The following is a 60,948-nucleotide window of genomic DNA, read 5'->3' as shown; positions in this document are numbered from 1 at the left end:
TTGTGGCACATTTTCAGACTTTAATAGCACGCGCCATTTACAAAAGTCTGACTTGTGCAGAGTAGCAAATGGTTTCATGCCAGATCCCTTATCATCCCTGACTTCTCCTGCCCAAGTCTTGTCAACAGTAAATGTTTCCTGCTTCCCAAGTAACTGCCACGTTAATGGCCGTTACAAGAATGTCAAAAGCAATGTTTTCGGCAAGCCTTGATACAGTTCAATGAAATGTTCATTCATGTCCCCAACTGTCAGTCAGGCTCTCTCTCTCTCTCTCTCTCTCTCTCTCTCTCTCTCTCTCTCTCCCCCTTAAGTATGTTTTAGGAGTATTTTTCCACTTTTTAGCGCTTGATTTTACTTTATCACTTGAGTATAAATGTTTCTGTAATGTTAATATCAACTTTCATTTTTACTTCACTACGTTTTCAAAAGTAAATGGCAACTTAACCCAACAGATTTACGCAGACACGTTCATTACTCACTGCAACATTAAATGAGCACTAAACAACAAACATGCAAATACAGACAGTGCTTCACTCAGTGATTCATTCAGCTAAATCCCCCCATACACTAGACTAGATTAGCGTCATCATGTTTACCATGGTTTAGGGGCATCAACCATGCCCCTTGCTTAATCAACCTGAATCAACAGTCGAATAGCTTTAACTATCAGTGAAAAGTTCATGCAATTATTATTTTATATTTATTTTTCACACAACAAGTAGATTCAGGAATTGTTGGAGGACATGACCTTAATGCAACCATGATTCCATCCAAGACACATCACATACTTCCAGTTTCTAAAGAATCTGGCATTCTGCCAGCTGATTTAAACGAGATATGCTGGTATTTGACAGATAGATAACAAAGATAAGCTTTATGTTTGAGAAATCACATGATGCCAAGTTTCTTGGCTGCAATTCAACGGGTGACTTTATTACAATCCAAAACCTTAAAAACACAAAAACAGACATAGTAAATGACCCCCCATGACCTATCTTTTGTTAATTTAGATGATTGGAGTTTGAACATCCTTCGTGAGTGTTTTAATTTCTTAATTATTATATATTCGCAGTGCATTCTTTTCTTTTCTGGATTAGATGTGATGTATTTCACATTTTTATATTATTTATTTATTTATTTATTTATTTATTTTTCATTTATTACATGGCAGGCAACACATCATCTCTGACATTTATTTTCTTTCAGTAGCATTTATGATCACAAGGGGCCAGTACTAAAGAGTCACATGGCCAACCTGGACTACACCACCCCAGTTGGGTAATGGGTAAGGGATCCCATGGGGATAAACCTATCCCTTATTGACCTGTCTCAATGTCCAAGCAAGTATTTGGGTCTTTGTAAATGTGACCTTTTATGTTAGATAATGCAAAGGATCTAAAGGGACATGTTTTTGAGTCGTGCACTGTACTCTGATACGGTCCAATGAAGTGCTCATTCATGTCCCCAGCTGTCAGTCAGGCCATCTCTCTCTTTCTCTCTCTCTCTCTCTCTCTCTCTCTCTCTCTCTCTCTCTCTCTCTCACTCTGTCTCTCTCAAGTATGTTCTGGGAATATTTCTATTTTACTTACTCAAGATATATGTTGACATTAGCAGAATAAATAGGAAATTAATCATTTCCTAACTCAAAACTAAATTGGTGTAGTATGAGAGGCAGAATTGCTCATTTCTTCACCAGACTTGACTGTGCAAAAGAATTGGGACAAATTTTAACAATGCAATGCCTACCAAGAGTTAAATCTTCATGTAGTGAAAGAGGTGTATATGTTATATAATCTGGAAGAAGCTTCCTCAGCTTTAAAGAGAACCAAATGTTTTTTCGTTCTTGATCGGAAATCTAGATATTACCAGGTTGAGATGAAGAAAAGCATCAAAGCCAAGAATACTTTTATGTGTCCCTGTAACGACCTCGCCTCCCCCCTTGTCTGCTTCATCCACTCAGTGTTCAGCGTCGCCGGTCTACTGATCACCGGTCTGATCACCACTCACCACCTTCACCTGTTTGCTCTATAATTTCATTAAGTTTCCTCCTTATTTAAACCCCTTAGTTGTGCACATTCTTTGCGAAGTCTACTCTTGGTTGAGCACCACAGACCTTTGCCTGTTACCACTGTGAGACAAACCCAGTTTGAACCAACTTGTGAGACGAGTCCAGTTTGAACTAACTTGAGACAAACCCCGTTTGTATGAACTTTGAGACAGAGACCTTGTCGTACTTTCCAGTTCCTTGTTTTCCTCCGCCTTTTGTGTTAATAAAATCCTGTGTTGTGCACTTGTGTCCTTCTGTAGTTTTGGTTTTCTGACAGTCCCTTGGGATTCTGAAATATCACTAGAATATATTGAAAAATAAATAAATATAAAATATTTAAAACATTTAAAAAAACAACAGAGGAAATTTATAGGTTGTACACTATCTCGGAAAAAAAAGTCAGTTAAAACTGTCCCCAGAGAAGTACAATTTTTTTTCCAGAAAACCAATAGTTTCAAGACATCATATCTCAGAAGAGTTGAAAATTGAACTGGAAACGATACACTCGTTTAAAGAACTGACCAAATCCTGGAACACTTCAAGAGCTGAGATTCTTCCTAGGATTTCCTAGTTATTATTGTAAATTTGTGAATGACTAATCCCACATCATAAAACCTTTGAATGACTTGACCCATAGATACCCTCCTCAGGGAGAAGGATCTAGGAAGATGGAGATAAACCATTTGACACCATTATCGTCAAGGTTTCCACAGCCCTGTATGTGATGAGATATGTTGAAATACTAGTTAACACAGCACTTCAATAAGACTTAATCAAATAATGCAGCCCAGATATCAGGACAACTGGTAGAGTTCCAGTAGAACATGTTGATAGAGTGAAAACCAGAGGAGTCAGGTATCTATGAATCAGGTTTGATTTTGAAGTTCTCTATTAAACTGTTATGTCATACCTGCCTGCTCCAATCATCCGTTTAACATTACAAGCCCCTGTTCTGGAATTTGCTGACCTGCAACCTCATTACATACGTCACACAGACAATACTACTGGCTTTAACACAGCATCATACCAAGGTCACACAGACAAATGTGCATTATAACATTGGTAAGAAGAGGTCTGTGTTTCTGTCAGGCTAATTCTCCTGCAGATAAACTGAAATTCTTAGTCCTTAAATGGACTGAAACTGAAAAAAAAATCCATGACCTTTATGATAACTCCTTCATTGCTCTGGCTGCCTGTAGCCCTCTTCACTACATATTAACATCTGCAAAACTTGACGCCATTAGTGACAGATGGCTTGTTCCTCTGTCAAGCTTCTCCTTCAACTTGCATTACAGAACAAGGAAGCAAAATCTGGATTCTGATTAGAAATGGATGAAAAGAGTTGGAAAGGGCTGACCCCAGCATCAGGGAAGTAATCCATCAGCTTGAGTCAGGTGATGGCCCTTCTCCAACAGTAAAGCATGAAATTCCTGAAACAAACTTCCCTTTAAGAGAATGGCATTACAGAATGTTCTCAACAAAAAGTGATAGAAAGATCAACAGACTGATAAGCAGCTGGTGGTACCAGAATGTTTGCATAGTGTTATTTTCCAAAGTCCATACAACAACATGGGGCATAACGGCATGGAACGCATCCTTAACCACATCAAGCTCTAGATTTTACTGGCTCTATATAGCCGTTGAGGTAAAGAATAGACCTGAAGGCCAGCAATGAGTGTATATGGAGATAAGTCTTTCCAGGAAAGAAAGAAACCCTTGTAGACCACTCTAGCCGGTTTGAATGAGTTTTCTCTCTCTTGAACTTGACAGAAGTAACACCAAGGTCATCATGATCATCACTGACAGTTTCACTCCTAGGTATGGATGTCTCGAATGCTTACAAAGTCCGTGAATCAAAAAGAGCAGAACAAAGCCATGTCGTTCATTCATTCATTCATTTTCCAAGCCGCTTATCCTAATTACTGTGAGTTGTTAAAGCCTCTCAAAGCTCATTGGAGCAACACCCTGGACAGGTCAGCAGTCCATCACAGGGCAGACACACAGACAAACACATTCGCAGTATCACCAATTCGCCTGACCTACATGTATTGGGAGGAAACCGGAGCTCTATAGAATCAATGGAAAACACATCGCTGATTGGTTTGGTAGACAAATATATTTGGTGGGTCATTTATTGAATCCTCAGGGTAATAATATAGCTCGTTTAATTTTGCTGTCACAACTAAAGAATTCTCTCTTGTAATAGCGTTGCTTCCTTAATGGTTGCTTGACTTTACATAAAGATGTTCCCATCTTCCCCTACTTTTTTAATGAATATGTGTTGTTTGGATTCCTAAATTATTATAGAATCCTTGAGAAACAAGTATGCATGATCAATTTAATAATTATTTTGACGAAACTTTATATACAGACGAATAAATTTGCTAAACTCTCTTTTTTTCTGTTTTCTTCAATGAAACATAACAGTACATGTAAAAAAAAATGTAACAAGAAAGCCATAAAAACTGAAAGTGGATGAATCACACTCAGGGTCTTTATATAACGATTGTTCCTGTTTGTAATGTACATTTATCTTACTCATTTATATCATATTTTTGTATTTATTTGTTTATCTTTAAAACCCTCTAGCAAACTGGTCCATATCTGTTACAATTCAAATCTCAAAAAATAAATTAAAAAAAGATGTAATTTGAGTTTAACATATGTTTTAAATAAAGTCATTCATGTCTATAATTCATTAAATATGTTTTGTAACAAGTTCATCTGTATGTAGTGGAGTATGTGAGTATGTGATTGCTGAGAGGGCAGATACTCAATGACTCCTCTTGCCACCGTGTATATTTTCCACAGCTCTGATGTATGCGGTACATTCCTATGCATTTACCTCACACACCCTTTACAGAAAAGCCTATTACGTTAAGAGCCGTTACAGAAATCTTCCAAGCATATTTGTCTGAGGGAAGGGTTTTTGTTGTGTAGCTGCTGATTCAGATATCTTTCCTAATCTGCAAATAAACATATTAGTACATGTAGTTTGGCCTTTTTTCCAGCAGAGAGAAGAAAGAGAGAGAAAGAGAGAGAAACAAAATATGTGCTGTATGATCTATAAATCCTACTATCTTGCCAAATATTCTAGTTTGTAATGAACTGAGAAAAAAATACACAACATCAAAATACCTTTTAAATACCTCTATCAAGGACTTATCAGAGGAAGTTGCATTCACATAAATAATTCATTAAAACCTAAAATATTTGGCGGGTCAGTAGATATTAGAACATATGATATAAACAGTGAATATATTGTATCTCTCTCATGCTGTGAAAAGGCCAAACTAAATGCACCTGTTTCCTTGTTTGTGACAGTATACGGGCTGAGCTTTTCCCAGATGGGGGTTAAAAACCTTGATTGTATTTGAAGATTATGGAACAGATTCAAATCGGCAGCTGCACAACAACAGAAGAAATGTCTTCAGACATAGATGCTCTGAAGATTTCTGTAACGGCTTTACTGTAAAGGGCGTGAGATATAAGTAGGTTGGAATGTCCCCCATATATCAGAGCTGTGGGAAAACCGAGACAGAAAAGAGAAATATGACCCTGATTGAATTCAAACGTGTGTGTGCATGTGCATGTGTGTGTGTGTGTGTGTGCACGTGTTTGTGTTTCAACTCATTACCCCCATGATACCTTATGGGACTTCATTGATATCACAAACTAAGAGATGCAAGGGAAGTTCACCCCAAAGGAAAGTTCATTGATATTGTAGTTTGTGTTGCATCAGAGGAATTGCATAGGCCATAGTTTTCCAGTCTGACTCTGTGTTCTTTCCCCACAGCTCTTTAGAAAAGAAAACTCTAGATTACAAATTGTAAGACTGTTCAGCAATGTTCATGGTACATACAGCAATGTAAAAATATAACAACATCACGTACAACAATACACAGTAACAACAACAACAACAACAATAAAAATAATAATAGTTTTTCATTGGAAACAAGAGACATCTTGGCCAGTACAGTCAGAGAAGCAGTGGCTCTCACCCCTCTGCCATCAACGTCTGCGCGTCCCTGTTCACCACTGTTGAATTTTTGCAGGGAGAGTTAAATCATGTCATACAAAAAAATCTTGGTGCGTTATTAAGATACAGTGAAATGAAAACAGTGATCATGTTCATGGATATTGTCATCAGGGATTGTGATTAACGATGGAAGTATAAAATACATTGTTCTAGTCTCTTGGAATCTTAAAGAACTGAAGAAATAATATGCATCAAAATACAGTGGCAAGAAAAAGTATGTGAACCCACTGGAATTACATAGGTTTCTACAATAATTGTGATCTGATCTACACCTAAGTTACAAAAACAGACAAACACAATGTGCTTAACCTAATACCACATAAACAGTTATAATATTTAGTATTTTTACGCATCCATTAAACATTCACAGTGGTGGTGGAAAAAGTAAGTGAACCCTTGGATTTAATAACTGGTCGAACCTCCTTTGGCAGCAATGACCTCAAACAAGCACTTCCAGTAGCTGCTGATCAGACCCGCACAACATTAAGGAGGAATGTTGGACCATTCTTCCTTCAGCTCAGCCATATTCTTAGGATGTGTGGTGTGAACTGCTCTCTTGAGTTCATTCAACAGCATCTCTATTGGATTGGATCTCTGTTTGTCTAACTGTAGACTGGTGAATGCTTAAAGTCTTTGAGATTACTTCGTAACCCCTTCCAGTTTTATGCAAATCAACAATTCTTGATCATAGTTCTGTGGAGATCTCTTTTTTTGCGAGGCATGGTTCACATCAGCAGATGCTTCTTCTGAATAGCAAACTCAATTTTACAATTACAATTTTGTTATTTGGCAGACGCTTTTTACCAAAGCGACTTACAATCAGTGCATCAGTCGGATTTCTAATACCTTGTGAGCAGAGATCACAATAAGACTGAGCGTCAAATTGCCCCTTCGCATTGCGCCCCTGGAATACTTTGACAAACACAGATACAAGACAAAGTTTTTTTGTTTTTTTTTTAGGAAAGAGAGGTTAGGCATTGGGGGACAGGTGGGTTCTAAAGAGGTGGGTTTTCAGTTTCCTGTGGAAGATGGTAAGAGATTCCGCAGTCTTGACTGCATGGGGGAGGTCTTTCCACCATTTCAGGGCGATGGCGGAGAAGAGGCGTGGTCGGGAGGAGCGGCTGCCGGGTTCCCGGAGTGAGGGGACCGTCAGTTGTCCAGAGGTCGTAGAGCGGAGGGTCCTAATTGGGGTGTACGGAGTTATAAGAGACTGAAGGTATGATGGGGCGGAGTCTCTTGTGGCCTGGTAGGCCAGCACCAGTGTCTTGAACTGGATGCGGGCTGCTACTGGAAGCCAGTGAAGCGCAGTAAGCAGTGGAGTGACATGAGAGTGCTTAGGGAGGTTGAATACCAGGCGTGCAGCGGCGTTCTGCACAAGCTGGAGCGGCCTGATGGCGTAGGCCGGCAAGCCAGCCAGTAGCACGTTGCAGTAGTCCAGGCGGGAGATGACAAGCGCTTGGACCAGGAGCTGGGGCGCCTGTTGTGTGAGGAATGGGCGGATTCTCCTGATGTTGTATAGGGAGAATCTGCAGGATCGAGTGACTGCCGCGATGTGACCGGAGTAGGTCAGCTGGTTGTCGAGGGTTACGCCAAGGTTTTTGGCTGCTGTGGTGGGGAACACCACAGATCCCTCGATGCTGATTGCAGTGTCGATCGCTGGGGAGTTCTTAGCAGGAAAAAACAAACTCAAAAAGTTTGAGCATTAATTTATAAGTCAAAGTGGCTCTACACCTCACTCCAATCTTGTTTTACTGATTGGACTCCAGGTTTGCTAACTCCTGACTCCAAGTAGCTTTTGTTGGAGTCATTGGCCTAAGGGTTCACTTGCTTTTTCCACCACCACTGTGAATGTTTAATGGGTGTATTTTATAATGACATGAAATATTATGATTGTGTTGTATTAGGTTAAGCACATTGTGTTTGTCTATTCTTGTGACTTAGATGTAGATCAGATCAGATTTCGTGACCAATTAATGTAGAAAACTACGTAATTCCTAAGCGTTCACATACTTTTTCTGACCATTGTACTTTTTAAATACCTCTGTAAAAGACATGTCAGAGAAAGTTGCATTCACATAAATAAAGCATTAAAAGCTAGAATATTTGGCAAGATAGTAGGATTTATAGATCATACAGCACATATTTTGTTTCTCTCTCTTTCTCTCTCTTTCTTCTCTCTGCTGGAAAAAAGGCCAAACTACATGTACTAATATGTTTATTTGCAGATTAGGAAAGATATCTGAATCAGCAGCTACACAACAAAAACCCTTCCCTCAGACAAATATGCTTGGAAGATTTCTGTAACGGCTCTTAACGTAATAGGCTTTTCTGTAAAGGGTGTGTGAGGTAAATGCATAGGAATGTACCGCATACATCAGAGCTGTGGAAAATATACACGGTGGCAAGAGGAGTCATTGAGTATCTGCCCTCTCAGCAATCACATACTCACATACTCCACTACATACAGATGAACTTGTTACAAAACATATTTAATGAATTATAGACATGAATGACTTTATTTAAAACATATGTTAAACTCAAATTACATCTTTTTTTAATTTATTTTTTGAGATTTGAATTGTAACAGATATGGACCAGTTTGCTAGAGGGTTTTAAAGATAAACAAATAAATACAAAAATATGATATAAATGAGTAAGATAAATGTACATTACAAACAGGAACAATCGTTATATAAAGACCCTGAGTGTGATTCATCCACTTTCAGTTTTTATGGCTTTCTTGTTACATTTTTTTTTACATGTACTGTTATGTTTCATTGAAGAAAACAGAAAAAAAGAGAGTTTAGCAAATTTATTCGTCTGTATATAAAGTTTCGTCAAAATAATTATTAAATTGATCATGCATACTTGTTTCTCAAGGATTCTATAATAATTTAGGAATCCAAACAACACATATTCATTAAAAAAGTAGGGGAAGATGGGAACATCTTTATGTAAAGTCAAGCAACCATTAAGGAAGCAACGCTATTACAAGAGAGAATTCTTTAGTTGTGACAGCAAAATTAAACGAGCTATATTATTACCCTGAGGATTCAATAAATGACCCACCAAATATATTTGTCTACCAAACCAATCAGCGATGTGTTTTCCATTGATTCTATAGAGCTCCGGTTTCCTCCCAATACATGTAGGTCAGGCGAATTGGTGATACTGCGAATGTGTTTGTCTGTGTGTCTGCCCTGTGATGGACTGCTGACCTGTCCAGGGTGTTGCTCCAATGAGCTTTGAGAGGCTTTAACAACTCACAGTAATTAGGATAAGCGGCTTGGAAAATGAATGAATGAATGAACGACATGGCTTTGTTCTGCTCTTTTTGATTCACGGACTTTGTAAGCATTCGAGACATCCATACCTAGGAGTGAAACTGTCAGTGATGATCATGATGACCTTGGTGTTACTTCTGTCAAGTTCAAGAGAGAGAAAACTCATTCAAACCGGCTAGAGTGGTCTACAAGGGTTTCTTTCTTTCCTGGAAAGACTTATCTCCATATACACTCATTGCTGGCCTTCAGGTCTATTCTTTACCTCAACGGCTATATAGAGCCAGTAAAATCTAGAGCTTGATGTGGTTAAGGATGCGTTCCATGCCGTTATGCCCCATGTTGTTGTATGGACTTTGGAAAATAACACTATGCAAACATTCTGGTACCACCAGCTGCTTATCAGTCTGTTGATCTTTCTATCACTTTTTGTTGAGAACATTCTGTAATGCCATTCTCTTAAAGGGAAGTTTGTTTCAGGAATTTCATGCTTTACTGTTGGAGAAGGGCCATCACCTGACTCAAGCTGATGGATTACTTCCCTGATGCTGGGGTCAGCCCTTTCCAACTCTTTTCATCCATTTCTAATCAGAATCCAGATTTTGCTTCCTTGTTCTGTAATGCAAGTTTAAGTTTAATTTTAAGTTTATTTAGAGCCCAATATCACTGTTTACAGTCTCAAAGGGCTTTACATGCCCAGAGGATTACAACAAACAGAGCAGGGTGACACCCCCTGACTTGATCCTCATAGCAGGCAAGAAAAAACTCCTCAAAAAACCCAGACGCTAGGGAAAAATAGGAGAAATCTTGAGAAGGACCACAGAGAGAGGAGACCCCTTCTAGGCCAGCCAGGCGTGCAGTAGGTGCCAGCCCAGTGAGCAAATTACAAAACAACACAGTGATAATAAAAGTTGAAGGAGAAGCTTTACAGAGGAACAAGCCATCTGTCGCTAATGGCATCAAGTTTTGCAGATGTTAATATGTAGTGAAGAGGGCTACTGGCAGTCAGAACAATGAGGGAGTTGTGAATTTTCTTTTCAGTTACAGTCCATTTAAGGACTAAGAATTCCAATTTATCTGCAGGAGAATTAGCCTGACAGAAACACAGACCTCTTCTTACCAATGTTATAATGCACATTTGTCTGTGTGACCTTGGTATGATGCTGTGTTAAAGCCAGTAGTATTGTCTGTGTGACGTATGTAATGAGGTTGCAGGTCAGCAAATTCCAGAACAGGGGCTTGTAATGTTAAACGGATGATTGGAGCAGGCAGTTATGACTTAACAGGGCACCACTTTACAATAAGACTACCCTTATAAAAGATTCATAAATGGCTTACAATTAGGTTATTAATTAAGTTGTAAAGACTTTATGAACCATTAATAAGAAATTATAAACAAGTTTTCACACATCGATGTGGGCTCACTATTTGGCAGAATAAAGTTATTGCTGTACTTTTCATCTGTCTGTTCTGTTGAATCTCAGATTTTATTGTAAAGTGTAAAACACATCAGCGTTTACTAATGAGTTACTAACATTCATAACTGGAAAAAGGGAGTCATACTGATTTAAAATTATAATGATTTAATAATCTGGAGTTCATATTAATTAATACAAAAGTGATTTGAAATTAATCAAACGCTTTTAGTTTACATAACTCCAAATTAGATTACATGTTGTATTTCAAAACCTTTAAGTCTGGAGAATTTATGAAGACAGTTTTAGTCTACACAGCTTAATAGATTTAAGTCATTTGAACCTGTCTGTCACATCCACAGAACAAGTGATGGATAATATTATTTTTAAAACTTGCTTCAGACAACCTGGCCAAGAGAGCCCAGCTGCGCCTGCACTTTCTCTGATAGCTGAAGGTGCATCTCCCCACACCCATCCTCACAACCTTCTACAGGGGCACCATTGAGAGCGCCCTGACCAACTGCATCTCTATCTTGTATTGGAACTGTCACACCTCTGACTGCAGAGCTCTCCAGAGAGTTGTGCGAGCCGCAGAACAGATCACCGGCACCTCTCTCCCCTGCCTACAGGACATGTTCACCTCCCGAGCCATCCGCAAGGCCACCAGCATTGTAGCTGACTCTTGTCACCCCTCCCATGGACTGCTCACCCCCCTCCCATCTGGGAGAAGGCTCTGCAGCATCAGAAGCAGGTCTGTCAGACTGTGCAATAGTTTCTTCCCCCAAGCAGTCCGGCTCCTGAACACCATGCTGCCCCCATCCTCTCTGAACTCTATTCTTCACACCCTGCTTCGACACCCCCCCTCAGACCCACAGTTCCCTCCACTTGCACAGCCTCTTATTGGACAATTAAAGACAATGCACAGCCACTTTGTAAAAGGTACAAGGAGATCTTTCCATAGCTGCCAGTGTTTCAACACGTGCACACTATGGCTAGTTGATCCAAGTACATAACATGTTGCACTCTGGGTAAATGTTTACATGCTGGATACAGTTCTACAAAGCGCACGTTATTATATTGGACTCCCTACCTTTTGCACAGTACCTGGTTACACACTGTCTACTGTTCATACACTGTTTTTTGGGGGGGGGGGTTTGCTGTTTTTCCCAGTTGAAAGTCGATAGATTCACTACACATTATTTAAAAGTGGTTGCTAGATTATACAGTTGCCCCCACCAAGTCAGCACAAATTACTTTTGTAGAGCAGTAATTTATGCTTCCCTGCAGGTGGTACTGTATTTGGGTAGTAGATTGGAAGTGGGTCTACTATCTGTACCACATAGTGCCACACTGTACCACATTATACTACACTTCACCACACTAAACCACACTGTACCACATAATATCACACTACAATAACAGCATGTTCACAACAACAACAAAAAAATCATCATCACCATAACATTAATTCCTGGGGGTCAAATGACACTTTGGCCAACAAAGTCAAAGTGGCAGTGGCTCTCACCCCTCTGCCAACAACATGTAATAAGATTCTTTTTGACCAACTGATTATAAGGCATCAAAGAAGAGTCAGAGGGAGAGTGTCAGTCATTTACAATTTTATTGTAACCAACATCAAATAGGGAAGCAGGAAGATCAGGGGTTTTAAACCGCTATTTATGTCAGGGAACAAACGATTTACATGAGGCCCATGGGCATATAGAGGCATAGATATGCTAAGCGATATAAATGGAGGAGATTCTTTATTAAGCTTCCAAGATCGAGTCTCTCATTACGGTGTCCCTAATCATTCTGTCTTTCATTATTTCAGGTTACGATCAGCCCTTGGGAAACTATTTGGGACAACATTGCATGTTCATCAAGAAATCTTAATCACCATTTTATTCATTTTAACATATGCCACCAAACTTATTTACTCACTCACTCACTCATTATCTAAGCCGCTTATCCTAAGTAGGGTCACGGGGAGCCTATGCTGGAGCCTATCCCAGCGCTCATAGGGTGAAAGGCGGGGAAACACCTTGGACAGGTCGGCAGTCCGTCACAGGGCAGACACACAGACAAACACACTCACACACACACATTCATATCTAGGGGCAATTTAGTGTCTCCAATTTGCCTAAACTGCATGTCTTTGGACTGTAGGAGGAAAACAGAGCTCCCAGAGGAAACCCAAGCAGACATGGGGAGAACATGTGAACTCCACACAGAAGGTACCCTGGCCACCTGGCCGGGGGGATGTCTGTTGGAACCCAGAACGTTCTTGCTGTGAGGCGACAGCGCTACCCACCACACCACCGTGCTGCCCCGCATTTATTTAATCCCCCAAAAAAGATATTTGATGGGACTAGCTCCTCATCCCTATTGTACATCTTGCTCATGTGGTAAGGTAGGCACATTCATGCACACTTTATGGGGTTCTCCTGAGACATTCACTTTCTGGAACCATGTAGTTAATACAATATCTAAATTAACAAGCACTAAATTCCTTATTGATCCTGCTGTACACCTCTCACTTGATGACTCAAAGATTTCCATTATAGAGAGAACATGAAAATTGTGGTTGGCAGGCATGACAGCGGCCAAAAAGTTAGAGGTTATGAGATGGCTTCCACCTCATGATCTCTCGATGAAATACTGGTTATACACCCTATTAGACATCCTGTATTCAGAGTTATCAACAGCACGAATTAGCCATGCTAAGCCGTCCACAGTTAAGACGGTTTAGTGGACCTGATGAGGCAAAAGAGCTGCTCTCCTGTTCAGTTTTGTCTTATTATTGCAAGTGTATTTCACAAATTTCTTCTTTTGGGTCTTTTTGTTTGTGCTTAAATGTCCACAACTGGTATGTTTTCTTGTTAGGAGCCACCTCTGGGATTGGCACAGACCTCAGAATAACTGGAGCCTTTTTTTGTCAAGACTGATGACCTTATCGTGAATAAGATGAAGATTTGAATGCCCTTTGGAGACAAAGATATACTTTAAGTATATAAATATAAGGGACATCTTGTGCTTAAAGTTACTTTCAGCACTTATTAGCCATGCTAAGTCGTCCACTGTTAAGAACTGCTTAAATGGAATTGATGAGATAAAAGAGTTTATTACTGTTGTTACTTTATTTTGCACTGACTGATGCAGAGGAGTGGTTTAAATAGTGAAAGGCATCAGGGAAATCTAAAGTGAAGGCAAGTGTGCAGAATTAGGGTTATCAGACTGGTGATTAGTAAACCTGCGATGCTGAGTGATGATTGTTTGGTAGAATTATTGTACAGCTGAATTTAGGTAGAGTACTCCTCAGATTTGCATGTTTACATCGCATTCAACAATAAAGCATATCTGAGTCTGAGCATGTCTGTTTCAGTTTCACAGTGAATGAGCATTTCCATTTTACTGTCAACAGTGAATCCTCTCCTGACGCAAACGGTTCCATTTCTGTTATAATTCACACCCCCCCCTTTATATTGTAACAGTGATCATTTGTTTTGCAGGTGACCACACCTTCTGCAATTTTCTATTTTACTGAAATCCAAAAAAAGAGTTTGAGAATCCGTCTTTAAACTACTGTGGGGTAAATTTTCTATGCTGTGCATGTTTCTTTTAGTTAACCCTTTCACCAACCTTGTTTACATGAAAACCATCAACAGCCAACCTAACAACATATAGAGCAAACATTGTTTTCGAATAACGAGGTAACATTTGTTCAGTTAAATTCAGGACTTCACAAACGAAACAAAGAAAGAGCAGTGATATTTATACTAAACAGAAACTGGACTTGATTAACAAAAACAGGTGAATGCAGTGATTGAATAATCACCTGATAAAGCCAAGGAATACAAGGCATCGATGAAACAATGGAAAGACAGTACCAAATGGACACGAGGGGTGGGCATGGTTATAAGCAGACATGATTACTGTAAACAGAAAACAACAAATTCAGTTTTTCAGTATTTGGCGCATTTTAAATGATTCTTGAAAAAATGCAGGGCCAATTTCCTTATGCCATCGCTTTTCTTCTGTGTCCTGTATTGACTGTATTTGCCATAGGTAACTTTACGTTGGTGACCCACTTTGATACTGCCACATGAGGCAATCAACAGATCTCCGAGGCCATCCATGAAGAATTCTTAATGAAGAAGAAAGTGAAAGAAAAGGCATAACATAAAAAGGAGGTTAGATGTGGATGAGAACCATGTATAATTATCAAGTACATTATGGATCTTACTACAGGTACATATTTTAGTGACATACTATTAATTCTCTTTTAAAATGTCTCTAAGCTATGTTAACAGTTTCAATTACATTAAAGGAAAAACCTCCCAATGGCATCAAAGAAATTATAACAAACTTTTTTTTTCAACTGCAAAGGACATAGTATCATTCAGACTGCTCAGAGAAAGTGTCACTCAGTTAAAACTCGCAACAACTGTAATCATCAGTGATTAATTATTAATATGCCCATACTAGGGACTAAATGATGCTGTCTTTATATGTGTCTTTAAAACTTACCACTATGAGCCACTCTTTTCAGGAGAGGGTCAAATCCCACCCTTCGCACTGAATCTGTGCGGGCCAAGAAGAAGTTGACAACGCCATCAACAAGGGAGCAGTCTGGGTATCCAGGAAGAGGCTGGTGTCTTTTGCCAAAAAACCTGGAGAGACAGCCTCCTTCATTGATGTCGCCCTCTTCATACACTAGTGTGAAGTAGAATGCATTTGAACCCACAGCTCCACCCACCTGATCATATGTGAGAAGAGAGATGAGAGGAGTGCTGTTATCAGTGGAGATGGACTGAGATCAGTATGGTGAGGTCAGGATTGAATATTTAGAGAAATAAACTGAGGATTCATAATGATTTATTGTGTAATTGAACTAAAACCATAACAAATGAGACATGTAGCCTACTGTTGGATCTGGCTTGTTCAGCATCTTTTGGGAATGAGAATTTAGTAGAAGTCTGTCGGAAGCAGACATTTTGGCAGAAACCAAGAGTTTCATGGAAGAGCCTTATTTTTATAAATAAAATAATGTTCATTCAAATTTTCATCAGTGCACTATCCAGTTGTTGTTGTTTTTTTTAGCCATGTATCCTTTCTTCTCCCAATTTAGTCATAACCAGTTCTCTCGTATTTCTTTTCTCCACTGCTTGCACAACTCCCACACAGGTAAGGGAGGGTGTTGTCTGCATGTGGAGTTGCCAACCACTTTTCACCAGACTGCAGAGGAGGTTCAGCAGCACATGGAGGTTCATGCTACACCCCCACAGAATTGGTCACCACTAATCTGGCACCTTTGGCCAACCAGTGGGAGTTGCTATTGTGGTGATGGGGTGACAATCCTTTGCCAGCCTCTTCCATCCCTGAACTTTGACAGTTTCCATGAGGACCCTATGCCAGAATCACTGCTAGCAGGCTTTTGTCCTAAATGTTTTAAAATATCTGGACAATGCTTGCCCTCATACCTCGAGAGTGCTGTACCCAGAATTCAAATTTGGAGTCACATGCAGTGATTGCCTGAATCACTCACAATGTCCAGCTCTGGCACAGCCTCCATGATCTCCACAAAACTCTCAATTCTGGTCTCACTGGTAAACTGGAAGTCATCGTCTACCCACAGGAAATATTTGGTGGTTACCTGAGAGATAGCAAGATTCCTACCAGCAAACCAGCCCTGAAGTATCAAACAGAAGGGTTTACCATTAATTTGAGGGTAAATTTAGTGTTCAAAGAAGCAATTTCCCTTGAAATAGATTTACTGGTTAGGGTTGTGTTTGACATAGTTACACAATTTTAGGATCTTGCTTATTATTTCATCACATTAGTTTGTACAAATTTATGGGCACACAAGTTTTTTCTGTCTTCACAAACATATAAATCGAAGATATCAAACTTAAATTTACCTGAGCTGGAGGCATAACGTAATGTTCAATGTTAGAGCCATTCACACTTTCTGGGTTTAAACTGTCATCTGCAACAATTATTTTGATGTCCTTGTAATACTTCCGAATACTGTCAATTAGAACATTCAGTTCCTTATACCTCAAGAATGTCTTGGTTGTAACTGTCACTTGGGAGCTGACATCTACAGAGAGGAAAATGGAAAGATTTCTGTAAACTGGATTCAAATATTGCTTTATGGAATTGCTTAACAAAAATAAGACCACTTATGATTCACTGAGAACACTGAGAAAAAAAATCACCAAACATGTTAAGTCTTAGTCGTATCATTAGGCTTTCCAGCTAAAGAAACAGTTATTTGAAAGAGAAAACAAAGAGATACTCTGGCATGACCCTAAAATCAGTGTTTGCGCTAATATAGGAAAAGACATCATGAGGTCAGACCTGTTCCAGGATCATACAGAACGGGTCCTGAAGTCCTCTTAATGATAATGGGGAAGATGACATCATTGTCTTCAAATATGAAATGCGCTGAAACAGACAAGATTAAAACTGGAGTGTCAGTACTCATTTAAGACTGTGCAGGCCAGCACTTCTCATCTATTGTGAAGTCGAAGTGACATAGGAAAAATTTGTTGTCCCTCCTCTTCTGCGTTATTTTCACTATGGCCACATTTAATTCATTTGGCTGATGCAAACAGATTTAACTCGAAGAGTGTTTGCAGTGTTTACAATGCTGCTAGAAAGGTTCTTTGTCCTCTTGCATCAAAATTACACCACAAATGAGGGTTTTACTTAGCTTTGATACCATTCCAACATGCCAAGTGCATCAGTGCAAAAGTTTGTTGTAACTGTAATATTGTGGGAGAACATCATTTGAAATCTTTCAATATTTGAAACTTCTGATTTTTTTTATTTTCATCTAGCAAATTCACCACTATATTTCAGTCTAGTCACTAAGATTTCACTTGTAAACACGTGTCTATCACTGTGCTTAAGATACGCTTATGAAAATGTCATGTTTACTAGGGACAAATATTTGCCATTTTGCGTTGGTTTCAGAAGCTGAGTTGTTGCATTGTGCATTCGCACTCAGGAGATCAGCTGTGACAAGAGGCTGACACACCGCTTATTAGAACAAGACTAGCAAGTCACTTATTCTACACAGTTTAAAACTCATTAAAAAAAAATAAAAATACTTGAACTGAGTTTAGATTAACACTTCCCCGAACTTCAAGGGGCATCCACACCTCTTGCATACATACTGTAGTGAATGAAGTCAAATGAAATTGGCAATGGAGGACAGAAGCATATGCTCTATGATTAATATAAAGAGCTAGTGGAAAAAGATATGTGAATGTGCATGTATAAAAAACATAGTAACTTCCTGGCAGAGGAAGATTTATTAAAAACTGACATGGCTCAGGATTTCCAGTCTTAGTCAATGATATGTATCTGGAAGAACACAAAGATGAGGCCCAATAAATCATGGGGATAAGTTGTGGTTAAGTGATATGGACCTCCCAAACTCTTTATTGTTCTAGTTAAATGAAGCCAATATTTGGTGAGTATATCACCCCTGAGTGAACAGTTAGTGAAACAAAGTAGGCTTGGTGTTTACAAAGCCTGTGTCTTACCAAAGTCCTTGGTCTTGATGTGGTAGATGGTGCTGGTGTAAGACACTTGACTCAGCAGAAGATTCAGACGGTTCAGATTTTGAGTCGAGATGCTCAGTTTATTTTGACCCTGGCCCTCCACCAGGTCCATGTCTGTTGTGCCCTCCACAGACAGAATACCTCTGGACACACTCAATGTGACCTGAGAGCACAGCATTACCTCAGCAATGATGTACCTTAACAGTCATGTGATCAAACCGCCTCACAATATCCTGGTTGATTCATGTGGTAATATTTCAACTGATTATATGTTAAGGGCTGGATTGTGTGTGTGTGTGTGTGTGTGTGTGTGTGTGTGTGTGTGTGTATTTATCTTGGCTGCAATTTTAGAGATAAGAAATAAAAGGGACAAGTGTGAATTCATAAATGAATAAATAATAAATAATATGAGGATGATATGTATGAGTGTAAGATAAATTTCTGAAGATATATGTGCTTTCCTGCTACTGTGCATTCCAAAGCTCTAGGCTTAAGCCTCTGTCTAGAATTAATACATCAATCCATGTGCAGAGTGATAGAAATGATGATGTATCTCATTAAAACGCCCTCTCCTTGGGTCCTGTCTTGAGTTATTTTTCAATCTATCAAATTTGTTCATTTTTCCTAAAAGGTAACAACCCCTTAACCTTCAGTGAAAAATCCCTCCTTTTCCCAATCAAATCAAAGACAACTGAGCATATTTTCTCATACACGCACCTTGTAAAGTGTCCTGATTTGTGCATGCACAGCTAAGCCTGTAACAATAGTAATCAGATACATTTAAAGTACAGCAGGAAGATTCACAATGTATTTTTAAGAGTTTCTAAAAAAGTTATATTTTAAACTGGACTTGTCATTACAGATGTAACATTTCACCCTCCTGACAGTTTGGTTTGTACCTCAGTTTTTGGGCCAAGGTTCAGTTTGTATCACAGTTTGGGTAGAGGAAAAAAATCAAGCTTAAAGTTTCACCTTTTTACTCATACAGATTCACCACGACACGAACAAATTTGATACAAGCAATTGTATTAAATTTGCTAATGCAATACATTTTCTGATCAATGCACAGCAACCTGAATATAAGAAAAAACAAGCTTCCCTTTCAAAAAGCCTAGAGGTTAGATATCCTAATCATTTATGTTTGTTCATCTCTTTAGATACTTATACTATTTTTGATCTGAGTACTCATTATATGTGTTTTGTTCTTGCTTAAAATAGTTACTGGGTCAACACTGTCATTAAAGATGTTATGCTTAGAGAAAGCATAAGCATAGAATACATACTCTGAATCGAACCAAGGAATCAAGTTTTTTGGTGTAGGTACAAAACCTTTACACCCCGACATATCACTGTGATAAAAACTGTCTAGTTATACCAGTCATTTTATTTGAGCTACATTACCAATTGTCTGGATTTTTCTTTGCCAACAAACCTTAATAGCAAAGTAATGCAGTGGTAAAATATTAATTGTTTAAAATCTTCCAGACATTTTTAATTAGTGTAAAGAACTTTATGGATGACTTGTGACAGGAAAGAATACCTGGAATCAGGCTCTTTGTCAAAGGTTCAACTGTGAAGCCGTGAATAGGATACTGAAGAACGGAGTGAGAGGGAGCTATGAGTAGGACATCCAGGTTTGCATTCATCCTAGACAAATTTGTGGATTAAAAAAATACAAAGTTAAATTAACACTTTATTTCACTCAACACAGCATAGCCTGCTTTTAAATCAATTTTGTCATCATCTTGTTATCATCTGAGCATCAAGTCTCTCCTTTGACTTTTTAATTCATCAAAGTCTTGGATTTTGTGTCTCCTTTTTTCCCAATCTGGGATATGCAAGTACCCTCATAGGTCCCCCCAGTGCATGGCATTCACTTCAGCCAAGGTAAGTAAAGTAACTGTGTGCTTCTGCAATCACATGTCAAGTACTGGGCTCACACTTGGAGTTGTACAGTATTGTGTGTGAAATAATGCACAGCACAATTTACATCAGACCACCAATGACTAACATTATGTAGCAAGAGTGAGAATGGTCCTGTCCCACATACCCTCCCAAAAGAGCATAGCCAACTGCATTTCTTTATGCTCTGCTACCACTGGCTAAGATAGTAGAGCTGAGATTAGACCATAGATTTTGTAGGAATCGTTTTATGGGAAACAAGTGTTTAAGACCAACTTCCAAAGAACATGTGATATGAATTTGATAATTTGCTAAGTCGCACCTCTTTGTAGCCAACCCTTATTTTGCCTTCTTTTATTAAATTGCATGATAAAACCAGGTTGACATGCAAAATGACATTAATGTGGGTGTTTCAAAATACATTTATGGCTAATTGTGGGAGTCAGTAGAGTGGGACATGAAGCTCAGGTTACTAAACTTAAATCTTGTAATTGCATTACTACAATGTTGAGAAATTGTATATGATCTGATGGGTGTACAAAAAGTCTATGCATGGGACAATTTTTGTGGGAAAGAAAGTTTTCTCACTTGTGTGTATGCAACCATTTAGTGTCCAATCTCTAAAAACTGTCTAGTGTTTAAATAACATTATATGAGATTTGAGTTTTTCACACCTGATCTGGTGTTTTCTGTACTCCTCCGCTCTGCGTTTCAAGGTTTGTTCAATTTGGTCCTTTGGCACACTGTTCATTAAGGAAGTAGTTTGCCCTGCGCAAGAGCATGCGGTGCGTCGGAAACTGTTCATCTTCTTACTTCTAAGGGATAGATGTCAAATACAACATAGATGAGTCTCAGAGCAATAAACAGAGCTTCAGGTTCATTTTTCCGAGACAAACTTCCAAACAAAGATCGTAGGGTGACTTGTGTCACAACCTCTGAAACCCATAGAATCTCCGACCTTTGATAATTACTGATTAATTAAATATATACAATAGACATGGCCTTTGCACCCGTGTGGCTCAAGACACCCAAACCAAAGTTTAAATTATAACAAGCCTCACCAGAGGCTTAAAGAATACAAAAGCAAGAAGTTCCCCAAATACTCCCTGCTGATTTGAGAAATGATTTTTCCCCTGAGAGGCATTTCATGAACACTTTGAATAGATCTGAAATAACTTCATAGAAGTTCATAGAACATAATGAACAGTTAAAAGTCTAATAATGGAACTGAATTGACTTCACAGAGCTACATAGAGCATAATGAACCACTTAAAGTCTAAAAACAGAACTGAAATAGCTTCAGATATAATGTACATTATGAGTAAGTATATACCTTTTCTTTATTTTTAATTTTAGATAAATATTTGGATATGTTAAAAGCACAGTCCTTTTCTTTTCACATGTCAAATGTAATTTATGCATACTTGAAAGTTTATGATGGATTTTGAGGTCAAAATTTGTGGAACTTTAAATACATTTTGATATGCACTTAACATTATTATATAACTTACGTGACCTAAATTGACATGATGTGTTCTGCAGTGGGTGTTTAATTGTTTTTAATTACTGTCATCATAATCTTATTAGCTTCATAATATCATTTATTAAATCATCTATCACATTACATACATTGCTTGGGGAAAAGCAATATCTTGAGAATTACGTCCAACATTTCTTGCTTCACTTCGTCCACTGGAATAACTTTAAGATAAGAAAATAATCAATCAGTATCATGGCAATGTTGTTAATCATGTAGCAATTACTAATTCAATATGTCAAAAACCTTTACATGAGTTCCCTTAGGGTCGCAATTATCTTTGTCATTTCTATCTGAAATTGGAATCTATAATTTTCCAGTTTTGAGAAACTGATGGAAATAGCTGGACAAAGATTGATTTGGCATGCTTAGTTCTTGCTTAATAAGATGATCCATGCTTAGTATCTGTTCTTATAATGTATTTATAAATAACATTACACAGTCATTACCTGAGAAAACAAGGAACTGCCTCTGTAATAAAAAACCCTCAACAAACTGATCATTTTTCTGACTACCAGAAAGTTTGGAAAAATCACAAACACATAACACTGTTTTTCACTCAGTGAATCAAGAGCTTGATAATCCATTCTGAGATGAACTAGGTGTAGCAGAGCATAACATGGTCATGGCATGGGTTGTTCAAAGAATAGGCTGAAAAACATAAATCCATTAAACCATGGCACACTGATTATTAGAAAAAAAAAATGTTCAAGCAAAATTTGCCTACCTTGAAGTTGGTGATCCACTGACAGAAAAAGGCACCCCCATTAGGGTGAAAATTAAAACAGCTGTGAGACAGAGCACCACTACAAAAGCACTCAGAACCCTAGAGTACCGGGTCTTCATTCTGAAAATCTTCACAGATGACGCAAATTTGAAAGAAAAAATAATACAGAGACAAGGCAGACATTCTGTTAAGTACCAAGATCTAGAGAGAAAACTGAACACAGGATGGCTGAAAAAAGCCAAGCATAAAAGAGCTGTAATTGTTTTCTATACCTTCACAAATACACCATTAATAGTTTTAAAGAGAATAATGTGTATCTTCACCAAATAGAGTTCTGCTGGAGACATCCCATGCCTCCTAGCATGTCTATGAATCCTATAAAAATATGAACCCCTAGACAGCCATAGAGGACTTAACACCTATTGTATTTGCATATCTCTATCGCTTTTCATTTAACTTGCTTTTAAATATTCCATATTTTCATCAGTTCCCTGTTTGGAGGTCGGGTATGTGAAAAACTAATTATGTAAGCTTGTGGATGGTATCCTAAAGAAGTCACCTCAAGTTGGAGGTCACCACCGGGGAAATTGTGATGTGTGTGGTACCAGCTATAGAGTGTTGAGTCACCATCATAAACCTGAGAAAGGACACGTCATCTACAAAGCTACCTGACCATACTCTACAACACTCTACAATACTGGCTGGATCATGAACAAGCACCGTATCATGGGCAGGAGGCACCACTCTTGCATAGTGTAGTGAGTGTGACAAAGTGAAAGTGATCGCTGATGTGAGGTTGTGGACATGGGCTCATGGGTTGTGGGTGTGCACTGCAAATACAAGCACTCAGTTTCTTGAAACGTATACAGGTGTTCCATAAAAATTAACAGATGTGCGCCGCTTAGAGTTTGTTTGATACCTCCGCACTTGTTTTGAGACATTCTTAAAACGCCTATTCTGAAAAAAAGCTTTACGTAACCTAATGTACGATGACAACCGTTCATTTGTCATTAACACTACCGACTGCCGAAAGAGATCAAACATTTATTTTCATGTTAAGCGTTTTCCTCTCCACGAAAGCCATGATAAAGAATCAGCTTGACGTGGCTTAATTCATATATATGTGAGACCGTTTAGGTCGGTAAGATACTAGAGAAATCCGGTGTTCCTAGGTCATAAAGTTTATTTGTCATGTATTGTGCGTGTGGTTGCAAGGGTGAAATGAATTTCAACATACTACTTTTCCCCCCCAAGTTTGCTGTAAAATCAAGGAATGCATATCCACTGTTAGTTCAAGGTTAGGTACACGTTTATTGTCATTGACATATTGACAAATGAGTAGCGCTGTTAAGCGGGCGTTATAGAAGCCGCTGAGTTCACGCACACTGCCACATGGGTTTTCTATAGAGATATAGTACATATGACACTGTGGACGATAAACATACTTTCATTGAGAGTCAGGACTTGCACGGTATGTAAAATATAAGAACAATCTATGATGTTAATTTTAGTTGTCTATAAAAACCATTGGCGGCTGATGAGCTGGAAACAGAGGAAGCACAAACCACCTCCAGAAATCAATCCTTAATTTCCACCTGTTCATGTTAATCCGCCTTGATTAACAATAAAACGAACAATTCGCGTAAACAGAGTAAATAATTATCAGTGTCATTTGGTGATAGAATTGCTGTTTTTTGCAAACTAGTTGAGGCCTGTGTGCTTAACTTTATTGAACATTGCACTCAGCACTGACGCATTATACAGATAAAAGATTCTGTTTTTTGCTTTGTTGTTGTTGTTGTTGTTGCTTTGTTTTTTTGTTTTTTGTTTTTGTTTCTGTTTTTTTTAATAACCTTAAAGTTTATTCTCATAAATTAAGACCGATTTCAGTATCTTGACTTCCGTTTTTTAAATCTGAATTTCGTAACACAAGGAAGCGACAAAGTAAAACACACTGAAGGTTTAGTTTTCCAATACGCATTCAGATCATTGTCATTCTTGTTGAACAATTTCAGGCTGTAGCTTCTGCTATAGGGCACAAGCTTCAGACAATCCGTGGCGTTTCGCGAACATTTAAACGGCAGAATCTTGCAAATCAGACGACCGCATTTAACAATATTCCCTGGCGTCGGGCAGAGAACGAAAAACACAATCAACCACAAATTACAAGAATGTGTGAGTAGTCTATAACAAATGCTACACAGTTAAGTACAGAGAAGTAATACTACCACGTAATGACACTGGTAATCATTTGCTCTATTTACGCGACTGGAGTTAATTACCCTGCGAATTGTTACTTTATCGTTAATCAAGGCGAATTAACGGGAACAGGTGGAAATTAATGACAGATAAAATGGGAGGCTTGTGTCATTAATTGTCTCAAACTGCAGCATTAATGGAAACATTTAGTTTAATATCAAACAGAATGCTTAGCCTATTAATTTGCAGCAAGTTGGTGAGTCTGAGGGTAGCCTAATGCGTTGCTACGCAACACCTGCATCTTTAAAGTTCTATTTGCTCGAAGGACTATTTTTCTCAGCGAAGCCACGGAAAGGCAATGAAATCACTGAAATAAAATATTGTATGAGTTTTCTTATATAATTTTGGCAAGTAGCCGTATAATAAGTGACATAATGTATAGTCCGCCGGTCATTAACAATAAATTCCTTCAGGACAAAACAAGACCACTCCGCTGCGCGTCGAGGTCCTGCTCGTCCTGTCGATTTTTTTTTCCATAATGACCGGCGGACTATACATTATCCCTTACTTCATTAATCATTATGAAAGAGTGTCGGTTAAAACGACTATGTTTTATGTTTTCTGTTCATTATTAACGAATATAATGTCGCCATCTAGACTCTTGTTTTCAGATAGGCTAAATGGAGTCATTTAAACTTATAAGTGCCAAAGGATATAGCTATACATAAGTGGGGCGACCTTTCTGTGTGGAGTTTGCATCTTCTTTCTGTGTTTGCGTGGGTTTCTTCCGGGAGCTCTGGTTTCCTCCCGCAGTCCAAAGGCAAGGTAAGGCGAATTGGAAATGCTAAATTGCCCCTTGATGTGAGCGTGTGCGTGAATGTGTTTGTCTGTGTGTCTGACCTGTGATGGACTGGCGATCTGTCCAGGGTGTTTCCACACCTGTCGCCCAAAGAGCCCATTGGCTTCAGCAACCCTCGCGACTCTAATTAGGATAAGCGGTTTAGAGAATGAATGAATGAATGAATGAATGAATGAATGAATGAATTCGTGAGCTTGGAATGGGGCTGTTTTCCACTCCAACTCCATGCGGCCCCTCAGCAAAACTATAAATACCGCTTCCTCCCGATAAGGGTGAAATATCAAGACTTCATAAAAATATATTCATGTTCCAAAGGTCAGAGCAATTGCAGAAGAGCCCGTCACCCTGCTGGAAAGAGAACAAATTGACTGTGAATTTCTGAATAGAACAATGAGAACATCAGAGAAACTCATGAAAGCGTTTTATAGATTTTCAGAATAAAGCAATTTTGTCCATACAACAAAATGTAAAAGGATTGGCTCAACTTTATCTATTATGGCAGTTTTAACTCAACTTAATAGGGTTCAAATTCACCCACTGAAGTTACTGATGGTGGACCAACTTATGTAAGAAGGACAGATTTAACCTAAAATAATACACTTAGTCTAAGTCAGCATAAGATTCCACTCTTTCAACATTACAGCAAGCAGTCAAGTCAATCAAATTGTCTTCAACGTTGACCAAGCTGTTTTAGCGGCTTAATTATAACTTTACCTTTATACATTAACTTCAGTTTTCACATGACAAACTTAATTTCAGCAATTTAAGGCATTGATATCGATGCAATTGAAACCCACCAGCAAATACATTTCTGTAGCAAAATTACTACAAAATCATAGAATTATACTGGTGTTAAATACTATAGGGTACAACCCAGATGTTATAGTTTAGCAAATGATACTATAAGAAAATACAACAGGAAGATTATATAAAGACATAAATGTTATATGAAAGTATGAAAGATACAGTATGCTATTACAAAAGCATTACACAATACAGTAGAATTCTCAGTTAGGGTTAAGGCTAGGGTTAGGGACTGGTAGGGTTAGGATGACAGGTAGTACTTCAGATATTAGAAGACACCTGCATATATGTGATACTACATAAAAAATATGGTCAACCTCCCTAAATCTACAGTGTATGTCCAAATAGAGATCATATATTTCAGAGTTTGGCCAAGCTGGTCTGCCAGTCATGCCAGCTGGATCATCCTGGCCTCACTGCAACTACCTTGGCTGGTCTACCAACTTGACCTCATCCACACAAGCTTGACCAGGATGGTCTGACAGTTCTGATCAGCTGGATCAAGCCATTCTACCAACTTGACCTCATCCATACCAGCTTCATTAGGATGGTCTGACAACTCTGACCAGCTCGACCAAGCTGGTGTTCCAGTTTGACCTCATCTAAAACAGCTTGGCCAAGACTTTGGCCAGCACTAACCAGCTGAATCAAGCTGGTCTACTAGCTCTGACCACTGAAATCAGCATGGTTGATTTTTTTTAAAATTGCTGTTATTCAAACTTCATTAACTTATTCAGATATTAATTAGTCATGTCCACATTATGTATATTCATACTGTACTTATGACATGAGAACACTCCAGGAATCAGTTATTTGTGGAAGAGGCTTCTCACTCTACAAATGGTTTAGCACTCAGTCCAAGAAAAAGAATAAATAATAAGTGACTTTTTGGATATTACTCCTATTGTGAATCTTTAGGAAAAAAAAGGAAGTCAGGCAAATTGTCCTCAAGGTTGATCAAGCTGTTTTATCAGCTTAATTATATCCTTGCCTGTATACACTAACTTCAGTTTTCAAATGAGAAACTTAATTTCAGCTGTTTGAGGCATCAATAATCAATGCAATTGAAACCCAGCAGCAAATACATTTTCTGTAGCAAAATTAATGCAAAATCATAGAAGTATTACAGAAATCACATTATACTGGTGTTAAACACTGTAGGGTACAACCCAAACGTTATAGTTTAGCAAATGATACTATAAGAAAATACAACAGGAAGATTACATAAAGGCATGAATGTTATATGAAGGTATGAAAGATACACTAAGTTATTACAGAAGCGTTGTTCAATACAATAGAATTCTCAGTTATTATTGTTCTTCTATTCAACAGGAAGAAGTCTAATAAAATCATGAAAACACAAAGAGAATGGTGACTGGGAGCACTTCAGATATTAGGAGACACCTGCATGTATGTGCTACTACATTGCAAATATGGTCAGCCCCCTGAATCTACAGCGTATGTTCAAATAGAGATTATACATTTCAGAGTTTGGCCAAGCTGGTCTGCCAGTCATGCCAGCTGGATCATCCTGGCCTCACTGCCACCACCTTGGTGAAGCTGGTCTACCAACTTGATTTCATCCACAGAGGCTTAACCAGGATGGTCTGACAGTTCTGATCAGCTGGATCAAGCCATTCTACCAGTATAACCTCATCCCAAACAGCTTGGCCAAGATGTTGGCCAGTGATGACCATCTAAATCAAGCTGGTCTACTAGGTCTGACCAGTTAAAGCAAAATAGTTTACCACCCAACTAAGCTCTTGACCAGCTGAACCAGCTGAGAATTCAAGCTGGTTTGAGCTGTTCTTCTTTTCTCAGTCGGACTAATGTAAAAAAAAAAAGATCAAATTGGTAAGAAAAAAAAAACATCAACAACAAAAATATGGCTCTTTCACACTCTTTTGGTCATGAATACTATTTGTTGCCAAAATAATAATTCAAAAACAAAACTGTTATGAACTGAGAGGGAGGATGGATGCAAGTACAGACAGCATTTATTATCAAGCTGGCCTCACTGCCACCAAGGTGCTTCTACCAACTTGACCTCATCCATACCAGCTTCATTAGGATGGTCTGACAACTCTAACCAGCTGGATCAAGCTGGTTCCAGTTTGACCCCATCCCAAACAGCTTGGCCAAAATGTCAGCCAGCGCTAACCAGCTGAATCAAGCTGGTGTACCAGCTCTGACCAACGAAACCAGCATGGTTGTTTTATTAAAAATTGCTGTTATTCAAACTTCATTCACGTATTCACTTCTTCAGACATTAATTATTTATGTCCACATTATGTATATTCAAACTGTGCTTACGACATGAGGAAACCTCAGGAATCAGCTATTTGTGGAAGTAGCAAATGGCTTAGCACTTGGTGTAAAAAAAAATGAATAAATGATAAACTTCATTTAGTTATTCAGACATTGATTATTTATGTACACATTATGTACTGTATATTCATATTGTACTTATGACATGAGAAAACTTCAGGAATCAGCTATTTGTGGAAGTAGCTTCTGACTCTACAGATGGTTTAGCACTTGGTCCAAGAAAAAGAGTAAATGGCAAGTGACTTGCTGGATATTACTCCTGCTGTGAATCTTTAGAGAAAAAAAGGAAAGGTAAGATTTCATTGGAAAGTTCTATATTTCATGGTGGCATTTTATTAGCTATTTTCTGTTCTGCATTTCTTCTCCATTTGATTGCAGATATTGTGGCTTCTAAATAGAGAGTCAGCTCAATGGTGAAAACTACAAATTATGAAAAGTTATTGCATAATATTGGAGGGATATCCCACTGGAGTGAGATAAAGTAGGCAAAGGACTTTGGTAGTTTCACAGCATATTTTAAGGATATTTTAAGATTGCAACTTTACAACTTTAAGTCATGTCATATGTACGATGCAATTTTCCACTTCAGTCGAGTATGTTCATGAAGATAATAATATTGGCAAAAACTTTAACCATGACAAATATCAGGCTGGAAACAAGGCAGTTTCAGACACGTTGTTGGTACCTGAACCTTTGACCTCATTCACTCTGGGATTTGAAATTTCCAGTCCTGTGTATTGCTATTCTCGACCTAAGAAAAACAGTAAATAACACTTAGAGTGGAGAGGAGGTTTGTTAATCTGCTGTTTTTATAAAGAACTCCAAAAGACCTTGCATGGAGAGTCTCTTCCACTTATTCAACATACTGCAAAGGATTAAAAGTCATTTTGCAGGTGCAGCATATCTGATAACGCCTTTAGATTTGACACCAAGATAACAAGTGTTTAGTTTGACATGAAGATGAATTTTGCTGTACAACATGTGTAACAGGTTTTTCTTCTTTGCATTTACTGAGTAAGAATGTATGTAACTTCAAAGTTTTGATTATGGGGGTGATAATGATGGACGAAATACATCAGTAACCTCATGCACACATCACACATCACACATCACGCACAGCACAAAGCAGTTACAAAAACATTTTATTTAATTTGAATGATTCACTTACTCACACACACAGACACACTCGCACACACACACACACACACACACACACACACACACACACACACACACACACACACACAGACACACACAAACACACACACACACACACACACACACACACACACACACACACACACACACACACAGGTAACCAGATATCTGTTGACATTAGCAGAATAAAAGGGAAATCAATCACATCCTTATTCTAAATTAACTAGTGTAGTATGAGAGGCAGAATTGCCCATTTCTTCACCAGAATGGACAATGCAAAAGAATCGAAAGTTTGACTCTGCATTGCCTGGCAAGAGTTAAATCTTCATACAGTGAAAGAACTGTATATGTTATCCAATCTGAAAGAAGCTTTTTAAACTATCCCTAGAGAAGCACAATCTTTTTCCAGAAAACTGATAGTTTCAAGGGATCTCAGAAGAGCTGAAGAGTTCAGCATTGAACTTGAGAATATACACTCATTTAAAGACCTGGCCAAATCCTACAAGAATGAACAATTCAAGAGCTGAGATTGATCATGTAATTTCCTGGTTATTATTGTAAATTTGTGAAGGACCACTTCCAGATCATCAAGCCATTGTATGAGTTGACCACCGGGTAATCTCCTCTGAGAAAAGGATCTGAGAAGATGGAGGTAAACCATTTGACACCATTACTGTCAAGCTTGCTACAGCCCTGTATGTGATGAGATATGTTGAAATGTTTTATAATGCAGCACAGCAATATGACTTAATTAAATAATGTGGCCCAGTTGCCAGGACGACTGATAGAGTTCCAATAGAACATATAGATACAGTGAGAACTAGAGGGGTCAGCTATTTAAACCTCGAATCATGTTTGATTTTGAAGTTCTCTATTAAACTGTTCAATCATACCTGCCTGCTCTGGTCACTCATTTAGTATTACAAGCCCCTGTCTGGATTTTGCTGACCAGAGACCTTGTTATATACTTTGGGTACAGTATTATAACAAGTGCAGAAAGGACAAATGTACATCATAACTTTGATCGGAAGTGGCCTGTGTTTCTGTCATTCTGCTCACAAATTCAAATTTCTAGCCCTAAAAATGGGGTGTAACTGAGAAATTCCATGACCTTTATGATAACTCCTTCATTGTTCTGACTGCCAGTAGCCTTCTTAATTATTAACATCTGCAAAACGTGATCCAACTAGCTACAGATGTCGTGTTCCTCTGTCAAACATCGCCTTCAAAAGACACATCGGGCCTGTACTACGAAGCAAGGTATCTGGCTTAACCAGTTAACTTCTGGTTAGGTTAACTCAGAGTAAGTAGTAAACCTCCTAATAGAAGAGCCCTATGCTTGTTTTTGCTAAGAAAATTAAGCCATAGGGCTCTTCCATTAGGAGATTTACTCCTTACTCTGAGTTAGCTTAACTAGAAGTTACCTGGATATGCCAGTAACCTCACTTTGTCGTACAGACCCATTGATTGCTTCATTTGAAGCAAAGCATCCTAGTGTTGTCTACCGTGAAGGAATCCATGTGAAAAAAATCCAATCAGTCAAAGTAACGAGAGCAAAGGAGGGGGAAGGGTTCATCATCACCTTAGTCTTCTTTGTCTGTTCTCTAGCTTTGGGTGTGAGGAGCTACCTAATATCAACTGCTACAAAGTTTCTTCTCTGGTTAGAAATAGATGCCAAAAGTTAGAAACAGAAACTCCAGAGAAGTAATCAATCAACATGAGACAGGAGATGGACCTACTCCTGTTGATACCATTAGCTACAGATGGCTTGTTCGTCTGTCAAGCTTCTCCTTCAACTTGCATTACAGAACAAGGAAGCAAAATCTGGATGCTGATTAGAAATGGATGCCAGTGAGTTAGCGAGGTTTGACCCAGCATCAGGGAAGTAATCCATCAATTTGAGACAGGTGATGGACCCTCTCCAACAGTGAAGCATGAAATACCAGAAACACCCTTCCTTTTAAGAGAATGATATTAAAGAATGTTCTGTGCAAAAAGTGACAGAAGGATCAACAGACTGATAAGCAGCTGGTGGAACCAGAATGTTTGCATAGTGTTATTTTCCAAAGTTCATATGGCAACATGGGTATAACAGCATGGAATGCATCCTTAACCACATCAAGATCTAGAGTTTGCTGGCCACATAAGGTTGTTAAGGTAAAGAACAGACCTGAAGACCTGCAATTGCTGTGTATGGAAAAATTCTCACAAGTAAAGACAGCAAACCCTGTAAATAGTGCAGTTCGTGGAACCCCCTGCCTCCCAGTCAGAATGAATGGATTTTCTCTATCTTGAACTTGACAAAAGTAACAGTAGTAACACCGAAGTGTTAAAGATGTTCAAGTAATAACTGACAATCTCACAAAGTGTGCAATTGCCATGCCTACCCTAAATCAAAAGGCTTGCACGCTTTCAAAATGCTCGTTGAAAAATTTCATTATTAAATATAGATGCCTTAAATGCTTACAAATTTACAAAGTCACTGAATCACAAAGAACAGAACAAGGCCACAGCACCAAAGTAGAAACCTGACTGAATGTTTCAACTGAACTGTACTTAAAGGTTATTGTGGGCTGGCATAACACGTGTATAATCACTAATCGTTTCTTACAATAAATTAGCTTTCACAGTCGTAGACTCTGACATTTGATTCCAATAGTTTTGGAAATATATCCAGACATATATAGTGGTTGCAGCTGCAGATTTGAATATCATAGAAGAGTGGACTAGTGGCCTTGGCAGAGGTCTGCGCTCTCCAAGTTCCCTTCTAGTTATTAGTATTAGTCTTAGTATTTTCCTGTCCATTTCTGGCGCCTTTCTACCACCGCCATTTTCATGACACTGATTCCATTGCAGTGGCAATAAGTCCGTCCCAGTGCTTAGTAGTGTGCTTGCACACAGCTAATTGATTGGTCCACTGTTTTGTTGTTTGTTTGTTTTTTTTAATTGCTGCGTTTAATCACTTATTTTCTCATTGAAAATGAAAGGGAACCATGGAGGGTCTGTTTTTTTGTATTCCTGACTTTGAATTGCACGTTTAAGATTAATTGGTTACAACCATTTTTGAGAAATGGCCCCTCAATCTGGAACTTCAAGTTCCAAGTTTGTTTTTTGATGAAGTTTGAGGACTCTCCATTCTTTTGACTTGTGATTATAAAATAAATAAAAATAAATTATATAATCAGAATTTCTTAAAAAAAGAGAAAGCTGTTTTGACATGTAATTTAATTTACATACATTTTCTCCTCAGAGATATTATGTTTGGAATAACTTACATTTTACATAAGAATAAGACAATTTTCTTTAAAAAATAGTTTGACAGACACATACTTTTGGTGGGTAATTTATTGAATCCTCAGGTTAATCTTATTTCTCATTTTAACTTTTGTGTCACAACTAAAGAACTCTCTCTTGTAATGGGGGTGCTTCCTTAACAGTTGCTTGAGTTTGCATAAAAGTCTTCTCTATCTTACTCATGTTACTTTACTTAGTTTTGCTGATAATCCCTGTGGAAGAGTGTTTTTCACAGTCTTACAAAATGAATAGAGCTATGTGCTCTGTGTCGAGGAGAGATTACCTCCTTACCTTATCTTACTAAATATTGAAACAATTTTGTTGACAGTGTTCTTGGGAGAAAGTTTGACAATTGCCTCATAAATACTGACAGGAGAAACAAAATAAGAAAAATCACATGAACTGAGGGTGAGACTGGATGCATTTGCAGATGAATCTAGATTTTATTTAAGCAAAGTTCAACCAGAGAATACAGAAGGCAGGACAAAACAGGCACAGGATACACAGCAGGATGACAAGGCTCAGGACACATGATCAACTGACAAGGCACAGGTTACAAAACAGGTTTCTCAAACCGGAAGAGTTTCAGAAACACAATATGAACATTAGGTAGAGTGAATTTCACACAGAGGGAACAGAACAAAACCATAGGTGTTTATACACACTGAAAGGCAAACTAGATTAAAAAAAAAAAAAAAACAAGTGCAAAACATGATTGGACCAGTGAGTAGACCAGTGATGCTGAGCGCCGAATGGTTGGAGCAGAGGGTAGCGGAGACGAGGTCACTACACAGTACATGTGACCTTGTGCCACATGTTCCTGGTATGTCGGTTAACATGACTTCCGTTCTCATTTCACTGTATCACAGTAACACATCACTACTTTCTTTTGTATGTAGGAAAACTTTCCCCTGATTAATTGATTAAGTAGTTGATTAGAACCAAACAAAGTGTGACAGAGTTTCATTAACTGTGAGAGTTTATATGAGCCCTGCTGACCAGTGTAAAACCTTTTAGGCTCTCTCAGATCTGATTTAACTCTCCATGAATGAATTCAGCACTGGTGAACAGGGACATGCAGATGTTTCTGGCAGAGGGGTGGGAGCCATTGCCCCTTTGACTTTTTCTGGCCAAAATGTCCCTTGTTTCCCATGAAAAATTATAATAATGATAATAAGAAGAATAATAGCTAGTAGTAGTAGAAGTAATTGTTGAAGTGGCCGTAGTAGTAGTAGTAGTAGTATGTGTTTTACTTTTTTCTGTTCATTTTTGGTGCATTCCTTTCTAATTTACTATGAACATTTCTGACAATCTGTAATAGAGTTGCTTACAATCTGTAATAGAGTTTTCTTTTCGAAAGAGCTGTGGAGAGAGATCAAAGTGCTATACCAGAAGACTATGGCTTATGCAATTCTTCAGAGGCTGTCAGTACTTCTCCCAGGACTGGGGAATTTGGCCGCCCTGCTGGCCACTCTGTTTTTTTTAATGCCTTGTGCTTTTGTTGGTTTTGGTATTGCCATGTGCTTCTCTTTGTTCCTGTGTACTCCTGATCCCTATTATTACCTGGTTTGTTCCCTCCAATAGTCTGTCTCTACTGTTAATTGTTCTGTGCATTTAAGTCCTGTGTTTGTTCCTGTTCTTTCTCAGACTGAGACCGTTTGTTCTTCCTGCTGTCTGTGTGAGTTTTGTCTTCTGTGATTTGAAGGTTTGACTGTGTTTACCTAGACCTGTTTTTGCCTAATGTTTTGAATTTGGTTGCCCTGTGGATCACTGGCTTTGACCTTGTTTGTACCTTGTTTTTGACCTATCTTTTGCGTAATGATTTGGATTTGTTTGCTCTCTGGATTTCTGGTTTAGACTTTAGACTGTTTTTGAGATTGATTTCTGATTTTTTTTTAATAAATCTAATTTTACCCAGTGGGTCTGCGATTGGGTCTGGATCTGTCAAATCCTCACATGAGGCAATACAAACATCAATATCAATGAGACTTCTCTCTCAGATAAACTTCCCTCGCATCTGTTAGCTTTTGATATTAAAACAGTCCCAAAAATTCTCATGAGGGTAATAAGTTGAAACTCTTCAACACAGACACGCACACACACACACACACACACACCCACACACACTCACACACAAACAAGCGTGAATTCAACCAGGACCTGTTCTGCACACGTTTCTCTTTCCTGTCTCAGTCATAGTTTTAACAAGGAGGAATAAAGCATGAGAAATGCCTGAGAATCAGGTCTTTGGGAATAAATTCCACCTTTTAAAGAGAGGTCATCCAGAGGCAATGGTTTAGGGCTTGCTTTAACTCCTATCAACCTGCAATGTTGTATGGCTATATTATACAAACACAAACAACACATCAAAAAGATGTATTTTACCTCAGAAAAAAGAGCGAACATGACTTGTTCTTTTTTCCTTTAATTAATCTGCAGTGTCTTTTATTACAGACTGCAGGTTGGTCTTTTTTCTCGCTTGCTCTCATAGCAGGCATTGCCCCTGGACCTAAGGTAACAGATGTATGAAAATACACATTTGGCTCAAACAGTAACACACTTTCAGAGGAATGAATACTCCAAAAGGAGGAGTCAGGGTGCAAGGGGCAACAAGATGATCCCATTCTTTTTAGCACATATGTTGATTATTGAAGAAATGTGTAAGCTGTTCCTTATTACGGAAGTTAACAATCGGTGTTTTGCTATTGTGACGATGAGATGTAGCTCTCTGTATTTTAAGTTCAGAACATATGTTAAATACAAACATCCAAGTTTACAATTCATTAAGCGTATTTCATATGGTGTTGCTTACACATAGTCTAATCTATTTATTTTTTTTATGGGTGCAGTTTAATGCATTGTTTCCTTTGTTTTACCACTAATCACTAATCGTTAATCATTTTGAAGAGGCAGTAAGTATAAACACTTGATGCTAATGTTTAGTCTGTACCTGATTATGAACTCTTGTACGACAGCTATTTTTACTGGATTCAACTTAGCTCACCAAGTGTACAGCTTCAAATATGGAAGGCTATGTTCATTTTGTCATTACATTTCATTTGAACAATTGCCTATGTGGAGCTTGCAGATCCCAGCCTGTCTGTGGAGTTCCTTTCCATTTAATTATTCATTAACTAACTATTCATTATAACTAAGTATAATCTAGCATAATGCAAAACCAGAACATCTCTAACATCCGTATGTAGTGGAGTATCTGAGTATGTAATTGTTGAGAGGGTATATACTCAATCACTCCTTTTGCCAGAGCGTATTTTTCCACAGCTCTGATGTATGTGGCACATTCCCACAAACGTACATTTCACGCCCTTCACAGAAAAGCCTATTATGTTAAGAGTCGTTACAGAAATCTTCAGAGCATATTTGTCTGGGAACAGGTTTTTTGTTGTGCAGCTGATGATTTGGCTCTGTTCCCTAATCTTCAAATATAATCAAACCTTTCAACGACCATCTGGAAAAAGCTCTTCCTATAAACTGCTAAACAAACAAGGAAACAGATACATTTAGTCTGGCCTTTTTCCAGCATGAGAGAGAGAGAGGTACAATGTAAGCACTGTATATTCTATGTGTTCTAACATCTACTATCTCACCAAATATTCCAGTGTTTAATGATTTATTAATTTAAATTAAACTTCCTCCAACATGTCTTTTACAGAGACATTTAAAAAGTATTTTGATGTTTTGTGTTTTTTCTCAGTTCCTTAAGATTCCAACAGACTAGAACAAAGTCCATCACACTGTCACCATTTTTCACAATCCCTTTTGACAGTATCCATTAACATGACTTCCGTTTTCATTTCACTGTATCACAATAACACATCAGTACCTTTTATTTTGTATGTAGGAAAGCTCTCCCCTGATTAGCTGATTGTTTGTTTGGTTCTAATTAGCAAATTAAAGTGTGCCAGAGTTTCATTAACCGTGAGAGAGTTTATATGAGCCCTGCTGACCAGAGAAGAACCTTTTAGGCTCTCTCAGATCTGATTTAACTCTCCATGAATAAATTCAGCACTGGTGAACAGGGACATGCAGACGTTGTTGGCGGAGGGGTGAGAGCTACTGTTGCTTTGACTTCATCAGCCAAAGTGTCATTTGGTCCCCAGAAATTAACGTTATGATGATGTTGTAGTTGTTTTCTTGTTAGTTCAACATGACTATTTCCTTGTATTAGTTGTTGTCCTTCTGGGCCTTGGAGTTCCCATCAGTTCTATGGTAGATCTAAGCAGACATCTTAGCTGTTTTTTAGTTCTGGAGAGCGGCTGCCCAGGGCTCCAGTCACTACTTTTGCACTTCATGTCACAGGTCCTGGCATTTGTTGAATTCCTCCTACTCTTTGGTTGAGACATTCTTTTTATCTGAAGTTGTGACGTCGATGATCATTGCTCTTCGGGTTTCCTTGTCGATTGCTGTGATGTCTAGTCGCCTTGCAGGGATCTTCATGATCTTCCAGTTTTATCTGCTCATCATCTGTCACTGGTCCAGTTTCATGCAGCCATGGCTTCTGACGTACTGAGATCTGGTATTGCTCACAGATGGTCCTTTGCACCACTGCTTCAACGTTGTTGTTCCTCTTCAAGTACTCGGTGTTGGTGATCCTCTGGCATCCAACCAGCAGATGGGTGATTGTCTCATCCTGTTCCTTGCACAGTGGACACACTGAGTCATAGGTGGCCTTCCGTGCTCTTGCTTTATGGGTCTTGCTGTTCAGTGCCTGGTCCTGTGCTACAGCGATAAGAGCTGCTGTTGATGCCTTGAGAGTAGCCTCCCTCATCCATCTTAATGCCCTCTCCACACTGCTTCATTCCTATACCTGGTACTGGAAGTGGCCATGTTGGGTTTTGTCTCTCCAACTTCTGATGGCGTCCTCCATTTGATCTCTCCTCCAGGCCTTGGCCCCTTTGTCTGGTTTCTTGTATAGTCCTCCTAGAATATGCCCCAATCTTGCTTTAAGGACCATGTATACTCAGGGTTTCTCTGCTCTGTTGCCTGTCTCAGTTTTTGGAGGCCTCTTCCTCCTTGGCATCAGGTCACATAGAGACTGAATGTCTGCTTTGGGATCGAGATCTCCATGCATGGTCACCAGTTTTCATCAGTTTACCCTCCTTTATTCGGTCCAGTCTCTGCATCTCCTCCAAGGCCCATTGGATCATTCTTCCAAAGTAGCTTTTTTCTGGGAGGGCATAGCTGTTAATTGTTTGGATCTTGTTCAGTCTATTGAACTTGGACTTCAGAACTTGCTTCAGTCTGTATTTGCAGGTGCCTGAGACTGTTTATTAAGGCAGGTGCTTGAGACTTGTTTATTAAATTTTGTGTTATGCTATTGTGAAGGTGAGATGGAGCTCCCCATAATTTAAGTTTAAAACATATGTTAAATACAGCCATCCATGTTTACAATTCATCAAATGTTTTCTGAATGGTGTTGTTTACATAAAATCTATTCTAATTTTTAAAAATAAATTTAGTTTAATGCATTATCTCTTGTGTATTAGGGTTAATCCTTAATCCTGTGAAAGACATCTAGCCTAATGACGTACTTCCAGTTTCCAGTTTGTTCCTGCGCGACTCTGCTGCTGCTCTACGAGTGAACTGCCTAATTTAAATAGCAACACCTAATTTAATACCAATCAAATCTCCGACTAAGGTACGTCAAACACTCACTATGACAAACACTCAGCTTGTTCAGTGTGTCAAGTGCAGGATGTTTAGCCATTCTTCATCCGTCATTAGTAACAGCTCTGTTTGTGCTAAATGTACACATCCAGATGCTAGAAAGGCTTAGTGAGAGTGAGAATAGTCTAGTTCCTGTAAAGGAAAATCTGAATGGCTCAGGCAGAGTTAGCAACTCCCGACTCTGGCACTAGAGCCCTCACAGCGGGGCAAAGGAGCGACAACTTGGCGGCATAAGTGCAAAGCTAAAGCTAACGCTAAGGATAGCCCACCAGAGAAACACCCCTCCCCGCTTCATGTGTCAAACAGGTTTGCCCTCCTCAGTGAAACACCCGCTGAGAAACCTGAAAGAGTTCCATTCTACGGCACGTGAAAGTCGCTAGACCTTTAGGGGCACCAACAGCCTTAGGTAGCTGTAAGGGCGCCGGACATAGCAAGCAATCTTAAAGTGTTAAGTAAGCACAGGGTTTTTTTTAGGAGGTAATGATATATGCCTTCGTCAATCAGAGTTTACTAAAAGTAATATCGTAGAGGTGTGTAAATTAGCAAAGGCAATGTCCAATGCAGTAATATGCTCTGGCCCCATCCCAATCAGGTGAGGTGATGTAGCTTACAGCAGGTTATGGTCACTGAACTGCTGGATGTCCAGGTGATGCTTTGAAAATAATGTGGGCTTTATAGACAATTGGAATAGTTTTGAGGGCAAGGCTGGCATTTTAGGGCGGGGCGGTGTCCATCCCACTCGGGAAGGTGCTGCTCTCATTTCTTGCAACATAGTGCATAGTCTCAGAACAGTTAATCTGTGACAATCCAGAGCCAAGGCCAGGGAGCAGACAAGCAGGCTAAACTGACCGTTTGCTAGCTGCAAAGAGTCATCACTCAGGTTCAACTATATTTAGACTGTGTCTGTTCCCCGACCTATACGAACATGTAGAAACACTCAGAGAATTTGACCAAGATGGCGGCGCGTGCACAACGCGAGGCTCAGTGTCTCACCAGATTTAGCAAAATAGTGTTAATTTATCTGGTTGTCTACTACGTGTTCGCTCGATTCAGCTACGCGAACTTTACATACAGTAAACAGGCTCTTCTTGATATCAACAATCGGTGCACCAACATAGTTTTGGACTTTCCATTCAACTTCGACGAACTACCACCAGAGTTGGAAAGGACACCGCAGTCTACAGGACAACTCATCCCGTCCGGAAGTGTCCAGCGCCGGCGCAGAGACCGTAAACAAAGATGGGGGAAGCGCGGAGGTCTGCGTGCCAGGCTAAGGCTAAATCCGCACCGGCAAGTGCTACCTAGCATCTTCCTCTCCAAAGTACGATCTCTAGCGAACAAGCTGGACGAACTAAGGACTTGGACCCTAACACAGAAAAGGCTCATGGACTGTAACCTCATGTTTTTCACGGAAACATGGCTTAACAATGATGTCCCAAACAACGTGGTGGAACTAGAGGAGCGCACGGTCTTCAGGGCTGACAGAGCTGCAGTAGCAACAGGTAAAAGCAGGGGTGGTGGTTTATGCATCTATGTGTATAAATCATGGTGCACTGACTCTACCATTGCTGACACTTGTTGCACTGCTGATCTGGAATATCTGATTATTAAGTGCAGACCCTTTTATCTACCTCGTGAGTTCTCGTGCATCATTGCTGCTGCAGTTTACATACCACCGGATGCTAACACTAAAGTAGCCATGAAAGACCTCAGTGCCACTATTAGCAAGCTTCAATCACTGCATCCAGACGGGGCCTTTATTGTTGCCAGGGACTTCAATCACTGCAATCTGCGTACTGTGCTTCCACGATTCCGTCAGAATGTCTCATGCATCACAAGGGGACATAAAACATTGGATCACGTATACACCAATGTGGCTGACACCTACAAAGCCACTCCCCTCCCCCACCTGGGACAGTCTGATCATCTCTCATTGTTCCTGCTTCCTAGATATAGCCCGGTCATCAAACGTGTGAAACCAACAATGAGGACCGTCAAGATCTGTTCTGAGGATGCTGACTCTGATCTTCAGAACCAGTTCCAGCACACAGACTGGAGTGTGTTTGCTGCCCATGCCACCACAAACTCTCAGACTGACATTGATACATATACGAACTCTGTCTTGGACTACATCAACAAGTGTGTGGACAGGGCTTTCCCCAATCAGAAACCCTGGATGAACAGTGAGGTTCACCTTCTGCTCAAAGCCAGAGATGCAGCCTTCAGGTCTGGTGACCGGGAGGCTTACAGCTCAGCCAGGGCCAACCTGAGGAGGGGAATCTCCAAAGCAAAATACCAATACAAACAGAGGATCAAGGAGCACTTCAACTCCTCGGACCCCCGGCGCATGTGGCAGGGCATACAGAACATCACAGACTACAAACCACCCAGTACTGTGCCCCCATCCAGCTCAGCCTCCCTACCTGACGAGCTCAACCACTTCTACGCTCGCTTTGATCGGGAAAACAAGGAGGTCACCCTCAAAGTGGATCTCCCCCCTGGTGAACTGCCTCTCTCACTTTCCAGCTCTGATGTCTGCGCCACCCTGAGCAGGGTGAATGCACGGAAAGCAGCTGGTCCAGATGGAATACCTGGTCGTGTGCTCAGAGTCTGTGCAGGGCAGCTGGCTGGGGTCTTCACGGACATTTTCAATCTGTCCCTGGCCCAGGAAGTTGTCCCCACAAGCTTCAAGACTGCCACCATCGTGCCGGTGCCAAAGCACTCCACTGCTACGGCACTGAAACACTTCCGACCAGTTGCACTCACCCCCATCATTGCAAAGTGCTTTGAGAGACTGGTTCTATCGCATCTCAAATCCTGCCTGCCCTCTACCTTGGATCCCCTCCAGTTCGTCTACCGCACCAACAGGTCTGCAGAGGACGCCGTCTCCATGGCACTCCATTCTGCCCTGACCCACCTAGACAGTCCCAACTCCTATGTCAGAATGCTGTTCATTGACTTCGGCTCAGCATTCAATACGGTCATTCCCTCCAAGCTGATCTCCAAGCTTAGCCAGCTTGGTATCAGCACATCCCTGCGCAACTGGACTCTGGACTTTCTGACTAACAGACCCCAGTCTGTTAAGTTCGACTACCTCACCTCTTCCACTCTCACTCTGAGCACTGGCGTGCCACAAGGCTGTGTGCTGAGCCCTCTCCTGTACTCCCTCTTCACCTACGACTGCGTCCCTGTGCATGGTTCCAACACCATAATCAAGTTCGCAGACGACACCACGGTGGTAGGCCTGATCAGAGAGGACGACGAGACAGCCTACAGGGACGAGGTCGAGCACCTGGCTGCGTGGTGCGCAGACAACAACCTGGCCCTTAACACTCAGAAGACCAAGGAGATCATTGTGGACTTCAGATGTGCTAGGAGCAAAGCACACGCCCCCATCTACATCAACGGTGCTGTAGTGGAGCGTGTACCTAGCTTCAAACTCCTGGGCGTCCACATCTCTGACAGTCTCACCTGCTCCCTGAACTCCTCCATCCTCACCAAAAAGGCACAGCAACGGCTTTACTTCCTGCGGAGCCTTAAGAAAGCTCATCTGTGCTCCAAGATACTGGTGGGCTTTTACCGCTGTACCATTGAGAGCATACTCACCAACTGCATCTCAGTGTGGTATGGCAACTGCTCCGCAGCAGACCATAAAGCTCTCCAGCGGGTGGTGAAAACTTCCCAATGGATCACCGGCACCAAACTGCCCACCATCGAGAACATTTACACCAAACGCTGCCTGGGTCGGGCGAAAAGAATCATGAAGGATGCATTCCACACTAACCATGGACTCTTTACCCTCCTCCCATCTGGCAGGCATTACAAGAGCCTCCGCTCCTGCACCAGCCGGCTCAGGAAGAGCTTCTTCCATGAGGCTGTGACCCTGCTGAACTCCCCACCACAGCGCTAGCTTCATTTGCACTCCACTGCACTACCTGTACTCTATGCACTATCTCTATACTATATGCACTGTTTTCTGCTCCTTTTGCACTGGCTTCCGCTCATGCTGCTCTGAGTACGCTATTTATAACTGTACATAAACATAATGTATATATTTTTTCTATTATATCTATTCAACCTATACATACACACTCCTCTGTCTACTCTGGCAGCTTCACCTCTGTGTAGAACATTATTTATTAATACATACACATGTACATATCTGTATATTTGCTCACCATCGTCTTAAATGCTGTATATACTGTATCTCCACTGTCTATAATGCTGTATATACTGTAAGATACAATATCACTACTGCAGTACTCACTACCTGCACTTACCTGTAAATAATACTATGCTTTTGCACTTCTGGTTAGATGCTACTGCATTTCATTGGCTTTGTACCTGTACTCTGCACAATGACAATAAAGTTGAATCTAATCTAATCTAATCTAAAAATTTGTTCTAGTAACCTAATTAACATAGATTTAAATCATACTGAATGTACAGCCAGCACCTCTTACACCTGAAGCGCTTATTGTCAATGAAATTATTACTGATCAGGAGTTTAATGTACTGTGTTTAACAGAAACGTGGATCAAACCAAATGAGTATGTAGCATTAAATGAAGCTAGTCCTTCCGGATACAGTTATATACACCAGCCTCGTCTAACTAACAGAGGAGGAGGCATTGCAGTTATTTATAATAATAAAGGCATCATACAAAAACCTTTACATTAATTCAATGCGTTTGAAGTTCTTTATACAAACATAACGTATGTAGACTGGGTAGACTTATTTTTTTGTGGCTATCACACTAATTATTATTTATAGACCCCCTGGGCTGTACTCTGAATTCCTTTGTGAATTTTGCAGATTCATCTCAAACCTCATTATTTCTTTAGAGAAAGCTCTAATTGTCGGAGACTTTAACATTCATTTTGAAAACCAAGAAGATCCTCTGAGAACAGCGTTTGTGTCCATTCTAGATTCAGTAGGGATTAATCAGACGGTCATAGGGCCCACTCATAATAGTGGTCACACCCCCGATCTTACACTAACTTATATGAAATGTAGGAAGTATAGTCACATTTCCACAATCTGAAGCTTTCTCAGATCATTATTTTATCTCATTCAAAATGTTTCTTAGTAATAACATATGCGTCTCGTAATGCTATCATAATAAACGTACGTTTACGTCAGCTACTACGCAGAATTTTATCAACAATCTTCCAGAGTTATCAACTTTGATTGGATCACTGTCACACCCCACAGAATTTGATCAGGCAACTGAATCCTTAGAGACAACATTCCGCAAATCCTTAGATAATGTGGCCCCACTTAAAAGGAAAATAATTAGAGAGAAGAAACTTAGCTCCCTGCTATAATGAGCACACATGCACCTTAAAACTTAAATAATCAAATTAGAACGTAAATGGCATCAAACTAAATTGGTAGTATTCCAGTTAGCATGGAAGGAGAGCCTCTTGATCTATAGAAAAGCTCTTAGTGCCGCTAGGATCAACATATCTTTCCACCCCAATAGAAGTTAACAAAAACAATCCTAGATTCTTATTTAATATTGTATCAAAACTAACTGGGAATAAGAGCACCTCGGAAACAGGCACACCGTCAATATACAGTGGCGATGCCTTCATGAATTTTTCCAATCACAAAATTGAAAATATCAGGCAAACAATTCAGATTATACATTTAAAACCAGATAGTTTGATAACTAACACTGTAGATAACAATATAACTATATCAGATCAGAGATTAGAATGTTTACTCCCCTTCAAGCAACCGAATTAACCTCACTAATTTCTTCATCAAAATCACCAACTTGTGTATTAGATCCCTTACCTACACGTTTCCTCAAACAGGTACAACCAGTAGTCATTGAACCTCTTCTAAAAATAATCAGTTCCTCCCTTAGCACTGGCTGCGATTTTGTAAACTAAATCGTTTAAACTAGCAGTTATCAAACCCCTAATTAGAAAACCTGACCTCAACCCCTGTTCGTTGTCCAACTATAGGCCAATATCTAATCTCCAAGATCCTAGAAAAGGCTGTAGCACAGTAGTTATGCTCATACCTACATAGGAACAACATTCATGAAATGTATCAGTCAGGATTTAGGCCTCATCATAGCACAGAGACAGCACTGGTTAAAGTTGTAAATGACCTATTACTGGCCTCTGATCAGGGTTGAGTTTCCTTGCTTGTGTTGCTTTACCTTAGTGTTGATAGACTAGAAAATGTTGTTGGAGTTAAGGGTACAGCCCTCTTATGGCTTAGGTCTTACTTGACTGATTGTTATCAGTTTGTTGATGTAAATGGTGACTTCTCCACACATACTGAGGTAAAGATCAAAAGGTGCAGGCCATTTGTTGGTACCTCAAATTGTGACGCCCACAGCATGGGGCAGAGCCTTCTCTTACAGAGCCCCACAGTTATGGAATAGCCTCCCAATTAATGTTCGAGACTCAGACACAGTCTCTATGTTTAAGTCAAGGCTGAAAACTTATCTGTTTAGCAAAGCCTTTTGCTAACAGCTCTTTACTAGGTAAAGGAGCAGATCTGGAGGGTTCTCGGGCATAGAGTGTTTGGTGAACTGGGATGTTTGGATGCTGTTGCCCCCCCAGTCTAACACGTTCACTCAGGTTTGTTGACGGTGGAGTGGGTGGCTGCCTTGTGTCCCAGAGTGCCCTCATGTCTGTATTACTTTCTAGGTCTCCCTTTTAGCTATGCTGTAATAGCTAGTCTTGCCAAAGTCCCTGCTTGCACTCATGATGTACATTATCCCTTAACCATTATGTGGAAATGAACATATCTAACAATGTCTCTCTTTCTCTCTCTCTCTGTTGAGCCACACATGCTACTCCTGAGATACCAGTGATCCTGACTCCTCCTGCCCTCCAGACAGATCCACCCTGGTGTTCTCATCTTTCATCCCCCTGTCAACATCGCCATCACCTTTGTTTGTGCTCTGTATTTACTTGAAATTGTACTTGTCTGCTGGCTCGGCACCTGTCTGGCCAAGAAGGGGTCCCCTCTCTCTGGCCAAGAAGGGGTCCCCTTTCCCATTTTGGGTTTTTGGGGAGTTTTTTCTTGCCCGCCATAAGGATTAAGTCGGGGGTGCTGTCCTGTTTTGATTTTGATTGTTGTGGCATGTAAAACCCTTTGAGACTGTAAACGATGATATTGGGCTCTAAATAAACTTGAAACTTCAAACTTGACTATTATAAGGCAAATGACCATTACATAAGGCAAACTGTTGCACTTCAGCTATTTTTTTCTATAGACAATTCAATTAAGTTGGGCCAGAAAAGCCTCAAGTATGTTGGGCCATATATAGTCTGTCATTGCATTTCATTTGCAGACAACACACCCTGTCTCCCCCAAATAAAAGCCACTGCAGTTTACCAGCCTCAACTGAGAGCTCTCTCCCAGTCCTTCATTCTTCTGTCAAACCCACACATCAAAGCCAACACAACACAGAGGATTACAGTGGAAGAATCTGTAAGTCAGCAGAGTAGGGTTATACATTTATGTATATTTTGTTTCTCCATGAAGTTTGTGTTGTGTATTGCTTATGATGAGGATAAATAATTCCAAAATATCAACAGTTTAGTTTTGGTGGAAACAGGGCCTAATTTCATGATTTCCTGAGCAGATAGTATTTTCAGCTCTGCATGTTCATTCACTCACTTGTTTAATATAATTTAGTATTACTCAATGATTCCTTTTTGCCAGAGTGTATATTTGCCAGAGCTCTGATATTTGTTGTGCATTTCTAGACTTTTACCTTTATAAAAGTCTTACTTGTGCAAAGAATGAACTGTTTTCATGCCTTATCCCACATCATTCCTAATATCTTGACCCGTCCTTTCTGAGTCTTTATTCTGTTAAAAGCTTCCTCCTTCCTGTGCAATGTCACCATCACGTCAAAGTTCGTTACAGAGATCCTAAGTTGTCTGAAAGGTTTTTTGTTGTGCCACTGCTATTCTGATCTGTTCCTTAACCCTTATAAGCAGAGAACAGGACCAGCCCAAATGTCCAAGTAAATACTATGTCATTGTACCCTTTTTCCAGATTAAGCAAAGGATCTAAAGGGACATGTTTTTGAGTTATGCACTGTACTCTGATACAGTCCAACGAAGTGCTCATTTATGTTGTCCCCAGCTGTCAATCAGGCTTTCTCTCTTTCTCTTTCTCTCTCTCTCCCTCTCTCTCCCTCTCTCTCTCTCCCACTCACTCACTCTCTCAACATGTTTTGGGAATGTCTTATTTCTGTTTTACTTGAGCACTCGAGTACCCGTGTATATTTGCCATTGTACATATTTTGTACATTTTTGTAAATATTATTAATATATTGCACATCTTTGCACATTCCTCTCGTGTCTGTGTTTGTTTTACCGCTGCACTGTCCAAAAGCAGCACTGGTGATGGAGTCTCTTTATGCTGCGTCCATTGCCCATACCCCTGGATGCTGTATTACACCTGCACTGTAAAAAAAAAAAAAAAGAAAAGAAAAGAAAAATCTGCAGTGACTTCAACATAAAAAAAAAAATTAGTGTACATTCTGCATACAAATTTTTGAATACATTGAACTTTTGGACAGAAACTCAAATTGTTAAGTTAGAGTTTAAGTTCACCAAACTTATTAAAGTTTGTTATAGGAACTTGTTCCTATACATGTTCCCTATACATGATAATTTAATCAGGTGTAACCTACAAATTTTTTATTTGAACAAAGTTACATTAACTCAAAACTCAATATTTCAGTTTCTCAGTAAGTACAAATGAAAGTTAGTATGACTTACAAATTTGTGTTTTGCATAAAAAATCTGAGGGGACAAGCTTATTTAGGAGCTAGCCAGTGTTGTGCAGGTTACTTAGAATTAGTAATTAGTTACAGTTTCTAGTTACTTCTTTCAAAAGTAATTGAATTACTTTACCAATTACTTTTGCATTACTTCTAAATATTTGCCTTTATTCTCTTATTAATGCATACAAAGCTATATTATTTTAGTTTTGCTGTGACACTGCTGTTACATCTAGTGTGGGACAAGTTGTAACAGTTTGGGTCTGTGTTTCTTGATTGGGTTGAGATAGCTTGAAGAAGATAGAAGTCAAAAACACAGCCACACCGGTTTTGGGACTTCCACAATGTTCTCTGTTTATTACTAAAATAAATTACTCAACCTTACCAAGCCTGGTTGTACGGCTACTATTTGATCATACATAAACGAAACAGAGGCCACATGTAACCTAAACATTACCATTGAGTTGAAAAACAAAAAAAGAAGAAGAAGATTTATCCTTTGCGACCTTGACAGTTAGCTGTGCTAGTGCTGAGGTCTTTTGCGATTAGCTTTGTAGAAGCGTGTTGTTTTATCAGGAAAATTTCAGAAAATTAGAATTACTATTTTTTTGATGTGGATGAAGTTCTCGCACCTGCACATAGACTACAACTCACCAGTATATTTTTGTCCTTGATCTCAAGGAGGGAAAAATAATGTCCATATTTCCAGGACAGCAAACTCACATTTGCCAGAACTGTCAGCCACTTTGTAGGCTGCTGCTGAATGATTGATTCACTTATGGTCGGGTGATGTTAGGAAACAGGAAATTGGGGGAATAGGCTGCATTTGTCTGCGATAGTCTGCAGTTGTCCATAAATATTTTCATGCAAGACAAAGCAAAGAGTAACGATCCCATTTAAATTTCAGTAACTGTAATTGCTTTAATTTGAAAAGGTAATAAGTTACATCACTCCTGCCAAAAGTAGTGGAGTACAGTAATGCATTACTGTAATTGTAACATGCTACTCCCAACACTGGAGCGAGCTAACTTTAGTTAAGAGTCTAACTTCTTATTTAACTTTAGTTAGATATTCTGAAGTCTGTTTAGAACACCATTTATATTTTTATTTATGGTGAATCAGTTGAGCTGTTAAGGAAGTTGTTAAGTCAGTAATTAGTTTCAGTGCAATGTGTACAGTGTTCTTTTTGAAGGGCTCAGCAAATTAATTTTCTGAAATACAAATTCCTTTTTTTTTTTTCTTTTTTTTTTTTTGAAGTTCATATAGAATTTTTGTACAGATGTGGCTGACATGGATATAATATTGTTCTTAGCTTTTATTTGCCCATTTATTGACCATGAACTGAACTTACAATCTGGATTTCTATAAGGAACTGTCTGCACTTGTATCCGGTCTCTTCTCAGTTTGTGACTCAATAAACATCCTCTGTATACAACACTGAAGACAGTGCCATACAAATTACAAAATTCTTATCAAAGAAATCATTAAAGAGAAGAATAATAACAAAGAAAAATATAGCAGCCACTAAAAACATGTTTGTTACCTAATTTTCAAAAGAAAACATCTCAAAGCCACTGTAACGGCCTCGTCTCCTCCCACACCAACTCCAGCCATTCAGTCATCGGCGTCGCCGGTTTACTAATCATCGGCCTGTCCCTTCATCACCCACACCTGTGTTCACTTTTGTTCTCCCTGATTCCCTCCTCTTTATTAAGGTCACTGTTTTCCTCTTTTGTTGCGAAGTCTACACGTACCCTATGTGTATTCTGAGCGCCTTGAAACTGTTTTGGATATGTTCTGTATCATTCTGTGTTGCTTCCTGTTTGTTGTCCGTCCTGTTTTGAAATTTGTGTACTCGCCTGGTTTCATTAAAATTCAACCAACTCTGCACTTGCTTCCAGTTTCCTGGTGATATCGTTACAGAAGACTTCGCCGCCTCATGGACACAGCAGAAATCCCGCTTCCCATGGACGATGATCCAGGCCCCCCAGCGCGTCCCCGCCGAGTCCAGCCCTGGCCCAGTTGATGGCAGATCAGCAGCGTGAGTTGTTCCACCTTCGCAGCGCCCTGGGTGATCTAGCCTGTCATGTGGAACGTCTGACCGTATCGCTGCCTCAACCTTCCCCAGCTCCTAATCCCCCTCCTGCGCCGCCAGCCGAGCCCCACCGCTACCAGGATTCCCCGGTTAAACTCCCCCAACAATACGATGGCTCACCCTCCGAATGCCACGGTTTCCTTATCCAATGCCAGCTGTTTTTTGACCAACATCCTTCCTTTACAGACTCCACGAAGATTGCCACCCTAATTAATCTCCTCACGGGAAGAGCTCGGCAGTGGGCCACGGCTGTCTACGACCGACGAGGAGTGGAAGTTTCCTCCTATGCCCGCTTCGTTGAACACTTCCGAGCTGTTTTTGATCACCCTGAGGAAGGAAGAGAGGTTGGTGAACGCCTGCTCCGGCTCACCCAGGGCACTTGTTCTGCCGCTGATTACTTGCTGTCTTTTCACATCGCTGCGGCAGCCAGTGGCTGGAATGAACCAGCTCTCTGCTCCATTTACCGGCGGGGACTGAGAGACGATCTCCAGATGGAACTGGCCTGTCGGGGGGAAAGTCTGAGTCTGGATGCTCTCATCGCCCTCCCCATTCGCCTTGAACGTCAGCTGCAGGAACGTCGTCGTCTGTTCCGAGTCACCAGGTTGCCCATCCCGTCTGGTCCAGACCCCAAGCCCAAGCCCATGGAGATCGGAGCCGCACACCTGACCGCCTGCGAACGCCGTCGCCAAATTGAGCAGGGGTTGTGTCTGTACTGTGGAGAGGGGGGTCACCTGTTGTCGAGTTGCCCTGTCCGCCCTGCTCGCTCTCGAGGTGCTCGGAGAGAGGCGCTCACTCGGGAAATGACCCCCCAACACAAGGTAAGCACCTCCTGTTTCACCTGGTCTGCCAGACCCTTCTTAATTCCTGTGACAGTGCGCTGCGGTGATTCCTTGGTCTCTCCACTTACAGTCCTGCTAGACTCTAGGGCGGCGGGGAATTTCATCAGTCACTCCATGGCCCGGGCTCCTCATCTTCCCCTCCGTCTTCTTTCCGACCCGATCCCTGTGCATTCCTTGGATGGCCGTCCTCTGGGCAGCGGGATGGTTACCCACGCCACCGACCTGATCACACTCACCGTGGGGGCTCTCCACCAGGAGGGCATCGTTCTCTTGGTGCTCCAGTCATCAACCCATCCACTCATCCTTGGATCCCCCTGGCTGCAAAAGCACATTTCCTGGTCGGAGAAAGAAATCATCGCCTGGTCTCCCGTGTGCCGACATCGGTGCCTTCCGCTCATCTGTGCCGCCATCTCAGTTGAGAGCCCCCCAGTAACCACGCCTCCTGAGATCCCTCACCAATACCAAGACCTGAGAGAAGTATTCAGTAAAACCAAAGCCACTTGTCTCCCTACTCATTGCTCATGGGATTGCGCCATCGACCTCCTAGCCGGAACTTCACCGCCCCGTGGTTGTGTTTATCCTCTCTCTGTGAAAGAAACCCAAGCTATGGAGGAATACATCGAGGAAGCCTTGCAGCAGGGATTTATCCGTCCTTCAACCTCTCCAGCCTCTGCAGGTTTCTTCTTTGTTGAGAAGAAGGATGGAGGTCTCCGTCCCTGCATCGATTACAGGAGTCTAAATTCCATCACGGTGAAGTACCGGTATCCACTCCCTCTGGTGCCGTCAGCCATCGAACAGCTTTGGGGGTCCCGGTTTTTCAGTAAGTTGGACCTCCGAAGCGCTTACAACCTCATCCGTATCCAAGAAGGAGATGAGTGGAAAACCGCTTTCAGCACAACCTCTGGCCATTATGAATATATGGTGATGCCTTTTGGTTTGGTTAATGCACCCTCCGTCTTTCAGGCCATGCTCAACGACGTGCTGCGAGACATGTTGGGGAGGTTCGTCATAGCTTACATCGACAACATCCTGATCCATTCTGCCACACTCCCTGAACACGTTTCACACGTCCGTCGAGTGCTGTCCCGCCTCCTCCAACATCACCTCTATGTAAAGGCAGAGAAGTGCAGTTTCCACCAAACTACCGTCTCCTTCTTGGGATACGTGATCGGTCCAGAGGGGGTGAGAATGGAGAAAGATAAGATCAGCGCGGTAACATCCTGGCCAGAACCCACTACGGTGAAGGAGCTCCAGCGTTTTCTGGGTTTTGCCAACTTCTACTGCCGCTTCAATCGAAACTTCAGCTCAGTGGCTGCCCCCCTCTCGGCTCTTCTGAAGGGACATCCAAATCATCTCCGTTGGACAGATTCCGCCAGATTGGCATTCTGTCAGTTAAAGAAACGGTTCACTTCAGCACCCATCCTGAAAATGCCTGACCCCCAGAGGCAGTTCTTTGTGGAAGTGGATGCGTCTGACACCGGTGTGGGGGCGGTGCTCTCGCAACGCCATGGTGAGCCAGCTAAACTTTATGACGTGGGCAACCGTGAGCTGTTGGCGGTGAAGTTGGCACTTGAGTGGAGACATTGGCTAGAGGGGTCTCAGGAACCATTCCTCGTGCTAACGGATCACCGCAACCTGGAGTACATCAGAGGAGCAAAGCGGCTCAATCCACGTCAAGCCAGGTGGGCCCTCTTTTTCTCTCAGTTCAATTTTACTATCACCTTTCGCCCAGGGACAAAGAATGGCAAGGCAGATGCCCTCTCGCGTATCCACGAGTCGAACGCAGTCTCCTCGGAGGACAAGACCATCCTGGCCCCTTTGCTGATCGTCGCACCCATTCAGTGGAATATAGAGGAGGACATCCGAAGGGGTCTGGAGAGGGAACCCGCGCCTCCTAACCAACCCGTGGATAAAACCTTTGTCCCCTCGGCACTCCGCGAGAGGATCATCATCTGGGCTCACACCTCTCTGTCCTCCGGGCATCCTGGTATAACCCACACCATCCAGCTCATTTCTGACCAATACTGGTGGCCCACCTTGGCCTCTGACGTGAGGCGGTATGTCAAATCATGTTCTGTTTACGCCATTACCAAGACCCCACGGGAAGTCCCAGCCGGAAAACTCCTCCCATTGCCCATTCCACAAAGACCATGGTCTCACATTGCAATAGATTTCATCACTGATCTACCTCAATCCAATGGAAACACCACGGTCTTGGTAGTGGTAGATTGATTTTCTAAAGCGTGCCGCCTAATTCCCTTTGCTTCTCTCCCCTCTGCTCTCCAGGTTGCGGATGCCATGTTTCTCCATATTTTCCCTTGTTTTGGCCTTCCGGAGGAAATTCTCTCCGATCGTGGACCCCAGTTTACCTCTCGGGTGTGGAAGGCTTTCATGGAGAGACTGGGGGTCACGGTTAGCCTCACGTCGGACTACCATCCGGAGTCTAACGGCCAGGCAGAGCGAACCATCCAGGACCTGGGGAGGTTCCTCCGAAGCTACTGCTACAGCCGTCAGCATGACTGGTCTCAGTTTCTGCCCTGGGTGGAATACGCTCAATTCTCGGCGTCATTTCTCTACTGGACTAACCCCCTTTCAGTGCATGCTAGGATTTCAACCTCCCTTGTGTCCCTGGAATCTGAGCCAGACTGAGGCTCCTGCGGTGGATGACTGGTTTCGTCGGGCGGGAAGAGTTTGGCAAATGGCCCATGTGCATCTCCAGAGAGCCGTCCGCCGACAGAAGTTGCAGGCAGATCGCCACCGCAGGGACCCCCCAGTTTTCCATCCTGGTGACAGAGTCTGGCTCTCTACCCGAGACATCAAGCTCCGCCTGCCTTGCCGTAAACTCAGCCCGCGGTTTGTGGGGCCGTTTAAAATCCTCCAGAGGGTCAACCCGGTCAGCTATACACTACAATTACCACCAAATTACAAAATCTCACCCACCTTCCATGTTTCTCTCCTCAGGCCGATGATTCCTGGTCCACTGGCTGATGCGACCCCGCGGGATGTCCCACCTCCCACATTGGAGATTGACGGCGCACCAGCTTACTCGGTGCGCGCTCTCCTGGACTCCAGACGTCGTCAGGGTCGCATGCAGTATTTAGTGGACTGGGAGAGGTATGGTCCCGAGGAGCGATGCTGGGTCCCCGTTTCCGATATCCTGGATCCCAATATCATCACTTAATTTCATCGCAACCACCCTAATCGCCCAGCCCCTCGCCCTCGGGGACGTCCCCCTGTCCGGCGACGTCACACGGCTGGAGCCGTGCCTCAAGGGGGGGGGTACTGTAACGGCCTCGTCTCCTCCCACACCAACTCCAGCCATTCAGCGATCGGTGTCGCCGGTTTACTAATCATAGGCCTGTCCCTTCATCACCCACACCTGTGTTCACTTTTGTTCTCCCTGATTCCCTCCTCTTTATTAAGGTCACTGTTTTCCTCTTTTGTTGCAAAGTCTACACGTACCCTATGTGTATTCTGAGCGCCTTGAAACTGTTTTGGATATGTTCTGTATCATTCTGTGTTGCTTCCTGTTTGTTGTCCATCCTGTTTTGGAATTTGTGTACTCGCCTGGTTTCATTAAAATTCAACCAACTCTGCACTTGCGTCCAGCTTCCTGGTGATATCGTTACAGCCACACTCTACTCATTTGCTAAACAGTCTTAGGTCATTCTTTGATATGTGTGTGTTTTGTATATGTGTCTTCTGTGTGTGATCCATGTCTGTCTCTGCTCCCTTTTCTATTACAAGTTTCCATGACATCCAGCCACACCATTCAGATGGATGAGAATAATGCTGCTATGTACATAGCAAAAGGTGGATTGCGAAAAACCTTGTTCCAAGGAACATACTTCAACTGGTTAATCAACCGTTGTCTAGATTTTCATGATTACAAACAGCAAGACTAAAATCTTGATCATGACCTGGCTAAGGTCCAACCACACCTTCTGCAACACCCACATTTGGCCCAAACTACCCTATATTAGTATTTATCTTGGGTCGTCCTCATGAATATTTATAATTTTTAAATATTAGCAGAGAACCTGATGCTCCTGTCACTTTTCGCCCACGGTGCTGACTGCATCTACAGGTAACTTTGAAGAAGTAAACTTGGAGAGATTAAACACACCTCATCATTAACAGATATCCCAGACTGAGTGGTAGGTCATCAAATCTGATTCTTTATTTTATTTATGCACGCTACAAAGTTCAAATGCAGCAATATTTACATGCTTTTCCCTCTTCAACAGAGATATTACAATGATATCCATTCGATCTTAAGCTGGATCTGGTGATACAGTGTGCATCCAACAAAAGGAATATGATTGCCTACGCACGTAAAGTCATTTTTATGACCTCTGCACTTAGCTTTGCAGCACTCTTGTACATGTATAACAGCACCAACTTCATTAATTCATTTGATCTTTCGCAAAGAAATAAACCATGTGCATGCAGTTTCTGCATGAGTAATGAGGATGATGACCCCTGGTTCACTCAGCGATACAAGCCGTTCATTGAACCACTGCTGACCAGGAATAATAGTGCACTCCGCAAAGAGGTTTATCGTTGGTGGCAGGTAGGCTAACCACATTTCAGTTACCTGCATCATAAATGTCACGATCACATTACTGGAAGCTATCATCTTATATTTGGTATTAAAATACAGGTTTTATGGGCAATTTTCACAATAGTGAGTGAATATCCATAATATAATGTAATCGTTAATGACATTTTGTGGTCTACATATAACAGCTCTCTAAATAACTCATATTCTAGTAATTTGCAGTCTACCTAATTGCTGTTACTGTCACCCAACTACTTGTTTTTTTTCTTTCTCTCTTTCTTTCTTTTAAATTAAAGCTAGAATTCCATCATTACAACCATGTATTTCTGTGTTCTATGGCCAGAGGCTACAGTTTGCATCACACAGAGCCAACTACACGGCAGTGATAGAGAAACTATTCAAAATCTTTCCAGACAATCCACAAGTCATGGACGCTGGGCCTGATCGCTGCAGGACTTGTGCTGTTGTGGGGAATTCAGGAAATCTCCTGGGATCTCACTATGGAAAGCTCATTGACATTCATGATTTTGTCTTCAGGTATGAGGTCCTGGCTTAAGGCTGGGGATATTCTTAAAACAACAACAACAAAAAAAAAAGGGGGGGGGGGCACTCCACGGAAGATCCCTAAGAATCAATTTAAGCATTTTTTGTGTTGTAAGGAGTGCATGTGTCATGTATGTAATATACTATTCTCTAACACCGCAAAAGTAAGGTTTGATGGATATACTGAGCTATTTACTGTGATAAATGAAAGTAATGGAAGAAGGTGTTAATGTTCTGCATTATTTACCCATTACATTTAACTGTTTACAAATATAGGTAGAACTTTATGTAATTTGTTTTGACCCTGTCATAGAAAGGGAATACATCATCGTGACTGACAAGTACAATGACAGTACACAAATTGTTAGGCCAACCAAACACTACAGCAAAAGGACAACATGACAAACAATACATGCACACTTTAACAAGACACAAAAAATAAGCCTAAACCAGCAATAGTGAACTTGGCTAATTTTACAATTAGACACCCCAGAGCATGCTGGGATACTCTGCTCCTCTAGCCCCAACACGCTAGAATACTTTAATAAGTCACAATCCAAAATAAAAAACGATGAGGTCAGCTTTCATTTTTTATTTATTTTTTTTATTACTTTTCAAGGATGAACAGAGGGCCAACTAAGGGCTTTGAGAAAGACGTGGGGACCAAAACCTCTCATCGTGTCATCTATCCTGAGAGTGCAGTGGATGTGGATAACTCCACTCATTTAGTGCTGGCTCCCTTTAAGACTTTAGACCTTCAGTGGCTCATCAGTGCCTTTACCACTAAAGACATCAAACGGTGAGTACAAACTTAATATCACCAAATTTTATCAAGACGACTCGACGATTTTTTTTATTTGTATGTATTTTTCCTACGAATATTTGAGATTTAGACCTGTGTGATTCTGTTTCATAACTAAGCTCTCATAATTGTTTCATAGTTTATTGCATTGAAAAAACAAACTGAAATTCTTCAACCATGCCATTACTTCAAGCAAACATACTGAATTAAAACTACTGCAACACATTTCCATGCAGAGAATTAGTGTCTTACTCATTTTTATTTTGATTCTCAGGACATACAGAATTGTTAGGACCACAATACAGGCTAATAAGAACAAGGTAAGCCTGCAGAAACAGGAGTTTCTTTGAACTGTATTTAAACATCGAAGCAAAGAGACAAGGCAGTTTAAACTAGCCCGCAGTTTGAGATAGTTTTTTTCAATATTGGTGTACCTCAGCTTCATGTTCGTTTCATGCTTAGAATGTTTTCTGAAATAGAGTCTAATCATCTTATTTCTTTTTATTTTTAATTAATTAAAACTGAATCGTAATCACTATAATTGAACATACTATTTACTTAAAAAAATGTTGATTTTGCCATCTTTTGTCCATGTTTAAGGTGATGGTGCTCCATCCTGCTTTTATGAAATACATTCATGACTCCTGGCTGCGAAAACATGGTCGATATCCATCAACTGGCTTCCTCACTCTGGTGTTGGCTCTGCATATCTGTGATGAGGTAAAAGTATTTTTCTGCCAATAATTCATCAGTTAAGCAATCCGTTCTACCCATCCAACCAGACAAAATTGTTTTTAAGTGTTGGTAAATGTTATCAGTTAACCCACCCCCAAGACATCAATTAAGATAATGGTTTTAATATCGCTGAGGAGTACCAACATGCATTTCTTTCACACACAGTTCATGAGTATTCATCACAGCTTACCTGTTTTATGACATGCATCTTGTCAAGATGATTTTGTAATCTCATAACTTGATTGCTTTTCTCTCTTTTTATTGTAGGTGAATGTGTTTGGGTTTGGAGCCGATAAAAACGGAAACTGGTATCACTATTTTGAGAAAGTTCCAAAAATTCGCACAAGCCAACATGGTCGAAATTTCGAGAATGAGACAGCAGTGCAGCTCTTAACAAAGAAGAAAATTCAGATTTTCAGAGGCTGGTGAAGAACTGAGGTCCATTACGCTGATTAAAAAAAAGAACAGATGCAAAGATTAAGGGGAAAAACACGAAAAGACAAGACTTGAAAATCCTTGAAACATGTCACAAGCTGTATTTGATGGGTTTAAATTAAATTGTGTTTACACAAATGGGGTGTTTAATATGAATGTGATGCATTCAAATAGCATCCTTTCTGTGTAAACACACACACACACACACACACACACACAAACAAAGATTTCCTCTTACAACAAGAGTGCTACCACTTGCTCAGCTGTTTTCCTCTTAAAAGCCTTAACAGTTTTACAATCTCTGCAGAATCTGCATGGAAGCAAATGAAATGAAATACTTTTCAGAGAATCATTTATTTTCATTGTACACAGGGTATATTCATAACAAACAGCAGAAACGTTCTGTGGAAATGTGTGTGTGTGTGTGTGTGTGTGTGTGTGTGTGTGTGTGTGTGTGTGTGTGTGAATGAAGAAATAAACTTGTGGAAAAACTTGTAGTTGAAAAACTTGTTTGTACTTGTGGTTGAACCTTAATCACCTATCTGGGTGTACGTAAATGTGTGTGTGTGTGTGTGTGTGTGTGTGTGTGTGTGTCCTTGTAAGTTGCCCCTTTTTGTTTCACTTAGCCTTAAAAATATATTTAATATTTCTAGTTATCAAGTTGACAGGAAATTTTTCTGTAGACTAGCATAATGTCACATAATATTTCAAAAACATCCTCAATGTCTTCAACAGAAGCTTTTAAACGTATGGATAGAGACAAGCCCTATGTGAATTGCCACCAACAAGCAATATACTCTTAGAGTGATGTTTTCAGACAAGGAGAACTTGTCTTTTCCTCCAGGCATGAAACCATCGGACCACACTTAAAACAGCCCTTAACTTTATCACTATGTTTTCCAAACAAACAGCACTCTCACTAGATCAACTGATAAGTCATTGTATATGGAACTGCTGCACTTGTCACACACTCAACACACTCCCTATCAGGCTCAGCTTATCAGCACTTATCAGGGGTTAACCTCCTGTACTGTGATTGCTGATGTCCTGTTTGACCTGAGTTCTGCTACTAATAAACCTCGTTGCTCAGCACATGCATCTGGTCTCCCTGTCCATTCATGACACCACCTGTATTACCGCTGGTTGCAGCAATGATTACCATAGTTAGTTAGTATACAATGATTTTCAACACAAGTTAAGCTAGTCTAGTCACCAAAGAGTCATACTCAAGTCAGCCGAGCTGCTCATCTCCTCTGCTTTGTATCTAAAAATTACGCATGGACATCTCAGTTAAGGAGTGTGCTTTTTTTTATCACAGTGGACAGTCTTTTTCTTTTTTTTTTACCCCAGGTGATGCTCATGGTAATAAACATCCCTTGAAATATTCAGCTTGTCAGGACAGGCCCTGTTCCAATTGTTATAGTACTCTAACACACATTTGTCTTACATCAGCACGTGCAATGTAAAAACAGCTTCCCAAAGGAGATGCTGAATTCTGCTTGATCTATTCACTTGCAACAAATGCCTTTTAGCAACCCAATCTGATAATGTGAGTGTGCAGCTGTGATAAACTGGTGTGAAGGTATCGTTATCAAAACTGTGGAGCAGTAACAGTTTTTCTAGTCATCTTCATCAAAGTTAGTTGCACTTAAGAACATCTAGTTCAACAGAGATAGATCTTCTCCCATTTACACAGTATTTTAAACTTCGTGATGACTTCATACCAAGCTATATTTATTGCAGTTTACTCATTGAGTTCATTAGACTTAGATTTTTTAACCTCTTTGAACAGTTATTTACTCCATACATTTGTTCTTACCTTGCACTTGATAAGTTTTTGAATCAACCAGAAGCTGTATGTGATGTCACATGACTCATGTCATGCATTAGAACAGTGTTTCACAGTCCTGCTCCTGGGGGACCCCTGCTCTGCACATCTTTCCCTGCTCTACCTACCTGGCTGAACTCATCAGTGGCACTTTTGATTGGCTGAACACACCTGATAAAATCAAGAGCATGTTAATCACACTAATCAGGTGTGTTTGGAGCAAGGATAGATAGAAGATATGCAGAGCAGGGGCCCCGCAGGAGCAGGACTGAGAAACGCTGCATTAGAACACAGACAGCTCCAAATGCTTTGGTAATACATGGGCTATAGCCCCACCTGCTGTTGAGGACTGGAGTTGCTCAGCAAATTTTCAGTCTGTTTCAGCTTGAAAGAAAAACACATCACTGAAAATGTGAGGAAAAACTGACCAGAGGCCACAAGATGCATTAATGTAGTAGTTGTATTTTGTTTGCAAACCATGGTTAGTCAAAGGAGCTATATTTGTGTTATCTGTTTTTTTTTTCTTTTTTTTTCTTTTCCTTTCTTCTTCTTTTTTTTCTGGAAAGTCTTATTTTGTATTTGCAAGATGCATTGTGTTTGTTCATAAACTGTAGAATGACTGCCAGACGTTTCTCCATTTTCTCTTAGGTTAAGACATGGGTTTGACTTTGTAACTCTTCCCAAAACAGAACCATAATTCCTATGCCTACTAGTTCTGTTTTCATGGTCATTATCACTGTGTTGTTTGTAATTTGCCCTCTGGGTTGTCACCTATTGCACGCCTGGCTGGCCTAGAAGGGATCTCCTCTCTCTGTGGTCCTTCTCAAGATTTCTCCTATTTTCCCCTAGCGTCTGGGTATTTTTGAGGAGTTTTTTCTTGCCCGCTATGAGGATCAAGTCAGGGGGTGCCACCCTGCTCTGTTTGTTGTAAGCCTGTGGGCATGTAAAGCCCTTTGAGACTGTAAACAGTGATATTGGGCTTTAAATAAACTTAAACTTAAACTTAAACTTAAGACATGGGTTTGACTTTGTAACTCTTCCCAAAACAGAACCAGAATTCCTATGCCTACTAGTTCTGTTTTCATGGTCATTATCACTGTGTTGTTTGTAATTTGCCCACTGGGTTGTCACCTATTGCACGCCTGGCTGGCCTAGAAGGGATCTCCTCTCTCTGTGGTCCTTCTCAAGATTTCTCCTATTTTCCCCTAGCGTCTGGGTATTTTTGAGGAGTTTTTTCTTGCCCGCTATGAGGATCAAGTCAGGGGGTGCCACCCTGCTCTGTTTGTTGTAAGCCTGTGGGCATGTAAAGCCCTTTGAGACTGTAAACAGTGATATTGGGCTTTAAATAAACTTAAACTTAAACTTAAACTTAAACTTAAACTTAAGACATGGGTTTGACTTTGTAACTCTTCCCAAAACAGAACCAGTATTCCTAATAATTAACAAGTACGGTGGAGAAATGTATTTATTTATTTATTTATTTATTTATTTATT

General features: G+C 40.5%; 2 protein-coding genes across 2 annotated transcripts; one reads left to right on the top strand and one right to left on the bottom strand.

Moving 5' to 3' along the window:
* Positions 1–14,744: 14,744 nt before the first annotated feature.
* Positions 14,745–26,913, bottom strand: LOC115823727 (beta-1,4 N-acetylgalactosaminyltransferase 2-like). Its single transcript, XM_030787754.1, has 10 exons — positions 26,831–26,913; positions 20,930–21,070; positions 19,894–20,000; positions 19,071–19,108; positions 18,336–18,516; positions 17,143–17,229; positions 16,701–16,882; positions 16,328–16,471; positions 15,310–15,538; positions 14,745–14,926 (listed from the first exon to the last, which is right to left on the bottom strand). The coding sequence occupies exons 1-10, from the start codon at positions 26,911–26,913 to the stop codon at positions 14,745–14,747; spliced, it is 1,374 nt and encodes a 457-aa protein (XP_030643614.1).
* A 28,021-nt stretch (positions 26,914–54,934) lies between these two features.
* Positions 54,935–57,620, top strand: LOC115823726 (CMP-N-acetylneuraminate-beta-galactosamide-alpha-2,3-sialyltransferase 1-like). Its single transcript, XM_030787753.1, has 6 exons — positions 54,935–55,123; positions 55,455–55,648; positions 56,274–56,453; positions 56,731–56,776; positions 57,057–57,176; positions 57,459–57,620. Exons 1-6 carry the CDS (start codon positions 54,935–54,937, stop codon positions 57,618–57,620), a joined length of 891 nt encoding a protein of 296 aa, XP_030643613.1.
* Positions 57,621–60,948: the final 3,328 nt, after the last annotated feature.

The sequence above is a fragment of the Chanos chanos genome, chromosome 11 (genome assembly GCF_902362185.1).
Source record: "Chanos chanos chromosome 11, fChaCha1.1, whole genome shotgun sequence".
Classification (NCBI taxonomy): domain Eukaryota; kingdom Metazoa; phylum Chordata; class Actinopteri; order Gonorynchiformes; family Chanidae; genus Chanos; species Chanos chanos.
This window is presented reverse-complemented; position numbering and strand designations above follow the sequence as displayed.

What these genes read in the sequence shown, in the direction of transcription:
- LOC115823727 (XM_030787754.1), bottom strand. Translation starts at nt 26,913, where the DNA reads ATGGATGAGGTCAAGTTGGTAGAATGGCTTGATCCAGCTGATCAGAAC. An exon ending in GACAAAGAGCCTGATTCCAG is followed by an intron (nt 19,109 to 19,893) that starts GTATTCTTTCCT and finishes CTATTGTTACAG; the next exon opens with GCTTAGCTGTGCATGCACAA. An exon ending in ACGTTATGCCTCCAGCTCAG is followed by an intron (nt 16,472 to 16,700) that starts GTAAATTTAAGT and finishes TTGATACTTCAG; the next exon opens with GGCTGGTTTGCTGGTAGGAA.
- LOC115823726 (XM_030787753.1), top strand. Translation starts at nt 54,935, where the DNA reads ATGTATAACAGCACCAACTTCATTAATTCATTTGATCTTTCGCAAAGA. An exon ending in ACCACTAAAGACATCAAACG is followed by an intron (nt 56,454 to 56,730) that starts GTGAGTACAAAC and finishes TTTGATTCTCAG; the next exon opens with GACATACAGAATTGTTAGGA. An exon ending in TACAGGCTAATAAGAACAAG is followed by an intron (nt 56,777 to 57,056) that starts GTAAGCCTGCAG and finishes TCCATGTTTAAG; the next exon opens with GTGATGGTGCTCCATCCTGC.